Source organism: Nicotiana sylvestris, chromosome 10 (genome assembly GCF_000393655.2).
Source record: "Nicotiana sylvestris chromosome 10, ASM39365v2, whole genome shotgun sequence".
Classification (NCBI taxonomy): Eukaryota; Viridiplantae; Streptophyta; class Magnoliopsida; order Solanales; family Solanaceae; genus Nicotiana; species Nicotiana sylvestris.
Window position 1 is genome coordinate 44,369,464 of NC_091066.1, and position 72,089 is coordinate 44,441,552.

The 72,089-nt window shown below is 41.1% G+C and overlaps 1 protein-coding gene and 1 non-coding gene across 2 annotated transcripts; one reads left to right on the forward strand and one right to left on the reverse strand.

The window, feature by feature from the left end:
* Positions 1-24,229: 24,229 nt before the first annotated feature.
* Positions 24,230-25,474, reverse strand: LOC104227649 (uncharacterized). Its single transcript, XM_009779932.2, has 2 exons — positions 25,146-25,474; positions 24,230-25,022 (listed from the first exon to the last, which is right to left on the reverse strand). Exons 1-2 carry the CDS (start codon positions 25,472-25,474, stop codon positions 24,230-24,232), a joined length of 1,122 nt encoding a protein of 373 aa, XP_009778234.2.
* Positions 25,475-25,740: 266 nt separating this feature from the next.
* LOC138880607 (small nucleolar RNA R71) lies at positions 25,741-25,845 on the forward strand. Its single transcript, XR_011403336.1, has one exon. It is a non-coding gene; the product is annotated as a small nucleolar RNA R71 (small nucleolar RNA).
* Positions 25,846-72,089: the final 46,244 nt, after the last annotated feature.

Below are 72,089 nucleotides of genomic sequence, written 5' to 3' on the forward strand. Positions count from 1 at the left end.
ATCTAAGAATTTCTGGCTAAACCCTAAAACCAAATCCTTTTGATTTCAAACCGTAGTATCCTTAACCATGTGTTCTCTTGTCAGAACACATGGTTAGGGATGTTACGCGTCAAAAATCTGAAAGGATTCAGATGTTCATGACTGGCCGGAATCCCTTATGCCTTTGTGAGTTTTTTTACTGCTTCTTTTACTCGCATGATTGAAGTATTATTCACAGTTGTTGTTTCGTTATTTGTTCTGTTAATTTTATGGTTTGAATGTGTTAGTTTAAGTTTTGTTAATTACTGTTGATTCTGAGCTTGATATTTGGTTGAATGTTTATAAGTTCATGGTTTAAGAATTAGTTTTAAGTTCATTTAATATTAATCGTGGTAGCTTAAGCTCAGTTTAAATTCGTTTAGCTTGTCTGAGTGGTATAATTGAACAGAATTGGTTTTGGTTAGTCTAATTAGTTGGTTTCTAAATGCTAGTTGATTAATTTCAGTTGGTTTCAGAATGGTTTAGGATATTGGGTATAGCTGTTAAGGATGAGGGTAGGTTCAGTGATTTTGAAAGGCTTTCAAGGGTAATCTAGGTATGGAAAAGGGTAGTTCTGATAGGATTAGTAATATCATGGTATAGGGAAGGGTAGTATAGGTATTGTATGGGTAAAGGAATACCTTAGGGCATTCTAGAATGGGGTGCAAGTGTAGATTTTGATAATTGTAGTGCAGTTACTTGTTTAGCAAGATAAAAACTAGAGAGACTAAATTGAAAATAGAGAGGGACTGATTGGCAAATCAGAACCTAATCTATTCTCTTTGGGGTTGCTTATAAAAGGGTATGAGATGCCTTGGAAAGGGGGCGGCTCTCAATTTTCTGCCTTCAGCCCTAAGTTTCAATTTAAGCTTTCATTCTTTCTTTTAATTTCAGTCAGTATTTCAATTCTAAGATTATTCAGAAAACAAAAACATCAAAAAATGGAGAAATCCGAAACAACTTCACAGTTTCATCACTAGTCTTGGATTCCAATTCTGGGTTTTGGTTTAGCCCTCTTACAGAGGTGCTTAGGTGAAACTGTAAGGGTCAGGGGTATATTTGAAGCATGTTAAACTGATCTGTGGGAGTCTGCTTATATTTCTGGTTTTTCAAAGCAATCTGCCTGTATTTCTGTGGTATAACATTGCTGGGTTTGTTGCTGTTGCTGTTGAAAGTAGCTGATTCCTTTCCTTTTCTCTATTTCCATTTCACTTCCCAGATACATTTCCTTGACTTGCATCTATGTAACTCCAAGTTTGAAGTGGAGAAAATGAGAATTCTACTGGAATTCTGTTGAAACGTTGTCTGATGATTGCCTTTTTCATAGCTTAGTTTGTTTAAATTGTCTGACTATTGATAATTAATTTAGTTGGTGTTGATTTGAGCCAATAACTGATTTGTATAATTTGGACTGATAAACTGTCAAGTGTGAGTTTGCTCATTTCGATTAGTAAGAGGACATTATGGTATTTAGATTCATGTATGTAGTCCAGGTCGTGGACTAAATTATGCATTTCATGTTTATGCAATTGTCGTTTTCAATTGGTTTAAGTTCCCCAGTATGTTGAAGTTAAATCTGTAAAGTTATAGTTGATTTGGAGTTCCATATGCATGGCTGATTTTAAGTTTGGTCTAGTATGAATTGCATATTTAACAGCTTCATATTGGGCCAGTTTTGGGCCTACCATATTAACAGTTGGCCCAGACTTTTGCCAGGTGATAATTGAATCGGGGCCTAGGTGCATCAAGGTTTAAGAATTAGATAAATAAAAAGTGCCTCAAGGGGCTCGATCCCTGGCTGTAACGGTTTTGTCAATACGTTAGAAGTCTGGCCCGCATTTGGCCCAATGCGAAAAGCCCCAGAAGTCTGCGCCTGGAGTAGGTGCAATGGCGTGAATTGGAATTTATGGGCTGGGAGCCCAATTTTCTCAGTTTTTCTGCCCGGATGTTCAAATTCAAATTCAACAAATTTTAGGCTTAATCAATTAGGATCCTCGAGTAATTAATAGCATAATTATTTCATTGTGTAGACTTGGAAAGGTTGTTTAATGAATTTCACCGCCTTCCCCAAAATAACAATCCGTTAGAATCGTTAAGCACGACCTACTTAAAAATTACTTTCCTAAACTTGGGTGCGCATTGATGCGACCCAAATCCCAATCTCGACAAAATCAAAATGTGTTGATAAATCACGGGTGCATTGATTGTGACGTGGTTCGAAACATGTTTTCATGACGTCGTAATTCCTAAAAATAAATAATGATAGAAAAGAGTCACAAATTTAAGACGAGCCTCACCGAAAAGAATATATAAATAAATGCGGGCCTTTAGTAAATAATTATCGAAACAATTAGAATTTGGGATGGCCGCTTAGCGAACTTCATGGCTCTTCCCCAAAATAACACTATGTTAGTATCTTTAGGCACGATTTAATTAAATAACCTTCTTAAAATTAGAGTGCGCATTGATGCGACTCAAATCCAAATCTCGACGAAGTCGAAATGTGTTGACAAAGCATTGATTGCGACGTGGTTCGAAATGCATTTTTCATGACGTCGCAATTCTTAAAAATAATGATAATAAAAGCGATGTAAGATTAATAAAAGGCATATAAGCTAGCATGTATTAAAATCAGATAAAATCAAATACAACAGTTAAGCGACCGTGCTAGAACCACGGAATCCGGGAATGCTTAACACCTTCTCCCGGGTTAACAAAATTCCTTACTCGGATTTTTGGTTTGTGGACTGTTAACAGAGTCATAAATTTCCTCGGTTCGGGATTCAACCGGTGACTTGGGACACCATTAATCTCTCAAGTGGCGACTCTGAATATTAATAATTAAATCTCGTCCCGATTGTCCTTTAATTGGAAAAACTCCTTTACACCCTTCTTCCGGGGGTGTAGGTGTAAAAAGGAGGTGTGACAGCTCTGGCGACTCTGCTGGGGACGGAACCCAGAATCTTTGGTTCAGGGTTCAGAATTCAAGCTTAGATAAATTATTGTATTTAATTATATCTGATTTTCCTACATGTTTTATGCTGAATGTGCTAAATGTTACCGCTTTGATATTATCTGAACTGTATATAAACTGTGCCGACACCCTTCTCTTTTCACCTCCGGGGATGTGCTTACTGGTTGAGACTCCCTATTCTGTTAGTGTCATACCTTGAAATAAGAAAGAGGCCGGACAAGTTACGAAGCCGGATGGCCTTTTGGTTCCCGGTAAGTTGCCCCCTCCTCGACTCGAGTTGTCCGCTCGGGTACACAGTCTAGAACACTGACCCATGTTTTGAACATAGAATAACATGACTTCATGCCGGATCCCTAGTAGGAACGCTTATTTGCATCACGTTGCATTTGACTTAGGGGTCTCAACACAGGGGTTGGGTCCGTCTAGGACTAGCAACCTGAAATGAAAAGACCATCTTGATGCATCCTACTTGCTCTTTACATATATTTGTTTCGAACCTGCATGTTGACCGGTTTTTGAATCTCGGGAATGTTGGAAATTGAGGAAAAAAAGAGAGAAAAATGTCGGTTAGGGAGTTAATTGATTATTTTAGAAATAAAAATCAATTACTGGCGAAACTCTGCCGAAATATCAAAAAAAAGGAAATATTTTATTTTGCTTTACTAAGAAAAAAAAAAAGCAAAGAAAAATAGAAAAAAAAAGGTCTTTTATTTTTGGAAAGTTGGTTGTTGAAAAGGAAGGATAAAAAAAGTTTTTGTTTTAGTTTGAAAAACATAAGTTGTTTCATTATTTGTTGAAAAAGGAAAGAAAAAAAAAGAAGAATGTCTTTTATTTTAGTTTGGAAAATAGGTTGTTTTATTATCTGTGAAAAAAAAAGAGAAAAAAAGGGGTTGTTATTTTTAGTTTGGAAAAATAGGTTGTTTCATTATTTGTTAAAAAGAAAAAGAAAAAGAGTCTTGTTTCTGAAAATAGTTTTATTCGCTTATGAAATGCAAAAAAATAAAAATGGAAAAGAGTCATGTTTTAAAATAGTTCGGTTAATTTGCCCGAACTACGCATGGTTTGATTCTCACAGGGTATGAGATACGTAGGCAACCCTCATCGGGTCCAACCTCCCCTTTGCAAAAATAACCAAAAAATATCAAAATTTCAATTTTGTCATAAATAAACCAGGTGATGCCGTTTTTGTCAAAAATAGCCAAATCTTCCCAAACGGGGCGCCGGAAGGCTGACTTTGCATAAACAGCCACCTATGGTCGTATTTTGATTTTTGACCCTCATAGCCTTAAAATTTTCACCCTTAAGGCGTTGAAAGGCCGTGTCGCAATACCGGGTTTTTTATCTTAAAAGAAAAAACAAGTAATTTGGGGACGCCGGAAGGTTGAATTTGCAAAAACGGCCTTTTAAGGTGTGACCGGTTGACTTCCGCGATTTTAAAAATCTTTGTTCCCGAAATGCGGAAAGGCCGCGTTTGAGAATTGAGTTCTTCATTTGAAAATATAGGGGTAATTTTGAGTCAATAATACAAATAGTTTTTTTTGGAGTTAGATAAAAGTTTTCTTTTTGCTTAAACGCTTTAATAAATGTGCAGGATGAGCACGATGGTAAATGAGCCCTTTTCAATAATGACCAAAATCCCTTTTGATCTGCAATTTTGGTGGAATGATTTGGGAAAAGAAGGGCAAGACGAAGTGAGAAAATATTTGAAAGACCTTCCGGATTTATTAAACATCCAGCCTCGGGGGGATATTATCAGGGCGTTGGTCGCCCATTGGGATTCAGCACATAATGTATTTCATTTTTCAGACTTTGAACTCACCCCAACATTGGAAGAAATAGCGGGGTACATTGGAAGTGATCAAGCTCCATTGAGATTCAAATACTTAATTGCTCCTAGGGCCATTACCATACACCGATTCCTGGATTCCTTGAAAATACCCCGAACAGTTCATCACCCAAATTTTGCAAAAGGTTTCTGCAGTTTCCGCTTCATGTATGATAGATATGGCCATGTGGGCGGGTTCAATAACCCAGACTTTAAGCTTTGCAGTAGAAATAGCCGACAAAAATGGGAGGACCACAGAAGAGCGGCATTTATGATAGCTTTTTTGGGCCTCGTAATATTCCCAAGGAAAGATAGTAATATTGATGTGAAAGTAGCGGGCGTCGTCAGTACTTTGCAAACCATGGGGAAAAGCACTTTAGCACCTATGACTGTGGCTGATATCTTCAGAGCTCTCACCGCGTGTAAAGCTGGGGGCAAATTTTTTGAGGGATGTAACTTGTTGTTACAGATGTGGATGACTGAGCATTTGTGCCCTCGCTCTCAGTTATTGAGTTATGGTTAGTCTATTCTTTTCCCCCTGATCTGCGGCAACCTGTACACTGTTCTCTAATTGATACTAAAATATAAAACTAAAACCTAAATGCAAAAAAAAATGTGTATTTTTGTATTTTTAAGAAAAAAAATTAACACGCACAAATAAAATGCAACAATTATCAGAAGATGACACCACAACGCACAAAAATTGTAAAAATAAAGAAAAAATCATTTTCTTTGAATTTTGGGAATAATTCATATATAAGGCAAAAATCACGTGCTCACAGCTGCCCCTCTTTACTCGGAAACGCGAAAGGTTTCCGGGCAAAGACAAGTGAGCAAATACGAGCGATTTTTGCCCGTTCGAAAATTCCGTGCGAAGCATTTTTTGAAAAACTTGACCGCATCCTGCTTCGGAGGTTGCCTACATATCCCGGGCTAAACAGGAATCAGGTCAGTGTAGTTCGGGAGTGTCTGGTAGCTGGGACTAGCAGGAACTGTGATTGCACTGCGCCTGTTGTTGTTACTGCTGCTGTTGCTGCTTGCTGACCTCCCTTATTACATCGTGTCAAAAAACAAAAGAAGCTAAACTAACTATGCTCTATGAATTGTAAAAATCCTATCTAAATTCTTCAAACTTGCTCTTGTACTTCCTTGTTGCCTTGTTGTCTTGTTCTTTCTTGTTGTCTCATTGTCTTGTGCTTTCTTGATAAAATCCACATTGTCATTCCCTTAGGTAGACCCCCAACTTCCAAAACTTGAAATGTATGTATTCCTCTGTTATACAGGCAGGCTCTTGATATGCTGGAATTTAAAATCAAAACTACTCCTCTATTATCCAGGCGGGCTTCTGATTTCGACTGCTTAAAATATTTAACACCTCCATTTTCCAGGCGGGCTCCTGATTGCTGAACTTAAAATTGAAACTGCTCCTCTATTATCCAGGCGGGCTCCTGATTTCGACTGCTTAAAATATTCAACACCTCCATTTTCCAGGCGGGTTCCTAATTGCTGAACTTAAAATTGAAACTGCTCCTCTATTATCCAGGCGGGCTCCTGATTTCGACTGCTTAAAATATTCAACACCTCCATTTTCTAGGCGGGTTCCTGATTGTTAAAATTGAACCGTATGTCTCTATTCTCCAGGCGGACTCCTGATTGCTAAAATTAAATTGTATGTCTCTATTCTCCAGGCGGACTCCTGATTACCAAAATTAAATTGTATGTCTCGGTTGTCCAGGTGGACTCCTGATTACCAAAATTAAAATGTATGTCTCTGTTCTCCAGGCGGACTCCTGATTGCTGAACATAAAATGTATGTCTCTGTTTTCCAGGCGGACTCCTGATTTTCGGTTATCTGAACTACATCCTATTATCCAGGGAGGTCCTGACAACTTACACTTATTCTAATCATGCCAACTTTGTAATCAAATTCGATTCCCTTATGCATTTTAGGGTTATCTTGTATTTAATCAAACCGCACTTTGCAATTAAACCTGGTTACTGCTCGTTTTCCTTCTTGGAGAGTTCCCTTTCAACGACTAACTTTCTGCCCCTGTTATAATCAAAGAAAATTTTGTCAGTTTAAAATGGTGGTTAGTTGATGGCATTCTTGCTGAAAACCCTTCCCCTGCATTGCTTTTGTGTTGACCGATTTCCACATACTGGCCCTAAACCGCTTGACTTCCTGACCAACTTTTAAATTTCCCAACATCTGGCGACCGAAATGTTTTACACCCCTGCTGTTGTTTTACTTTTCTGACATTTTTGTTTGAGCTTTTACCTTTCCCACGACATTCCCCAATCATTTCCCCGATGAAACTTCCGTTAACTCCCTGTATTCCACTTTACATCATGTTGTTTTTGACATGCTCTGACCACGTTGTGCTTTACAATTCCGGAAACTGGTAGTGAGCTTTGAAGTCCCTTCTGCTTGCTTTAACCAAAACTAGCACTGGAATATCTCAGTTAGATAAAACCCTCAACAGAAAAATGAAATGCAACGAATTTTGAGTTAAGGATAAGAAGAATCCAAAACCATATGACTGTTTTAAGAAGAGAAGGAAAAGAAACTTATCTGAGCGAGACGGCTAATACCCATGGTTATGACATGCATTTTGGATTAATCGGCCCAATCTGTCCAAATGACCAGCTTTTAATTGCCGTACCTTGTTGCCCAGAACTCCCATCAATGGTTTGAATCACCCAGACCTTACCCTTGTTTTCCTGCGGTACCTCGAAACATTTTTCCAACCACAAACCTTTTGCCTTTTAACCTTCTTTCAACTCCCTTTCGCCTCAAGGTGCCCGCGCGGGTTTTCACCAATAAGACTCTCTCATTTATTTTTCTCTCGGGTCCCGTCGCCTTATGGTGCCCGTGAAGGTTTTCACCAGTAAGACTCTCTCATTTTACTTTCATTTTTTCCTTGCTTGAACCAGAGTGTCGCCACTGATATGGATTACCGTCACCTGGTCGACCTGGCATTTCTTAGAAATTGATCAAAAGGTCTGAAGTGATCAAGCTCCATTGAGATTCAAATATATAATTGCTCCTAGGGCCATTACCATACACCGATTCCTGGATTCCTTGAAAATACCCCGAACAGTTCATCAACCAGATTTTGCAAAAGGTTTCTGCAGTTTCCGCTTCATGTATGATAGATATGGCCATGTGGGCGGGTTCAATAACCCAGACTTTAAGCTTTGCAGCAGAAATAGCTGACAAAAATGGGAAGACCACAGAAGAGCGGCATTTATGATAGCTTTTTTGGGCCTCGTAATATTCCCAAGGAAAGATAGTAATATTAATTTGAAAGTAGCGGGCGTCGTCAGTACTTTGCAAACCATGGGGAAAAGCACTTTAGCACCTATGATTGTGGCTGATATCTTCAGAGCTCTCACCGCGTGTAAAGCTGGGGGCAATTTTTTTGAGGGATGTAACTTGTTGTTACAGATGTGGATGACTGATCATTTGTGCCGTCGCTCTCAGTTATTGAGTTATGGTTCGGTTGAGAAAACTTATATAGGTGAATTTTATACAAGAATCAAAGGGGCTAGTCTACCTGAAGGAGTCGCGGCCTGGGCATTACTATTTTGGAACCTCAGCGCCAGCCAGATACAGTGGGTGCTTGGATGGTTGCCTATTGAAGAAGTCATATATATGCCAGCATCCCGACCGCATTTTTTGTTGATGGGACTCAAGAGCATACAGCCCTATGCACCATATCGAGTTCTGAGGCAACTCGGGAAATATTAAGTAGTACCAAGAGATGAAGATCTAAGTACCCAGGTGGTCGAAATCAGTCCTGACGGTCGATTCCCCGAGGAAGAAGTTCGCCAAATTTGGAGCGAGTGCCAACATTTGATGGCCAACACTTGCGTGTCAGATAGGGGGTCAAAGGGGAAGTTGCTCCAGGGTATCACGAGTGGTTCAAAGGTGACGTGGCATGTGGGAGGCCGGCTAAAAGACCTCACCTCGAAGATTTCGCCAAGTCATCCCAAGAGCAGTGGAATTGGTTAGCCAAGGAAGAAATTTATCGAATCGGGATCGGTAAAATAAAGCAGCAAGTTGAGAGTCTGAAATTCGAGAACAGTGTATAGGTTGCCGCAGATCAGGGGGAAAAGAATAGACTAACCAGAGAAAATGAAGCACTTAGGGCCCAAATCCGACAGTTGAAGATAACCATCGATAAGCAACTGAGGAGCCGATCCGATGAACAATTGGTAAAAAGATTGAAAAGCGAAGTCAGAGAATGGCTGGATGAGTTAGGAAAATCTGAAAATGTCATGGCAGAACTTAAAGCACAGTGGGCGACAAGAACCGAAGAGCGTCGCCAATACTTGAATCAGTTGAAAAGGGACCATGAGAAAATTGTTGCCAATTTAAAGAGAAAAGTGGTTGCCCTTGAAGGGTAAAGCGGTTAGGAAGGCTAGAGACTTTGAAACTGAAAGCGGACATTGTTACAACTTGTTGGCCCAAATGGAGGCAGAAGTGCAACAGCTGCAAGACCAGCACTTGCAAGACTCCTGAGCTTTAAAGACGTGTAGCGATCAGATAAGACGCTTGCTCATAGAAAAGAAGCAAACAAAAGACAGGATTAGAGCCATTGCCCATGCTATTGTCAGGAGATGCCGGGTTTGTGAAGACATGACGCGTACTACTTTTGTCTCAGCAGTGATGATCTATGTGAAGCGAACCATGAATGAGTTAGAGCAGCTTGAAAGGGATTTGGATCCTAGACCTGCGGCGAGGCCGAACGACGCCCCGCGGACACCTAAGTTTGAAGCACTAGAATATGCATAGTCCGTGTCTGTGAGTGTCTACCATTTCGAATCAGTCTTTTGTACGTCCGTTATCTTTCTGGATTGAGTATGTTTGCAGGCTTAGAGTTTTTGGTTTGTTTTCAGGTTGCGTTTGTTAGTTTCTCTCCAAAACAAAAGATGTCGGGTTTGTAAGAGTCTGTTTTATTAATGAAAGTTGAGCATTTTATTTCCACCCTTATTTTTACATTTATCTTCACGAACTACGCTTGGTCTGATTCGTGCGGGGTCACGATACGTAGGCAATCTCCATAGGATTTGACCATAACCATAAAGAAAACAAACAAAAAAGGAAAAGGAAAATAGAAGGAAAACCGAGAAAAAGAGAAAGAAAGAAAAGAGCAGAAAAACAGAGAGGGAAAGAAAAGCACAAGAGAGGGATAAGGCGAAAGAATGGTAAAAAGAAACAAGGAACGAAATACCGGGATGACGCATGCAATCGAGCAAATGCATAATAGAAATGAATAACTGTATAAGTGCATTCATGCCAACGTGTGGTTATTAAACTCTGATAAGACCTAATCGCTAACAAAGTGGTTGTCTAAATGTGTGAGTCCAGGCAGGTGGTTAGTTGATTGGCAATTCTGGCAACTCACCCGTACAACACACGGTCATAAGATCAAGTAAAAATGACAGGGCAGGATTCGGAAATCAGCATCGTAGACCCTTCGAATGAGGTTGAGGTAACAGATGTGGGTGCTATGAAAGAAGAGATGAGGAAATTAAAGGCACAAATGGCTGAAATGCATCGGGCATGGTCTCAAGGACATCCGGCACCACTATATCATGCTAACCCATCTTACATCCCACCCTTGGCTCAAGCTCAGGAGCCTACCACTCCCCACGCATCTTCAGCTTTCCCTTATCAGGCCCAGGGTTATGGTACCACTTCATACGCTCCCCCAGCTCCACCGCCTAAGCAGAACCCTCCACCACCCATGGTTCCCGTCTTTGTGGCACCTCCCCCAACTCCACTACATAGATCATCCAGTGAGCCGCTATTCCAAGCTCATGACACCCAATATTACCCTCCCGAACCCACTTTCAAAGCGCCTGAGCCATATACCTATTCTCCCCATTTTGAAATCCCGGGAGAAGTTGAGAAACCGGTTAAGAATGCAGAACAAGAGGAAGTGATTCGTAAAGTCAAAAGCCTGGAGCAATCCTTCATGAACATGCATGGTTTAGGTAACCAAGTTAGCATCGTATACAAAGATTTGTGCCCTTTTTTGGATGTCCAGTTGCCTGCGGGGTTTAATATGCCGAAGTTTGACTATGAGGGGCACGGTGATCCAGTAGCCCATTTGCGTGGTTTCTGTAGAAAAATGAGAGGTGCTGGGGGAAAGGATAAATTATTGATAGCATATTTCGGTCAAAGCTTGAGAGGGTCAGCGCTAGAATGGTACACGAGGCAAGACCCCGGCCGATGGTATACATGGGATGATTTGGCACAAGCATTCATTGGCCATTTTCAATATAACCTCGAGATAGTCCCCGATCGTCTGTCATTGTTGAAATTGGAGAAAAAACCTGGGGAAAGTTTTAGAGAGTTTGATTTCCGTTGGAGGGAACAAGCTGCAAGGGTTGATCCTCCCATGAGGGAGAGTGAAATGGTAGATTATTTCTTGCAAACATTAGAACCTACCTATTTTGGTCATCTAGTGACATCTGTCGGAAAATAATTTAATGAAGTGGTAAAGATGGGAGCCATGATTGAAGAAGGGTTTAAATCTAACAAGATATTGAGTTACTCGGCGTTGAAAGCAACCACCCAGGCCATCCAAAGCGGTACGGGTGGTGTGCTTGGGAAGAAGAAGAAAGAAGAAGTTGTTGCAGTTGAAGCTAGTGCTTGGTCCAGGCCCAATAACCCTCCACCCTGTTACAACCGACCCAGATCCCACCACCCAAACTACCAATATACCGCATATGGCCTACCGCAACACTATTATAAACCACCAGAACCACACTTTTCTATCCACCACGCCCAAACCTACACTCAACCCCCAGTGCACCCGCAATGGCGTACACCAAGTCCCCAAAATACACAGCCACACCCACAAAACACCTATCCACCTCCCAGGGCTAACAGACCAGGAACCAACTTCTGCCCGAACCAAGCTTTTAAAAGTGAGAAGGCCCCAAACAGGGAAACCTTTACTCCGCTGGGAGAATATTATACCGCTCTCTTCCACATATTGAAACAGTTGGGAATTCTAACCCCGATTGAATCCAAAGCACCAAACCCTCTTCCCAGAAACCTGGACCACTCTGTTAACTACGAGTATTGCTCAGGGATGCCGGGGCATGATACCGAAAAATGTTGGAAGTTGAAAAACGCGATACAAGAGCTCATCAATAATCGCTGTATTGAAGTACAGGCTCCGGAAGCCCCAAACATCAATCAAAGTCCATTACCAGTGCATTATGAGGCCAACATGATCGAACTGATACATAACGGGGCAGAGTTTAAGAAACCGTCGCAGGTGGTTATGGTGATTCGTTCTACGGAAACCAAAGAAAAAATAGTGAGTGCAAGGCCAGCGGTTCAGTTAAAAGCAATAAAAGACAAGCCAGTGGTGGTAATGGGAAAGAGACCATTTGCGGCTGCAAAAAACCTGGAGCCAGTCAAATTAATGGTACCAGGGTCATCATCTGCACCCGTGGTGGTGGTGAAAAGAGCTTATGTAGAACCAGTTATCATAAAACCGGTAGTCTAGTTACCCGTGGTTGACAGCAAAGTCGTACCGTGGAGATATGATAAGGTAGTGGTGGCATACAAAGGAAAGGAAATTGAGGAAGAGAGTTGTGAAGCATAAGGACTAACCCGGTCGGGACGTTGTTTCGCTCCCGAAGAGTTAAGAAAGGCTAAGGGCGCTAAAGACAATCCAGTTCCAGTCAAAAAGGCTGTGACGGAAGAAGAGGCAGGAGAGTTTCTGAAGAAGATGAAAATACAAGATTATTCCATTGTTGAACAACTAAGAAAAACACCGGCTCAAATCTCGTTGTTGTCATTACTGATTCACTCCGATGAGCATTGCCGAGCTTTGATGAAAATATTGAATGAGGCTCATGTACCCGATAAAATTTCAGTGAACCATCTAGAGACAATTGCCAACAAGATCTTTGAAGTGAACAGGGTAGCATTTTCTGATCATGAATTGCCTATGGAAGGCACAGAACACAACAAGGCTCTTTATTTGACGGTCAAATGTGAAGGGTCAATGGTTACTCGGGCACTAATCGACAACGGGTCGAGCGCTAATATTTGCACATTATCCACATTGAACAAGTTAAAGATCGATGAGGATAGAATCCGAAAAAATAGCATTTGTGTTCGAGGGTTCGACGGAGGGGGAACAAACACAGTAGGGGATATTGTACTCGAATTGACTATTGGCCCAGTCGAGTTCGCGATGGAATTTCAGGTGGTTGATGCTGAGGTATCCTATAATCTTTTGCTGGGTCGACTGTGGATTCACGCGGCCAAAGCCGTGCCCTCCACGCTGCACCAAATGGTCAAATTCGAGTGGGACAGATAAGAAATTGTGTTACATGGGGAGGATCCTACATGCGCCATGAATGATGCCATTGTACCCTTTATAGAGACTGAAGAAGATAGAGGACCATGGGTTTATCAGGTCTTTGACACGGTTCCGGTAAGTAGGGTGCCCGAGGGTAAAAGCATGCCATGTCCCAGGGTGCCAGCTGCGACCATCATGGTAGTGTCAGAAATGTTGAATAACGGGTTCGTGCCCGGGAAAGGTTTGGGGGTTGAACTTCAGGGCATTACTCAACCTGTGTCTTTGCCCAAAAATTTGGACACCTTTGGGTTAGGGTTCAAACCAACAGCTGCAAATGTCAGAAGGGCCCGTAAACTGAAGAAGAAATCTTGGGTACTTCCTAAACCAATTCCTAGTTTGTCTAGGTCCTTCGTTAGGCCGGGTATCAAGAAACAGTCATTGGCAAAGATGTCAGGTTCGTTAATTGGGGCAGAGGGGAATTTGGATAAGGTGTTTGAGAAAGTATTTGCTGAAGTAAACATGGTTGAGGCCGGGGAAGGGTCAAGCGGAGCAGACATACACTACATCGGACCACATGCTAACATCAATAATTGGGAAGCTACTCCTCTTCCAGTTCGGAGGGAGTCGTGGTAGTGGGTTTTGTTTTCCTTTTTGTCACCTGGATTATTCCAAGGTTTGTAATCCAGTTGCTATGTTCCGTCCGTTTGGATGAGTTAAAACCTTGTTGTCTTTACATTTAATGAAATGCAATTTTCTTCGTCCCTATTTCTCTTTCCATTTTCTTTTCTTTTTCTTTCTTTGTACAGTTCTTTTTATGCTGATATCAATGATATGACATGCATGAGGAACCTTCGGCGCAGTTTTAAAAGCCAATCTAGCTCAGAAGTAGTAATACAAGAGATCGAGTGTGATGATGGGGTGGATTGTAACAATAATGAAGCCTATGAGGAAATTAGTAAAGAATGAAGTCATTTTGAAGAAAAACTCAAACCTAACCTAAATGATACAGAAGCGGTTAATCTAGGGGACCAGGACAATGTGCGGGAAACAAAAATAAGTGTTCATTTGGAGCCACAACTCAAGGAGGAGATAATTAAAGTATTGCATGAGTACAAAGATGTTTTTGCATGGTCATATGATGACATGCCAGGTCTAAGCACTGATTTGGTGGTTCATAAATTACCCACTGATCCAGCACTCCCTCCTATCAAGCAGAAGTTGAGAAAGTTCAAAACGGACATAAGTGTGAAGATCAAAGAAGAGATTACCAAGCAGTTTGAGGCAAAAGTCATTCAGGTTACACGGTACCCTACTTGGTTAGCTAATGTCGTGCCTGTTCCAAAGAAAGATGGCAAGACCCGGGTGTGCGTCAATTATCGAGACCTTAACAAGGCAAGTCCAAAAGATAACTTCCCACTTCCAAACATCCACATACCGATCGACAACTGCGCCAAACATGACATTGGTTCTTTTGTGGATTGTTATGTGGGTTATCATCAGATTCTAATGGACAAGGAGGATGCAGAAAAGACAGCATTCATCACGCCGTGGGGAACATATTGTTATCGGGTCATGCCGTTTGGTTTAAAAAATACTGGGGCAACTTATATGAGGGCCATGACAACCATCTTCTATGATATGATACATAAGGAAATTGAGGTATACGTGGATGATGTGATCGTGAAGTCTAGACAGCAATCCGACCATGTCAGAGATTTGAGAAAGTTCTTTCAAAGGCTTCGCAGGTACAATCTTAAGCTCAATCCTGCAAAGTGTGCTTTCGGGGTGCCATCAGGGAAGTTGTTGGGGTTTATAGTCAGCCGACAGGGTATTGAATTAGACCCGTCAAAGATCAAAGCTATTCAGGAGTTGCCACCTCCAAAAAACAAAACCGAGGTGATGAGTTTGTTGGGAAGATTGAACTATATTAGCAGGTTCATTGCTCAGCTCACGGCGACATGTGAACCAATTTTCAAGTTGTTGAAAAAGGATGACGCGGTCAATTGGATAGATGAATGTCAAGAGGCTTTTGATAAGATAAAGGGGTATTTGTCAAACCCACCTGTGTTGGTTCCGCCAGAACCAGGGAGGCCTTTGATTTTATATCTGACAGTTGTGGACAGTTCATTCGGCTGTGTACTGGGGCAACATGATGTTACGGGCAGAAAGGAGCAGGCTATTTACTATCTCAGCAAGAAGTTCACATCTTACGAGGTTAAGTATACCCATCTGGAGAGGACATGTTGCGCCCTAACTTGGGTGGCACAGAAGCTGAAACATTATTTGTCATCTTATACTACTTACCTTATATCTCGCTTGGACCCGTTGAAGTATATTTTTCAGAAACCCATGCCTACAGGAAGGCTTGCAAAGTGGCAGATCTTGCTTACAGAATTTGACATTATATATGTGACACGGACTGCCATGAAAGCACAGGCATTAGCCGATCATTTGGCTGAGAACCCCGTTGACGAAGATTATGAGCCTTTAAAAACTTATTTCCCTGATGAAGAGGTGATGCACATTGATGAATTGGAACAAGCTGAGAAGTCGGGATGGAAACTTTTCTTTGATGGGGCCGCAAATATGAAAAGCGTGGGAATAGGAGCAGTACTTATTTCGGAAACAGGTCAGCATTACCCTGTTACAGCTCGGCTTCGTTTCTACTGTACAAACAACATGGCAGAATATGAGGCATGCATATTGGGATTGAGATTAGCGGTGGATATGGGTGTACGGAAAGTCTTGGTCATGGGTGACTCGGACTTACTGGTACACCAGATTCAAGGGGAATGGGAAACACGGGACTTAAAGCTTATACCGTATCGGCAGTATCTGCATGAGCTTTGCCAGCATTTTCAGGCCATAAAATTCAGGCACATTCCAAGGATTCATAATGAGGTTGCCGACGCTTTGGCGACTTTGGCTTCAATGTTGCACCATCCAGATAAGGCTTATGTTGATCCATTGCAGATTCAGGTCCATGATCAGCATCCTTACTGTAATGTGATAGAGGAGGAAATCGAAGGAGAGCCGTGGTTCCATGATATCAAAGAGTACATTAGAGCAGGAGTATATCCAACACAGGCCACCGATGATCAGAAAAAAACAATTCGGCGATTGGCAAGCGGGTTTTTCCTTAGTGGAGGAGTGCTGTACAAAAGAACTCCAGATCTCGGGTTGTTGAGATGTATAGATACAAGGCAGGCCACAACTATTATGACTGAGGTACACTCTAGAGTTTGTGGGCCACATATGAGTGGGTATGTTCTAGCAAAGAAGATTCTCCGAGCGGGTTATTATTGGCTCACGATGGAGCGGGATTGTATCAGTTTTGTGCGTAAGTGTCATCAATGCCAAGTACATGGAGATTTGATTCATTCTCCACCATCAGAATTACATACGATGTCCGCACCATGGCCTTTTGTTGCGTGGGGCATGGATGTTATTGGGCCAATTGATCCAGTGGAATCAAATGGGCACAGGTTTATCTTGGTAGCTATAGATTATTTTACCAAATGGGTGGAAGCTAAGACGTTCAAGTCTGTGACCAAGAAGGCTGTAGTTGACTTCGTGCATTCAAATATCATTTGTCGATTTGGGATCCCAAAGGTAATCATCACAGATAATAGGTCTAATCTTAATAGCCATTTGATGAAGGAGACATGCGAGCAGTTTAAGATTACTCACAGGCATTCTACTCCGTACCGTCCCAAGGCAAATAGTGCGGTTGAAGCAGCCAATAAGAATATAAAGAAAATACTCCGGAAGATGGTTGAAAGATCTAGACAATGGCACGAGAAATTGCCTTTTGCATTGTTAGGATATCGCACCACCGTTCGTACCTCGGTGGGGGCGACTCCTTACTCACTGGTATATGGTACCGAGGCAGTGATACCCGCAGAAGTGGAAATCCCATCCCTGCGGATCATTGCCGAGGCTGAGATCGATGATGATGAATGGGTGAAAAGCCGTCTTGAGCAGCTGAGTTTGATTGACGAGAAGAGATTGGCATCAGTGTGTCATGGCCAACTATACCAACGAAGAATGGCAAGACCATACAACAAGAAAGTGCATCCAAGGAAATTCGAAGTCGGGCAATTAGTCCTGAGGCGGATTTTGCCTCATTGGGCTGAAGCAAAAGGAAAGTTTGCCCCAAACTGGCAGGGACCATTTGTAATAACCAGAGTGTTGTCTAATGGAGCATTGTATTTGACAGATGTGGAAGGAAAATATATAGAGATGGCCATCAATTCTGATGCAGTCAAGATATACTATGTATGATTTCTTTATTTTTGGATGTACCTGTTTGTATTTGGCATATCTTAAAGAATGAAATGATGAAGGCATTTTGTCCAACTATTCAAACACTCTTCTCCCTTGTTATCCCCTTCGAGCCTTACTTATTTTTCATACCCCTCTTTCGGAATCAACGGCACTATCAGGGAACACAGGTGCCGAACATAAAGGAGAGAAGAGAAAAACAAAGGGAAAAGAAAGAAGATAAAAACAAAAAGAAAAGAAAGAAAAGAAAGGCAGGAAAAAGAGAAGAAGAAAAAGAAAAGAGAGAAAAGGAAATGAAAGAAGATAAAAACAAAAAAAAGGAAAGAAAGAAAAGAAAAAGAAAAGAAAAGAAAAGAAAAAAAGGAAAAGAAAGAAAAGCGAAAGAAAAGAGAAGAAAGAAAAGCACAATAACAAAGGTTAAATATAGTGAACTACGTTTTACTTGATCCCTAAAGGGTACGTAGGCAGCCTTACTCCGAGGTTCAGTCATATCAAATGGAAATCCTAAAAGCCCCAAGCAAGAAACTGGGGCAGAAGTTGTGATTGTTATGAAAGTTGGATTCCGAAAGTTGTAATTTGAACCCATTCGAATCGTTTTGAGCCTTTTATACCTTTCTTTCTAACCCAATCCAAAAGCCTACATTGCGGTCCAAAGAAAGACCTTTTGATCAATTTCTAAGAAATGCCAGGTCGAGCAGGTGACGGTAATCCGTATCAGTGGCGACACTCTGGTTCAAGCAAGGAAAAAATGAAAGTAAAATGAGAGAGTCTTACTGGTGAAAACCATCACGGGTATCGTAAGGCGACGGGAGCCGAGAGAAAAATAAATGAGAGAGTCTTATTGGTGAAAACCTGCGTGGGCACCTTGAGGCGAAAGAGAGTTGAAAGAAGGTTAAAAGGCAAAAGGTTTGTGGTTGGAAAAATGTTTCGAGGTACCGCAGGAAAACAAGGGTAAGGTCTGGGTGATTCAAACCATTGATGGGAGTTCTGGACAACAAGGTACGGCAATTAAAAGCTGGTCATTTGGACAGATTGGGCTGATTAATCCAAAATGCATGTCATAACCATGGGTATCAGTCGTCTCGCTCAGATAAGCTTCTTTTCCTTCTCTTCTTAAAACAGTCATATGGTTTTGGATTCTTCTTATCCTTAACTCAAAAATCGTTGCATTTCATTTTTCTGTTGAGGGTTTTATCTAACTGAGATATTCCAGTGCTAGTTTTGGTCAAAGCAAGCAGAAGGGACTTCAAAGCTCACTACCAGTTTCCGAAATTGTAAAGCACAACGTGGTCAGAGCATGTCAAAAACAACATGATGTAAAGTGGAATACAGGGAGCTAACGGAATTTTCATCGAGGAAATGATTGGGGAATGTCGTGGGAAAGGCAAAAGCTCAAACAAAAAGGTCAGAAAAGTAAAACAACAGCAGGGGTGTAAAACATTTCGGTCGCCAGATGTTGGGAAATTTAAAAGTTGGTCAGGAAGTCAAGCGGTTTAGGGCCAGTATGTGGAAATCGGTCAACACAAAAGCAATGCAGGGGAAGGGTTTTCAACAAGAATGCCATCAACTAACCACCATTTTAAACTGACAAAATTTTCTTTGATTATAACAGGGGCAGAAAGTTAGTCGTTGAAAGGGAACTCTCCAAGAAGGAAAACGAGCAGTAACCAGGTTTAATTGCAAAGTGCGGTTTGATTAAATACAAGATAACCCTGAAATGCATAAGGGGAATCAAATTTGATTACAAAGTTGGCATGATTAGAATAAGTGTAAGTTGTCAGGACCTTATAACTGAGCATTTTTGCCCTATATATGAATTATTCCCAAAATTCAAACAAAATGATTTTTTCTTTATTTTTACAATTTTGTGCGTTGTGGTGTCATCTTCTGATAATTGTTGCATTTTATTTGTGCGTGTTAATTTTTTTTCTTAAAAATAGAAAAATACGCATTTTTTTTGCATTTAGGTTTTAGTTTTATATTTTAGTATCAATTAGAGATTAATTTGTTTAGAACAAAGCATGAAAATCACAAAAATAGTTCACTTTTGCATTTTAATGATTTTATTATTTTTGAACAATTTTAGGAATTAATTAGTCATTGTTTTGAAAAATCAGGATTTCATGTTAGTTTACATCTTTATAAAAATTAAAATAAAAATTATAAAAATTATAAAAAGAAGGAAAAGAAAAAAAAATAATAAGAGTATAAAAGTGGTTTTATTTAAGACCCAATTTTGGGCCAAATGCACTAAAACCTTTCAGGCCCAAACGCCTCAAACATGTTAATTCAGTCCAGCCCAGGTCCTTACCCGGTCTGCCCCCTTCTAAATGAAACGGCGTCGTTTCGGGGTCCTTCGATCAGGACCGTTGGATCTCATCAATCCAACGGTCCGGAACTAACTAGGTTACAGGTATTTAAGTGTCCGAACCTTCCCCCTACCCCCATTTGCATCGTCTTCTTCACCCCACCCCTTCTCCCCAAACCCTAATCCGCGCCGCCCCTAAATCCCTTGCCGGCGGTGAACACAAACTATGCCGTTCACCCTGAGATTAACACGACAGATCCCCCTCACTCTCCCCTTTCCATTGCACCTATTGGTTCACCTTGAACAAGGCCGGAACTCTTCGAATCTTAATTTGAAGTTTTCCGGCCAGGTGACAAATTCGTCCAAATCAGTCCAAAATCACACCCCACAACCCCCAGCCCTTCCTCAACACTAATCCGTGGTTGTTTTCTTTCAAATCACCATGAAACGGCCCAAATCTTAGATCTAAGAATTTCTGGATAAACCCTAAAACCAAATCCTTTTGATTTCGAACCGTAGTATCATTAACCATGTGTTCTCTTGTCAGAACACATGGTTAGGGATGTTACGCGTCAAAAATCTGAAAGGATTCAGATGTTCATGACTGGCCGGAATCCCTTATGCCTTTGTAAGTTTTTTTTACTGCTTCTTTTACTCGCATGATTGAAGTATTATTCACAGTTGTTGTTTCGTTATTTGTTCTGTTAATTTTATGGTTTGAATGTGTTAGTTTATGTTTTGTTAATTACTATTGATTCTGAGCTTGATATTTGGTTGAATGTTTATAAGTTCATGGTTTAAGAATTAGTTTTAAGTTCATTTAATATTAATCGTGGTAACTTAAGCTCAGTTTAAATTCGTTTAGCTTTTCTGAGTGGTATAATTGAACAGAATTGGTTTTGGTTAGTCTAATTAGTTGGTTTCTGAATGCTAGTTAATTAATTTCAGTTGGTTTCAGAATGGTTTAGGATATTGGGTATAGCTGTTAAGGATGAGGGTAGGTTCAGTGATTTTGAAAGGCTTTCAGGGGTAATCTGGGTATGGAAAAGGGTAGTTCTGATAGGAATAGTAATATCAAGGTATAGGGAAGGGCAGTATAGGTATTGTATGGGTAAAGGAATACCTTAGGGCCTTCTAGAATGGGGTGCAAGTGTAGATTTTGATAATTGTAGTGCAGTTACTTGTTTAGCAAGATAAAACTAGAGGGACTAAATTGAAAATAGAGAGGGACTGATTGGCAAATCAGAACCTAATCTATTCTCTTTGGGGTTGCTTATAAAAGGGTATGAGATGCCTTGGAAAGGGGGCGGCTCTCAATTTTCTGCCTTCAGCCCTAAGTTTCAATTTAAGCTTTCATTCCTACTTTTAATTTCAGTCAATATTTCAATTCTAAGATTATTCAGAAAACAAAAACATCAAAAAATGGAGAAATCCGAAACAACTTCACAGTTTCATCACTAGTCTTGGATTCCAATTCTGGGTTTTGGTTTAGCCCTCTTACGGAGGTGCTTAGGTGCAACTGTAAGGGTCAGGGGTATATTTGAAGCATGTTAAACTGATCTGTGGGAGTCTGCTTATATTTTTGGTTTTTCAAAGCAATCTTCCTGTATTTCTGTGGTATAACATTGCTGGGTTTGTTGCTGTTGCTGTTCAAAGTAGCTGATTCCTTTCCTTTTCTCTATTTCCATTTCACTTCCCAGGTACATTTCCTTGACTTGCATCTATGTAACTCCAAGTTTGAAGTGGAGAAAATGAGAATGCTACTGGTATTCTGTTGAAACATTGTCTGATGATTGTCTTTTTCATAGCTTAGTTTCTTTAAATTGTCTGACTATTGATAATTAATTTAGTTGGTGTTGATTCGAGCCAATAACTGATTTGTATAATTTGGACTGATAAACTGTCAAGTGTGAGTTTGCTCATTTCGATTAGTAAGAGGACATTGTGGTATTTAGATTCATGTATGTAGTCCAGGTCGTGGACTAAATTATGCATTTCATGTTTATGCAATTGTCGTTTTCAATTGGTTTAAGTTCCCCAGTATGTTGAAGTTAAATCTGTAAAGTTATAGTTGATTTGGAGTTCCATATGCATGGCTGATTTTAAGTTTGGTCTAGTATGAATTGCATATTTAACAGCTTCATATTGGGCCAGTTTTAGGCCTAGCATATTAACAGTTGGCCCAGACTTTTGCTAGGTGATAATTGAATCGGGGCCTAGGTGCATCAAGGTTTAAGAATTAGATAAATAAAAAGTGACTCAAGGGGCTCGATCCCTGGGCTGTAACGGTTTTGTCAATACGTTAGAAGTCTGGCCCGTATTTGGCCCAATGCGAAAAGCGCCAGAAGTCTGCGCCTGCAGTAGGTGCAATGGCATGAATTGGACTTTATGGGCTGGGAGCCCAATTTTCTCAATTTTTCTGCCTGGATGTTCAAATTCAAATTCAACAAATTTTAGGCTTAATCAATTAGGATCCTCGAGTAATTAATAGCATAATTATTTCATTGTGTAGACTTGGAAAGGTTGTTTAATGAATTTCATCGCCTTCCCCAAAATAACAATCTGTTAGAATCTTTAAGCACGAACTACTTAAAAATTACTTTCCTAAACTCGGGTGCGCATTGATGCGAACCAAATCCCAATCTCTACAAAATCAAAATGTGTTGATAAATCACGGGTGCATTGATTGTGACGTGGTTCGAAACATGTTTTCATGACGTCGTAATTCCTAAAAATAAATAATGATAGAAAAGAGTCACAAATTAAAGACGAGCCTCACCGAAAAGAATATATAAATAAATGCGGGCCTTTAGTAAATAATTATCGAAACAATTAGAATTTGGGATGGCTGCTTAGCGAACTTCATGGCTCTTCCCCAAAATAACACTACGTTAGTATCTTTAGGCACGATTTAATTAATAACCTTCTTTAAATTAGAGTGCGCATTGATGCGACTCAAATCCAAATCTCGACGAAGTCGAAATGTGTTGACAACTACGGGTGCATTGTTTGCGACGTGGTTCGAAATGCGTTTTTCATGACGTCGCAATTCTTAAAAATAATGATAATAAAAGCGATGTAAGATTAATAAAAGGCATATAAGCTAGCATGTATTAAAATCAGATAAAATCAAATACAATAGTTAAGCAACCGTGCTAGAACCACGGAATCTGGGAATGCCTAACACCTTCTCTCGGGTTAACAGAATTCCTTACTCGGATTTTTGGTTCGTGGACTGTTAATAGAGTCATAAATTTCCTCGGTTCGGAATTCAACCGGTCACTTGGGACACCATTAATCTCTCAAGTGGAGACTCTGAATATTAATAATTAAATCCCGTCCCGCTTGTCCTTTACTTGAAAAAACTCTTTTACACCCTTCTTTTGGGGGTGTAGGTGTAAAAAGGAGGTGTAACAGGCTTCACAATTCAAACCAAATACACGGGAAAATAAAATGCATGTCATAGCCTAATGTGCCAGCATCAATCATGTCAATGAGTATCTTATAACGACTCAGTTTCTTTCTAAACTACTCGTTAAAAAATGTATCCGGTTTGAGCTACATCCTTAATAAAGAACCGGCGCCCAAAGAAAACCAAGGGATACTACCTAACTATCTTAGAAAATGAAAAATCTTTTTGGTATTTTTAATCGAACTTTTTCCCTCAAGGAAATTGTCCAAAATATCCATCGTCGGGAAAAATCTGAACTTTTACTAATTTTTTTCAATTTTCGTTTTTATTTATTTTTTTATTTTATTTTTTAACCTAGACTATGTCTACTATGAGTTCTAAAAGAAAAACTAAAAACAAATAATTTTATACAATTACACTTCAGAAAGTAGTTTCCCCACCCCACATTTATATTATGCATAGTCCTCGATGCATGATCATAGAGAAAAATATTAAAACAAGGGTGAGAAATACTCCCTGAGGCCCTCTCAGGCCTAGCTCGGACATGATCCTCAATATTAAGGGTCAGGACTACCCCACACTTAGGCTCAAACATGATCCTCAACTTCAACTTTGGGTACTCAGACTTCCCCTACTCTGCAAAACAAAAACAACACAAAACATGACACTAAAAAAATAATCTATAAATAAAAGATATACAGGTTGGGTTGCCTCCCAACAAGCGCTTTGTTTATAGTTGCGGCACGACTCTGCTACTCTGCTCAGGTTGGGTGCTTTCTCTTCTTCTTTCTCCCATGAAGTCTAGCCTTTTTGCACGCTCTTGGAAGGTCTCCTCTTTCATCTATGGTTCTTTTCTCAATCATCTTTACACGCTCAGCTGGAAACACCACCTCCTCTAACTCAGTTGTCCCATCTGGATCACTATAATTCACATGTTGACTCTGTTCTATTCCCTTCAATTCGACCATAGTAATCATGCACAAATCCTCATAATGCTTAGGGAGCTTACGTGCCTTGTACACATTAAAAGTGACCTTCTCATCGTCAACTCTCATTTTTAACTTCCCTGCCCTCACATCAATAATTGCTCACCGGTAGCTAAGAATGGTCGCCCAAAAATAATGGGCCCTTCCTCATCTACCTCGTAATCAAGAATAATAAAATCAACAGGAAGAATAAACTTTCCCACTCGAACTAACAAATCCTCAATAATTCCTTCTGGCATGACTAGTGACCTATCTACTAAATGTAAAGTGATTGTAGTTGGTCTAAGCACCCCCAATCCGAGTTGCTTGAACAAAGAGGATGGCATCAAATTTATACTAGCCCCTAAATCATACAGGCCTCTACCAACTTTTTGTTTTCCAAGAGACAAAGGAATTGTGAAACTCCTAGGATCCTTCAACTTAGGAGGAAGTTTACTCTGAACTCTGGCACTGCACTCTTCAGTAAGTGAAACTGTTTCGAACTCTGCATGTCTTCGTTTGTTTGCCACAATATCTCTGAGATACCTTGCATACTTAGGCACTTCCTGCAAAATTTTCACCAAAGGCAAATTCACACTCACTTGGCTCAAAATATCTAGGAATTTCTTGTACTTAGCATCATCTTTTTGCTTCTGCAGTCTTTGTGGAAATGGAGGTGGTGGACTAGTCTCAATTACTGGCTTGGGTGCTTTATCATCTTTCTCATTCCCCTCAACTGGCTTGGGAACTAATTCTCCTTCATGATAAGCTGTATTCTTCTTTTTCTTTGGAGCTTTTTCTAATGCTCTTCCATTTCTCAAGGTAACTGCATTGACTTGAGCTTTAGGATTGGGCTTCGTATCACTAGGAAGAGCCTCTATTGGTCTAGAATTTTGGGCTCTGGAAAGTTAGCCCACGTGATGTTCCAAATTTCTCAGTGTTGCGGCTTGAGCCTGCTGATCAACCATTATTTTCTGTTTTAAAGTTTGTTGATCTGCTATTAATTTCTGATTGAGGGCTTACTGGTCGGCCATCAATTTCTTCATCATCCCTTCAAGGCTAGCTTGTTGTTCAGCCTGAGGTGGTCTGGATTTTTGTTGAAGTGCTTGAGGCCGGTATTGATTCTGATTGCCTTGATTTCCACCACAAGAGAAGTTTGGGTGATTCCTCCTATTGGGATTGTAGTTGTCCCCATACTGATTTGTTTGGCCTCGATTTGCATTACACACAAAATATACAGACTCTGGATTTGCTGGGCATAGATTGCTCATTTGACCCTCTCCACATACTTCACAAAATATTTGAACTTGTTGCACTGGCTTGGCTTGTTGCTTGTTAATGATCATGGTCATCTGATTGACTTGGTTGGTCAGCGTAGAGACATGTGCTAACAATGCTGAGATAACATCTAATTCAAGAACCCCTGGTATTTTTGTACCATGTTCCGACCCAGCTCTCCTTGCCAATCCAGATTGCTTTTGGAGAATTTGTTCAATAATGCATAAATTTCATCGAAGCTTTTCTCCAATACTTGACCTCCAGCTGCAGCATCGACTATAATTTTTGTTTGGGGATGGAGCCCTTCTATGAAAGTGTGAGATAACACTTCATTCGTCTGATTGTGATGAGGACAGTCTCTGAGTAGCCCCTTGAGCCTTTCCCAAGCTAAGTATAAAGATTCCCCTACTTTCTGTTTGAAGGCAACTATCTCACTTCTGATCTTTGCAGTTTTGCCTGAAGGGAAGAAACTTGCCAGAAATTTTCTTGCCAAATCATTTCGTGATGTAATGGAATTAGCTGGTTTTGCCTTTAGCCATCGCTTAGCTTCTCCCAACAAAGAGAATGGAAAAAGTGTGAGCCTCACATAATCTGGAGTGACCCCGTTAGTAATATAAGTATCACTAATCTTCAAGAAATTCAGAATATGCTGTTGTGGATCCTCGTGTGGAAGACCCATAAACTGCCTGTTTGCATGAAGTAGTTGGATCATGCTCTATTTCAGATCCAAGTGCCCAGTGATTCTGGGCTTCACTATGCTGGAGGTAACATTAGCAATACCGGGCATTGCTACCTCCTGAACAACCATATGTTGCTTCTCTGCCATGTTCATAGGAAATTGAATGAGTGCTTGATTATTCTTTGTATCCCTTGCTTCGCTCAACCTCCTGTGAAATGTTTTCTCAAGTTCGGGGTCAAAGCCGTTGAGTCTGTCCTGGCTTCTGACCCTACGCATTCAATCAAAGTTTCTGAGATTAGAGCAACAATCAAGTAACGTTAGACTAGACAAAATAAAAAATTAAAGCAAAAACTAGAAAGTAGATTATATTCATGTCCCCGGCAACGATGCCAAAAACTTGTTGCTCTCAAACGCACACGCAAGTATACGTGGTCGACAAGTAATATAATGATAAGTTGAGTGTCGAACCCATATAAACTTGTGTAAACTACTCACTAAATCGCTAAAATTGTTATTCAATCCAGCTAAAATCAAAGTCCAAATATATACTTATATGATACTACAATTCTAAATAATAACTAAATTATCAAGTAACAAGTTGATTGTTGTGTATTCAGTAGAGACAAGTATTCTAGGGTTGTGATAGATTCACCATTCGTATTGTGTTCTAATTAACTCTCCCTTTCATATAATTCACTCATGGTTGCTAATTAATCGATAAATGCTCTCATAACCTTCTCCCGAAGTACTACTCACCTTTTCTCAATAGATTAACGCATATATTCCTATGAAATCAATCTATAAAGAACGCATTAAGACTACGATATTTAATTAAGCACGGTGACTAGGTATATTCCTATCCTAACCACAAATTCGCTCCCCCTAATGGTTAAGATCATGCTCTCTTCAATTCTTCTCTAATCTAAACACGACTTTCCCAAGCATAGCATAGATAGTAAATAGAACCTAACTGCTGGCCAGACAATTAAGCAATTAAACCTAGAATTGAAGAAACAACCATATATTGGTGAATTATAATCAAGGTCAAGCTAATATCAAACAACAATATTCATGGCTAAATCATAACCCTAGAACAATGGGTGTTTAGCCACTCATGATGTAATAAAACAATTGCATAAATTTTGATTAATCGAAAAATACTAGAAAGGATGAAGAATTCCGAGATATTCTTACTCCTCAATGTTTCTTGTGTGTATTTTTGCTCCAAAGTGCATCTTCCTCTTCAAAAATAGGTTTAGTCTTGCTTTTATACGTGTTGGGTAGGTCTAGGACCGAAATAACCTTGTTCCGAGCGAAATTGCAGAAAATTCACGTCACTGGAGCCCAGCCCAGTGCCAGGCGCTGCCCAAATTGTGCATACTGTTTTCAGCGCCACAGGTGGCGCCAGGCGCTGCCTGTGGCGCCCAATTGGCTTCTTTTTCCGATTTTGTTCGTTTTAGCTCAAATCTTGCACGTTTTGCCCCTACTTGCTCCCAAATCATTCCTACAAGTAAAAACACTTCAAATTAATATAAATGATAGAATTTAACATCCCAAATTCATGAAACAAGATTAAATTATGAGGCGATATACATAAAAATATATATACTTTAAGCTAAGCATTAATACATGAACAGATGAAACTAGAGACTCACGGGTCATATCCAAATAATGAGCAAAATACGATGACACATATGAATAAGTTGAACCAGGATCATATAATACAGAGGCATCCCTGTGGAAAATTAAGATAATACCTTTGATCACTACATCTGAAGCAATGGCATCTGGTCTGGCATCTGGCCGCCACCTAATCGGTCTCCCCCTCTAGGGCGACCTCTAGCTATTTGGGCCCACCTCGATCTGGCTGAGTGGGTGGTGTAGCTGCTGGTGCTGGTACCATCAGTCGAGAACTCTATTGTGGAGTCCCACGCAACAACCTAGGTAAATATCTCTCGATATAACCAAGATCCCCACACTCGAAACAACCCCTCCTCTAACTGAACTGCTACTCTTGATACCCCGAGGAACTACCTGTAGAAACCTGAACGGACAAGGCATGCTGAGAACTCTGTGCTGGTAGTCACTAAACAAAGACTGGCTTGAGCGAGCAATATGATAACCGTGGCTGATTGATGCACCACGATGAGCTGGTTGAGTCGTCAAGGCATGCCTGTAAGGATGACCCCTGCCGTGGTGGAATTGACCCCCGAAAGGAACACGACTAAAATCACCTAATCCTTGAGACCTCTTGGTCTCCCTCTCAACCTGCTCCTGGCTACATATCAGCTCTATCTGCCGAGCAATATCAACAACCTCCTCGAATGTAGCACCAGACACTCTCTCTCTAGTCATAAGCACCCCCAGCTGAAATGTGAGGCCATCAATGAACCTCTTGATCCTCTCCCTATGAGTTAGATCAGCATTATTATTCAGCCTTTATGGTAAATAGAAGATAATTTTCAATGAACAACAATATGTCTCCTTATTGCCACACCACCAGAAATTCCTCTAGATGACCATCACTTTGGCAACTAAAGATTCAATCAAGACATAAATATGTTTGACTGTGAGGAAAAGGTTAGCAACAACTGATAGGTTGCTCAAGTCTAGCACACATGTCGCTTAGCACTATATCTTTTGTCATATAGCAGTGGAAACTTCTGAGCATCTTTTCTTGATTGTTCTATCACAAGAGCATTATGGTAGAGATTACTAACCTGGCTTGGCTTTCAAAGAACAATAGCAAATTGGCAAATGGAGAATTAGTGGACATGCAGTTGGGCAAAGAAGAAGTATGGATTGGCAACAATAATTAGCTGTGTTTTTGCTACCATATGGAGAGAAAGAAATAGCATTAGGCTTCAGAATGATACTTATCAACCAGATAGAATTTGCAAGGAAGTTCAATACACAATCACATACTGGGAGCGACCTCAAGAAACTACTAGAATTTGATGATAAAGTTTAGTTGTTTTGTAATAGTTTTTTGATTTTCATAAGCTTTTCTTGTAAGTAAAGTTTGTTTTCTCAATATTTTTAGAAATAGGTGGTCTGCACTTATTTGGAGTTGTAAATATTACTATTTGGTATTAATGAAATTTATTTTACCAAAAAAATAAGATTTTGGTTTTGCAGTGAAAGGTCAAAATTTTGTTTCTCCTCAAGGAAAGGATCAAGATTTTCTTGTTGCACCATTGCTAACATCAAAAGGACAAGAATAGAATTAGGTTTCTACTCAAGGAAAGGATTAAGATTTGCTTGTTTCACATTTGCTAACATCAAAAGGAAAAGAACAGAATTTGGTTTCTGCTAAAAGTGGGATATGAAGATCTTACCCCATTTGGTCAATATCTCATTGTTATTTCTACACTTGTCAACCCGAGGAGTAGCAGAGTCTTTGAGTTGAAACAATCAAACTTTACCATTGTGCAATTAAGAAAACAGATAGAGAAGGTGTTTGGGTGGGAAGGATCATCAATAGGTTTTGACATCATTTCTCTTATTAAAATGGAAGAGAGGGTCAGGTTGTTGCATTGAGACACTCTAGTAAAAGAATTTTTGGATAACGGGCACTTCATGTTCCATGCGGAGGTAGAGAGGATGGACATGAGACGGAATCCTGAATAACCAAAAAGGGGTGTTTGACATTCGTCATAAAGAATCTATAAGGGTTTACGATGTCACAAAAAAGGAGCCCTCTTTACAACACACAGACATCAAGAATCACTAAGTTGAAAAAGGTTATCTCGAACATCCAAAAAAATCATTATAAGATGGCGTGACAGCTTTATCCAGGTTCCTCCATCGCGGAAGAGTTAGAAAAGTTGAGAACCTCTACAAGAAGCTGACCATATTCGGCCACAAGAATTTCTTCCCTTTATGGTTCCACCTCCATTAACTACTTTCGGACCTGAACGCACCTCTTCTCAAGTACAGCCTAAAAACACTATTCGGCCACAAGGATCGCTGCCCTCTACGGTTCCACCTCTATTGCCTATTTCTGAATCTAAATGCACCTTTTCTCAACTATTGCCTATAAACATTGTTCCCCGACAACCAGGACTTTTAACCTCTACCCCTTCAACTTTATTCCACTCTTTTGACCAAACCTCTGAATTCCATATTATGCAACAAGGACTTTTAACCTCTACCCCTTCAAACACGGTTCCCCATCAACAGGGACTTTTAACCTCTACCCCTTCAACTTCATTCCACATTTATGACCAAACCTCGACTCAATTCCATATTTCGTAACAAGGATATTCTTCTCTATATGGAAGGAAATCCTCAATAAATGTTTGGTGGCTCCCTTCTACTCAAGGAAAAGATCAATATTTGCTTGTTGAACCCTTGCTAACATCAAAAGAAAAAAAACAGAATTTGGTTTCAGCTTAAGGAAACGATCAAGCTTTGCTTGCTACACCTTTGCTAACATCAAAAGGAAAAGAGAAAGTGGGAAATGAAGAGCTTACCCCATTTGGTCATTATCCCATTGTTGTCGTTATGCTTGTCAACTCGGGGAGTAGCAGAGTCTTTGAGTAGAAAGAATCAGACTTTACCATTATACAGTTAAGGAAACAGATTGAGAAGATGTTTAGGTGGGAATGATCATCAATAGGTTTTGACATCATTTCGCTTAATAAAATGGAAAAGAGGGTCAGGTTGTTTCATTGAGATACTATTTAGCATGAAAATGGTAATAACAATTAAATTTAATTTTGTGGTTCTAAAAATACGTGATCTATTTTTATGCTAGTTGTTTAGGCAATGGATGCTAAATAAAAGATTATAAGGCAAGATTATAGCTTAAAAGCGATATGATAATCGAACCAAATGGCCGGAGATCGGGGCCTCGAGTTGTCGTGTAAGAGGCCTCGGGGTCGAGTTGAGTGGCCGGCTTAGAGCGACCAAGGGAAGACAACAGTTATGAGAGATGCGATGGTGGCTCTTTATGATCAATGATAAGCAATAAAGGTTGAACAATAAATAGAACAAAATAAATACAAGAAATAAATAAAGTAATGAGAGCAAGATTTAGTATGATCCCCTTTATGTTCTTGTATATTTAGTATTGAGCATCAGGTGTCTACAAAATGACAAAGATCCCCTTTATATATGAGGGGGAATCCCAACATAGTACAAACGCATTTATTACAAAGATATAGGGCTGGTACAACCTTTTAATGCTACGATACGGATTTGGACTAGCCTAATAGACTTTGTCAGCTCTAGTCACGTGCCTTGGGAACCTCACACCAATCCACTAATGTCACTGATTTACCCTGCCTCGAGTCAGACCGTTGCTTACGCTACCTCAAAGTAGATTACCAAGAATCCTCGAGGCCAAGGCCCCGAGCTAAGCTTTGATCTATTAGGGGAGGTACTTCCTTCGAGGTGCCTTGTTGACCATAAAATTGAACCGCCGATTTTTTCCGTATACAGATAGTCCCCGCATTTCCTAGAATAAAATAATAGGAAACGGCTTTGAATTCCTATTCCTTAGGCACTATCATCATGATGTCAGCCTATCAGAGCATTAAATGCCATAACCCAAAAGCCGCGCAAGGGTCGTTGTCAGCACAACTATAGAAAAGCCCACGAACAGTTTTTTGGTTTGGCTTCTCCGCTGCCCATACGACTTCTATAAATACCCCAATTGCTTAATGGCTCAACTTTGGTGACTCTTTCAAGCTTTCAGAGCCAAATCTATCTTCCTCTACACCCTTCTTTCTTTCGCTCTTGATTTCCTACCTTCTTTCTCGAGAAAAGAAAACTTTTGGTTGCCATGGCTAGAACCTCCAAGACAGTGCCTCAAAAAGATGAGGCTGCCACTTCATCTCGAACATCCAAGAATAAATCCAAAGGTAAGCCCAAAGTGGCTCCTACCACCGATCAGTGTACACCCACTAGGTTCAATAGCATGTAGGATTTTTCCATCAAGAGACCTTCATCTACGCTAGGTCGATGCGAACACATATCCTTGTTCATCAGTGTTGTAAAAGATATAGACAAAGTGCAGGCGGACTGCCAACGGGATAAAAAGGTGTTGGTCGCTATTCCTAGCCCTAGAGAGAGCATAACAGACTATAAGGCTGGCTTTCTTTATATGTACACATACCCGTTCACCTTGGGCCGTGTAGACTCCTCGGACCCTTCTTCTCCGGCTATAGACCCGATCATTCTCGACTTCTGTTATAAATACCGGGTGACACTTGGCTAGATTTACCCCTCTTTCTAGAGGGTACTTTACATGTTTTGCTACTTGCCCAGCAAAGCCAAGAGTACGACTTTTACCCTTGATCATCTAATCAGGCTGTACAACCCCCGTCTTTTTCAAGTCTTGATTAAGTTTCACCCTCGATCATTGAAACCCTTTTTCTCGAGTATCGATGAGCATAAGGATCGGGGGTGGATGAGCCAATTTGTTTGAGTAAGGACCTCGGACATTATTCCAGCTGGGTGGATGTCATTCCTAGAGGAGTGGAATATGAAGCGTAAGTGCCTCTTCTTTGAGTATGCTTTATTGTCTTCTTACTTTCTTCTCAAAAGGCTAACTTTCCCTTTGCTCATGCAACCGCCCTTTGGTATCATGAATCCATTCCGGACCTGTTAGGGTGGATTACGGGATTAAATTCCTCGTTCCCCTATACCGAGCATTCTTGTCTTGAGTTGGCTAAAATGCGGTGGGTGGCCAAGAATCATGGTAAACTCCTTCTTGTCGCCTTTATCATGTTTTATATTTCTTCCCCATATCCTCCGTGCTAATAAACTTTGATTACTATGTTTGCGTAGGCCTTGGCGATGGAGTACAGATGAGACCACCCCCTGTCGGCAAGGGAGGGTCTTCTAAGTCTGGTGAGGGTAAGAAGAGGAAAAAGGCATCGGCTGTCGATTCCCCCGTATCAAAGAAACCCAAGTCTCGCAGGCCTTGAGCTGAGGTCGAGGTCTCGTCTTCACCTTCCGGAGCGGGTTTCGATGATGAGGATGAGGATGAAGAGTATGACGATAACCCTTTGGTAAAAGGAAGAGGTCGGTCACGGATTCCCCTCCCCCTCCCCCCCACCCACCCTAAGTGTCTGTGTCAATGGCCGCTAAGTCGGGAATGACTGATTCGGCTCGAGCCCATACTTCAGAGGACCTTGAGAAGAGCACGGATACAGTCCTTGAGCCCCTGGCCAGACGTAGGCCCGGAGCTTCTCGGGGATGGAATTTTCCCTTTGGCGATATCAACGCCCTGGGTGGCCTATCGATTCTCTCTTGGGGAAATCAGGACGCTCAGGACCTAAAGGTTACCAACGTGGAGGGTCCTCTCGAAGGGGGAGATAAACTTGCTAACTTCCTTGATGGAGTTGATGATGTCAACGAGGACTTCGATCTCCACACTCCCAACGTTATCCAGGAAGCAGATAAGTTCCAGCAGAAGGTGATAGCTTTTTATGTACACTTTCCTAGCCTCAAGTACCTTTCCTCGTTTTTCTGATTATTCTATTTTGTTGTAGGCTAAGAAGATGTATGATCACACCTTTTCTAGGCTCCAAGATGAGCTTTCATGCCATGGAAAGGAGATAGAGAAGATCACCTCATGACTTCAGAAGTCGGAGGCCTCCTTTGCCCTAAATGAGGAGGAGTTAAGCGAGCTTCAGGCAAATTTGAAGGGAGCACTCCGAGAAAAGGCTGGCCTTACTGATCAGGTAACTTGTTATTCATAAATTCATTCGCCATTCTCATAATTTGATGTTTACTAACTTATCTTTTCCTTTGCAGATCGGGCAGAAGGATGTTCTCGCTGGGCGACTTCGGGAAGAAATTGCAGCTATGAACACGGAGATCCTCGAGCTGAGGAGACAAAATGAGGTTGTGACCTCGAAGTTGGAATCCACCCAGGGTCTTCTCCGAAATGCTCGAGAAGAGGTTGATCTGCTATCTGCAGCCAAGTCCGAGGTCGAAGACAATGTCGCTACATATCTGAGGGACGCCGCCACTGCAAATCAACTAGCCCGAGAGATATCAGAGGAGGCCGAACAAAAGCTGATTCAGACTATCACTTATGCTCGCGCAAAGGCAAGGAGGCAAGCCTTAGAGGAAGCCAGTGCTAAAGGTGTCGATCTCTCAACTAAGATCGAGAAGGCCCGCAACTCGGAGGAAGAAATGGCACTAGGTTAATTTGGATGAAGATCCCGGAGATGGTTTAGAGGACAGTGGCGATGAAGAGTTGGCCTATGTCACCTTTCCTTTTCTTATTCATTTTTTTGTATGTATTCCCAGGGAAACATGTCTTATAAATGTTCCCCCTACAAACATATTTTTGATATTGTAAAAAAAAGATTTCTTGTTTCCAGCCTTGCATTCTTTATTTTTCAGTGATCATGCAGAATTTAGTCTTCGAATTTTGAATTCGACTTTAGGAGTCCATATTTGGGGCCAATCAGGACCCTCGAGATCGAGGCTGATGCTTATAATAGTCGAAGTCCTCGGGGTCTCAATATTTCTAGAGCACTGCGTGACTGCATTATTCATGCGACAAGATAGTGGGGGGCCCGGCGTGGTCCCACTAGTACATTTCCCAAAAAGTGGTGTTGTCATGGTTATACCTAAATGGTCTTTTGGAAGGCAAACAGTCGCCGCTCGCCTCTATATATGCATTCGCTCATTTCTTAACTGGGGATTGTGCTACTCTAGGTAACTATCCCTCTCATAGAACTTTTGTACTTTGTGCTAGTTCTCTCGTCATTTCAACTCAAAGCCTTCGCCCAAATCTTCATCCTCCTATTCCTACTTTACCGTAGCTATGGCGGCTACATCGAAATCCATTCATCAAAGAGAGGAGAGTTCTGCCTCTATTCCGCATTCGGTCAGTGGTACACCACCGGTAGCCGGTGAGCCGACCTCGAGGTGCTTTGTCTCGAGGAGAGACTTTACGTTGGAGAGAACTCCCAAGGTTCAAGGGCATCAGGAGCATGCATCGAGGTTCATCTCCTCAATAGGGGAGGAACATCTTGAGATGATTAGGAAAGAATGCGGATGGGGAGAACAAGCGGTACTACAGGTACCTTCCCCAGAGGAGAGAATCATGACCCATGTCTAGGGGTTTTTGAATGTGTATACGTATCCCTTCACGTTGGCTCCCCTAATAGGGTCGTGCTTGAGTTTTGTAGGAGGTATAAGGTTACCCTGGCGCAGGCTTACCCATCCCTTTGGAAGATAGTACTGATGATAAGGTACTTTGCAGATAAGGCCGGGATTGAATTCACCCTTAGCCATCTATTAGGTTATATCGGCCTCTACATTACCGGGGCTTGATTACTCTGCTACACTGATCCACCCAGTCCCCTGCCATTAACGACGAAGAGGACGAGGATCGAAGGTGAATGAGCTAGTTTGTTCGAGCACGGATAGCCGATATTGTCCCTAGAGAGTTTTTGCCATTTCCTAAGAAATGGAATTTCATACGTAAGTGGTATATTCGTATTTTTATCACTTTGTCCATAGTGGAGGCGGGCTCTATAAAGATGTTTTTTCATTTCATTCTCTTTAGCGATTCCTTGGTTGTTGGACGAGGTTCTGACCTGGCTGAATGGTCTCGTAAGCTGGTAGCTTGCTCGACCTATGATAAGCGCAAATGGCGAGACCTGTACAAGGGGAGATGGGAGGCAAAGCATCATGGTAGGTGTTTAGTGGCTTATTTCCTTAGAAAGGTACTTTCTTTTTAGCGCACTAACTCTACCGCCCCAGGTGTTGGAGGTGTTTCCGAGATGAGGCCATGTCCCCTGGGGAGGAGGAGAGATTTCCAACATCGGGGTCAAGGATCAATAATAAATGGAAGAGTCTTCGAGGTATGAGGATGCTCACGGCGGGGCAATTCCTTCTCTGAGGTTCAAAAGAGACGAGTCGGCCGATCTTTCGGCTTCGGAGGCCTCTGTTTTCAAAAAAACATTTCCCGTTCCCGTCGAAGGTACTTCGAGGGACAAGGGTCATCTAGCCCCTCCCTCTTCTCCTACAGAAGGTACTTCGGGGGAAGCTAAGCCATCGGATGTATGCTTGACCTTTCGTGAGGCTTGGCGGCTTAGCACCATGGTAAGTTTTGGCAGCTGGTATAGGCTTCTTTTAGTTTTGCATCTTTCTTATCGAGCTTTCTTTTACAGGCCTTTAACAAGCTTAAGTTCGATCTACTTTGCCATGAGGCCAGGCTGCAGAAAGCTTTGAATGGGGAGAAGTCCCTTAGGCTTATTTGCACGAAAAAGGAAGATGATCTGGTATACCTACGGTATGAGGCGGTATAAGGCGGATCGAAGTCGGAACTACGAGAGCCATCTCAAAAGACAGGTAACCTATACTTTGTGTCGATGTGTGCTCCCCCTTCTACTTTTGGAGATTAATATTTTGATATTTCAGTTGAAGAGTAAAACGGAGGAGCTGGAACGACTTTGGGGCGAAGTTGGACGGGTTAAATGTGAGTGTAACTAGCTAAAGGCCTAGGCAGATGTCCAAGTTGCGACCAAGGAGGATGCTTTGGCTAAGGCTTCCTCCCTCGGGGTGCAACTCTGGAATGCTCGTGCAAACAGCTCTGTCCGAGCAAATATGATTACAAGGCTTGAGTCTGAGCTTTCGAAGGTGAAGGCCGAAGTTGTGGATGCCCGGGCCTAGGCCATAATGAGTCGTACTAAGGCTGACAAGAAAGTGGCGGTCTATTTATAGAACACTGTCGATGCTCGAGCTGAGCTGAGAAGGGCTCTTGATCGTGAGAGTAGAAAGAAGTAATATGCTCGGTACAAATCTCGAAGGGAAACCCTCGAGATCCTTGCTAGAGGCTTTGACCTCTATGAAGAGGTGAAGCAGGCAAAGGTGGAAGAACATGATGCTAGGTCCCTTCTGTCCGATGCCAAGGATAGCGAGAAATAGGTCGACGGGCCATAGTTCCCGAGGGGACGTACATTAGGCCTTCCTTATTCTACGTATAGTGATTTCGAAGAACATTTGTAAATAAAGCTTGTATTTTTTCGCATACATGTATAAAAGGAAGCCTTGCGGTTTTATTTTTCATGAATTTCTCTTTGCTTTGATTTTAGCCAGATGAACAGGCCTTCGAGTTAAAAGGAAACCTCAGATTTATGGTATGGCCCTAGGGCTCATTGGGTTGGCCTGTAGGCTCTTATGCGCTTGGTCGGTACGACTTTTTAATATAAGACGGTGTTCGAGCTCTTATGCTTTTGTTCTTAGGCATATTTAATTCACTATTTTGGGTTCAGTCTCCGAGTCGGATGTCGACTCAAGCTCATTCGACCCTCAAGTTTTTGAATTTAATGCTGGCCCTAGGCTCTTACGTGTTGGGTCGGTACGACCTCTTGTATGGGCTAGCAACAGTGGCTCTTACACATTGGGTCAGTACTACCTCTTATATGGGCTAACGATAGTGGCTCTTATGCCTTGGGTTGGTATGACCTCTTATATGGGCTGGCAACAGTGGCTCTTACGCATTGGGTCGGTATGACCTCTTATATGGGCTGACGATAGTGGCTCTTACACCTTGGGTCGGTACGACCTTTTTATATGGGCTTTATTTTTTCCTCGCTAAGGACTTTTTGAAATTGTGTTTGCCTGACTCTTCGACAGTTTGATAGAAACCTCGACTGTGAGTCATTATATGGCGATGATTGAGCACCTCGGGAGGTTTGGCTCGGTGGCTGAGTATCTCGAAGCCTTATAGTTTGGAGCTAACATGGTCGAAGCTCTTTTGCCAATGTCAAGGGTATCCTGTTTAACCGGTTCTTTTCGAAGTATTTTCGAAGTAATTAAAGGCCTATGATTTTATAGCGACGGTCGGGCATCCCTGAGTCGCGTTAGTTTGGCTGGTACAGCCTTGTGACCGTAGTCATTGTGTTTGTACGGAGCCTTTAAATTCCCGAGTGAAATAGTTTCGGCATCTATATCGAGGGTATGCCTTTTTAGGGATCTTACAAGTTCGATATATAGCCTTAACTTTAAGATCGGGGTATGCCTTTAGTAAGGTCTTATAAGTTTTTCATGTCTTTGAGGTCTTACAGTTTTGGTTACTTGGTATAAGTATGGTTCATGCCTTTCTTGAGGTCTTACAGATATTGTTATTGCCTTATATAGGTCTTACAAGACCGAGGCTGGCCGCATGTGATCTTATGGCCTCAGGTTTTGATAAGTCGATGGGCGTGGCAATTGGCGGCAGTCCCCGAGTCATTGAGGGTTTCTTGGCTCGGGAGCCATTCCATTGTAAACACGGTATTGCCTCATTGAAGGCTTATGATTTTGGGGTTTCCAACACGGAGGTCATGTGGCTTTGAGTTTTCGACGCCAGTCACAAGTGTTAGGACATTTTTGGCTCTAGAGCTGTTTTATGATCTTGGTGTTGCCTCATTGAGGGCTTACGAGTTTGAAGCTCCGACCCGGGGGTCGCATTGTTTGTTGACGCTAGTCTTAGAGTGTTTAGGAAGTTTTTGACAGAGGAGCCATTTTTGCAAAAATATCGAGCTTCTTTGGAACGCAAAATGCTTTTGGAAAGTATTTTTTTATTACTTGGCACAAGTATACATGTCTTTTGTTGTTTAAGGGCTCAGTTATTCTATACGAACACGGTTCGTTCGACCGTTTGTCCCGCTACATTATTTTCCTATCGAGACCCCATTTAGTGCATCTTGGCTTCTTCGAGTAGGTGACCTTCCGGGGGGATGCCCCCCAATGTTCGCGGTTGATTGCAAAAGAAGCCTTGAATACTTGTTGAGTTTTCCTTAGGTAGCATATAGATGTTGCCTCATTAAAAACCTTCCGGTAAAACCCGTTTCGGGATAAAAACCTGATCGAAGGAAAAGAGTGAAACGTATGCTATGGAACCTTAATGTCTTCGGACTGGATAGCGCTTCGACTGTCTCAGTTGGACACCTGCATAAAGGTTAGTGTGAAGTATAAATTAAAAGGGAGATGGTTATACCTTAGTGGCGATGGCGCTTTGAGCCTTAGTAGGCCTTCACTATTTGCTCTAAGGACATGGTACAGTCCTTTATTTGTTCATTCGAGTATAGCCGAGAACGTGTCTCGTGGTTTCTATTTCACTACTTGTTTATCCTTCAGCTCCTTTGATGGTGGAGATATTGGTGTTTTGGGTTGTGCCGGCCACATCGACGGTGGTTTCCCCTTTCATTGTTTCACTCGCCGTGTTGAACTCGTTGAGGACTCGAGAGGCGAGAATAATTTGGTCAAGTAATCTGAGTTGCTCTGTCACCCTCAACCTGATAATATTGCCCGAGCTACCTGGATCCACAAATACATGTTTAATTTGAAATGTATTCACAAGAGAAAAAGTTACCAGTGCGTCATTATGGGGCTGAGAAAGAGCCTCGAGTTTGCTTTTCCCTGGTGAGGGATATTTTTGTTCTCCTGACTGTGGGTTCTTCTAGGGCACCGACACCTCAAACGATCGTATGGGTGACATGTTGTGTCTCATCTACTTCGTTCTTTTTGGCCGCCTCTCTTTCCTGGAATTGATTTTTGGCTTGGTCGCTAAGGAATTCCTAGAGGTGACCTTTGCTGAGTAGCCAGGCTACCTCTTCCCGGAGTTGCCGGCAATCTTCGGTCTTGTGACCATGTGTGTTGTAAAATTCACACACTAAGTTATGGTTCCTTTGTGAAGGATCTGATTGTACAAGCCTTGGCCACCTGGTGTCTCTGGTTTTACTGATGGAAAACATGATATCTGAAATATTGACGTTGAAGTTGTATTCCGACAAGCTGGGTGCCTCCGTCAGCCATGTGTGTCTATCGAACTCGGCTCTGCTGATGAGTCCCCGAGGGTTCTGCCCTCGGTCCGTTCTTCGATCATTCTGTGATATGTTATGCCTCGGGGCATTTCTCCTGTCTTCGGTGTACGGCTGGTACCTTTCTTTGTTTGGTTTTGGCTCCTTTGCTAGAAGCCTACTTGAGTATACCGAGCCCAAAGGGGGCTCATAATTGGTCGTCCTTGACCCTGATTTTCGATTGATATCGATTGTAAACATCCGACCAGGTCACGATGAGGTATTCAACCAAATTTTAATTTAGCTGTTTCGAAGCCACCGAGCTTGGTTCGTTCAAACCTTGAGTGAAGGCCTGCACTACCCAGTCGTCGAAAATCGGTGGTAGTTCTATTCGTTCCATTTAAAAGTGAGATACGAACTCTCGTAGCATCTCATTCTCCCTCCACTTGATCTTGAAGACGTCGGATTTACTTGTTGCTACTTTGATGGCACCGACATGTGCCTTTATGAAAGAATCTACCAACGTGGCAAATGAGTTTATAGAGTTAGGAGATAGGTTGTAATACTACATTATGGCCCCTTTTGAGAGTGTTTCTCTGAACTTCTTTAGTAGGTCGTACTCGATCTCGTCGTCCTTTAGGTCGTTTCCCTTCACTGCACAAGTGTAAGCAGTAACGTGCTCATTGGGGTCTGAGGTTCCGTTGTACTTCGGAAGGTCTGGCATTCTGATCTTTTTTGGAATGGGTTTTGGAGCCACTTCCTGTGGGAACGACTTCTGTACGAACTTCTTTGAATCCACGCCTTTCAGGATCTGGGGTGCGCTCGGAATTTGGTCGACCCTGGAATTGTAGGTCTCGACCTTCTTATCGTTGGCTTCTATCTTTTTCTCGCCCGACTCGATCCTCTTTGTGAGGTCCTTGAGCATCTTTAAGATGGCGGGGTAGGCTGCCGACCCATTGTTGCTTGATCTTTCTGGTGCATGTTCGGTCTGAGGGGCTGTTCCCGAGGCCGCTATACTTGGGGTTTTTTGGTGGCTCTGTAGCTGAGTGATTGCTAGCTGTTGTGTCTGTAACATCTCAAAAAATAACGTAAAGGATGACCTCATATTCCTCCCGAGCCGGGGTTTTTTGGACTACTTGTTGATCTCCTTGATGAACAATAAATAGAACACAATAAATATAAGCAATAAATGGGAGTAATGAGAGCAAGATAATATGTTATAGAGCAGAGAGAATGTTCTTGTGTATTTAGTATTGAGCATCAGGTGTCTACAAAATGATAAATATCCCCTTTATATATGAGGGGGAATCCATATAGTACAAATGCATTTATTACAAAGATATGGGGCTGGTACAGCCTTGTAATGCTACGCTATAGATTTGGATTAGCCTAATAGACTTTATCAGCTCTAGTCACATGCCTTGGGAACTTCACACCAATCCACCGACGCCATTGATTTACTTTTCCTCGAGGCCAATCGTTGCTTACGCTACCTCAATGTAGATTACCAAAAACCTTCGAGGCCAGGGCCCCGAGCTAAGCTTCGATCTTTCAGGGGAGGCAGTTCCTTCGAGGTGCCTTGGTGACCGTAAAATCGAACCGCCGATTTTTGCCATATATAGACACCCTAATAAAAGAACTTTTGGGTAACGAGCACTTCATATTCCATGTAGAGGTAGAGAGGATGGACATGAGAGGGAAGCCTGGAGGCCCAAAAGGGTTGTTTGACATTTGTCCTGAAGAATTTATAAGTTTACGATGCCATAAAAAGGATCCCTCATTACAACACACGTGCAGCAAGAATCACTAAGTTGAAAACCATTACAAGATGGTGTGACAGCTTTATCCAGGTTTCTCCATCATGGAAGAGACAGAAAAGTTGAGAACCTCCACAAGAAGCTGACCATGTTCGGCCACAAGGATTGCTTCCCGCTATAGTTCCACCTCTATTGCCTACTTTTGGACATGAACGCACCTTTTCTCAAGTACTGCCTAAAAACACTATTGGCCACAAAGATTGCCGCCCTCTATGGTTCCACCTCTATTGCGTACTTCTGAACCTGAATGCACCTCTTCTCAACTATTGGCTATAAACGATTTTCTCCAGCAACAAGGACTTTTAACCTCTACCCCTTTAACTGCATTCCACACTTGACCAAACCTCTATTCAATTTCACATTCTGCAACAAGGACATTTAACCTCTACCCCTTCAAACATTGTTACCATTAACAATGGCTTTTAACCTCTACCCCTTTAACTTTATTCCATACTTTTGACCAAACCTCTGCTCAATTTCATATTCTGCAACAAGGATATTCTTCTCTGCATGGAGGAGAATCCTCAATAAATGTTTGGTGGCCCCATGCTTCTCAACAAGAAATCTTCTTTCCCTCTGGTGTTCCACAGGATTCTTATCTGCAACAGTTTCAGGACTCTTCTTTGCAGGGGATAAGTCACAAGTATATGATTGGTTTAAGGATGACTAGTTTAAGTTTCTTTTTTGGTAAAGAAGTGACCAATAGATTTTTTTTCTCTTATATACTAAAAATTTGGGGAAGGGAAGGGATGTGGTGAGGAATGACGATGTTAGTGTATAGATATAGTTAGAGAAAGCATTTTGCTTCATCCATAGATATGATCACATTTTCAGCTAAATGATCGTGTATATGTGTGGTCGACCTTTGGTAATGAATTGATGTAACTGTAGAAAATAAAATTGCGTCAAAAAAATAATCGAGACCGAAATATACTTCAACAATCGTAGTATTTGATTTCAACAAATATGAGTGTTACAATCTCTATGATTCTTCTAATTCTTCTTTCCAATGTTAAATAAATTTAAGAGCCTTTGAGTTTGATCTTGAATTTGAGTTTAATTGGATTTATCACTCATGAATGCTTTGATGATCGCAGCGAACAGTGATAAGAAAAAGTAATATTGTTCTTGAACACCTTATATTTGATTTTGTTCTTGATCTTGAACTTGATTGCTTTAGAAAAATTTGTGATGTTTGATCCACGAGCTCTCTTACTTCTTGTTATGATTTCTGGTGTCTTTTCTGAGTTATGAAGACTCCAATTTATAGTTGTGGGAAGGAACAGTTGTGATGAGAACAAACTCTTTCCGACCAATCAGATTGAAGTGTGACAATGTCGCATTTGATTTGTTAGAATATGTCACTTGCACATGTGGCGCGATTGCATTTCCCTTTTAATTTGACTTGTCATTATGACGTGTGGCATGATCCTATTGGCTCTTCCGTTTGATTTGGCGTGCCACGTCATTTCACACGTGTCACCAAACTTGGCCTCTAGAAAAATGATATCTGGGGCCTAATGAAAGTGGGATCATCATTTGTAGCCCAATTAAATGGGCAAGTCCAATGGAATCAAAATTATTTTTTTAATCCATATATATTGGACTTATATTATTAACTCAATATATTAGCCCATAACATTTATCAAAAATATTAATCCAAGTTATTTTATCGATTTAATTTTAATAAAATATATATGCCTACAAATACCCTTACCTCAAGGCTTATCAGAGTATAGACTAATCGAGACTCAAGGATTAGGCTTGAAGTACACATAGAAGACATATTTGTCCTCTTAAAAGTTATCTGGAATTGAATTTTCTCTTTCCTTGAGTCAAGAAAATAATTATCATATTACTAATGGTATGTATAAAGATAAATAATGACCAAAATCAGTCACATCACGTAGGACAAACTTGTAAAAACTTTTGTCATTCTTTATATTAAAGAAAAGTTTTCATTTTAACTTGACATAGCAATTTACACCACCGGCATGCAAATATCCATGATCAGAAGACTTCTATTCATATATCATTACCATCCAGATCACCGAATATACAAGGAGTTCTTGAAAACCTCCAAATCCTACTTGACGTTGCCCCATGAGTAACCGGCCGTCACCCTCAACTGAATCCTTCTGAGAGACCAATTGTATTATCTGACTCCCAAATCGTTAATATGCTCTTGAAAGAAATCTTTGACATCTATATATATAGCTTCATGCTCTCCAATCGTGAGTATCATCAATTCATTGCAAACTTTTACGACTTTCTGCTTCACAGGTAAATATATTTTTTCTTCTCCTTTTGCGTAATTTCTTTCTCGTCCCCTTTTTTTTGCAGGCCAATAAAGTAAGAGTAAATTCTTCCATGCATAAATAAGTTAATCTTAGGATGTCAAGGTATAGATACTCATCACCATACGAAAATCAGAGGGATAATCTTTGGGTACAAAGGGATGGCAACTCATCCCCGTCCGAAAATCGATGGGATAATCTTCGGGTGCAAAGGGATGAAAACACATCCCCGTCTGAAAATTGGTGAGATAATATTCGGGCGCGAAGGGATGGAAACTCGTCCCAGTTTGAAAATCGATGGAGTAATCTTCGGGCGCAAAGGAATGGCAACTCCAAAAAATTAGTGGGATAATCTTCGGGAGCAAAGGGATGACAACTCATCCCCGTCCGAAAATCGGCAACAGGTTCATTCATTTAGATCTTTGTACTCATTCCTATATTTATGATTTGGACTTTGATAACTTTTTTATGGTGCCTTGCAACTCGAAAAGATGGTAAATTTCAGAGACTATATTTCCTCTTCCTCCAAACTTAGATATCTTATAGTTGAGACTCAAGATGGCATAGAACAAACCAAGATTTTGATTCATACATCACAAATCGGACGATATGCTTGCTCGTGGAATTCCTTGAGGAATACGCTTCATGTAGACAATTAGACTTTGGAGCATAAACCAAGCTTCGGTCGATCATCAAAGACATGGTCCCTCCAAGCGTCGGTCCATTGTGTAAATATTTCTAGCATCCTTTCGAGCTTAGGGCATTGCATAATTCAAGGAGAAATATGTTAGGGGAAACACTGTAACAATCGAGGATGAGTATCGTCACATTTTAGGGTATCGGGAATGGGCTGAAGACATACTTGGTAGAAGCCAACAAGCTTTGAATGCAGCCAAGATTTATGATATTGTCTATGCCTAACTTTTTACTTATGATCGAAATTCAAATATTCTACAAGTATTTTGAGAAGCTTGGTGCCCCAAGATGAACATACTTCTTACATCAGCCGGAGAACTATGTATCTCTCTTTGGGACTTACATACCCTTGAAGGCTTAACCATCGAGGATTCCCCCTACGAGAAAGTAATATCTGAAGCCAAGGAGCTCACCAGTTAAGATGAAAAGAAACTAATATTCATTCCTCGGTCTTGAAAATACTTGTTTAATGTCTTTTACCATCTTAAAGAAGGTACGGGTGTTAACAAAAGGTTTTCTTAAGCAAGTGGGTAAAATTTTGGTATAAGAAAGCTTTAAGATGTGGACCTGCCCCACTTAGGAAGAAAAAGAAAACTGCGCACTTAAAGTCAACACATAACCCCAATGGGGCAATACTCAAGACAACTGGATGGTCCTATGATGAAAAAGCGATATTTTCCAAGCTTAGAGTAAGGTCTAAAAAGAAAGATAAAACATATATCACTGCTTTCTTATCATGTTGGTTGTGCATTTTTCGTATTTTCCCATAAGGCAGAAGACTTTATTCGGCCAGACTTTTAAAATAGCAAGTATGATGGCAATCGGACGATAGTTTAGTCTTGTAGCTCTAGTTTTGACGAGTATCTATAATGGTTTAAATAAGATTTCATGTTCTTCACATCTTGAGGAAGTCAAAGTTTTTTTTCTTATCTATTACGTTTACAGTTAGCTTGCCTATTACTTCAAAACCCACTATACGCTACCCAATGGTCTATCTATTCTATTAATGGTGGCATACTGGGAAGAGGGCGCATCAAGATACTCTGACAAGATTGATGCAAGAAAACACAACTATCATATAGAAAATACAGTTTGGACTGCAACCATGTTAGCTAAGTCACATCCCTATTATTATGTGGACAACGATCTTCCGCACGGATCTGGAGTAAAATTACTTCATGAGATTACGTTTTAACTATCTCACTTTAATGTATGGAAATTCTTTCATTATCGAGTCCTATAAATTGCATTGGTTCGGGCGTCAGTTTGGATTTTACCAAAATATCCTTGATTCTTTTGAGAATGACATTCGTAGTGCCTCTTTGGATGAAGGACTCAAGTTTTGGCAGATTTGTACATTGCATCGATCTATGTCACGAGCAGCTTTTCTCCCAACGAGAGCTTCTTTAAATACGCTTCTCTCCAAAAAATTTATACGTCTTGGTGGGAAAAAGCGCATGAGAAGTTTCTTAAGGATAATCTACAAACTTTGGTGGACAATGCTGGGCCAAAATTTATTACCTCTTTGGAGGACATACCTCGAGAGCACAACAAGGAAGACAAGCCACTACATTAAAATCTAAAGTGGTTGCACCATGCAAAATGAAGGGACCTCCACATAAAGAAGTTCAAAAAGAAAAGACCCAACTCAGGCTCACCAAATTAATAAAGGTTCCCTTCCATTAGGTGTCACTGGCCCTACTTTCAACAAAGCTTCTTCCATACGCGGTGAGTTGTCCTATATGCCCACAGAGCTTCTTACATATGGTCATGCCAATCTCGTTTGGATTTGGAAACAACCTTCTTCAACAAGTTGCATGGAGTCTTATTAAATGTCTTAGCTAGGCCATTGGCAGTAGCATTGTACATAGAAGAGTTATGTTGCTTGAAGCCAAAGAGATTATAAATCTTGTTCATCAACTTGTTGTCGAATGGTTTGCCATTATCCGTTATTATGTAATGAGAGATACCAAGCGATAGATGATATTTACTCGGATGATGTTTGCAATATTCTCCTTTTTTACTTCCTTGAGAGCAATGGCTTCCACCCATTTTGAGAATTAATCGCTTGCAACCAAGATATATAAATGTCCGCTAGAAGATTTTAGTAGCGGTCCGACGACATCTAATCCCCAAGTATCGAATCTCCATGATGAAACAGTTGGATATAGCACTTCATGAGGCTGATGAATAGAATTTATATGGAACTGGCAAGCCTTGCATCTTCGAGCATTGTCTAAGTAATCTTTTACTATCGTTGGCCAATAATATCTCATCCTTTTTATATGAAAGTGGTAGCTTTGATCCAAACTAATGCGATCCACATACCCTAGAATATGTTTCTTTCAAAGCTTGGAGTGCTTCATCTTCCCCTATGCATCGTAAAAGTACTCCCTCGAATGATCTTCTATTTAAGGTATCCTTATAGTAAAGGAAACACATCACGCAACGGCGGATCTCAGTCCTTCTTCTTGGATTTTCTGGAAATATCTCATAACTCAAGTAGCTGATAATGGTTGGTCGCTAATTCTTCCCTCTCAGCTTCAAAAACAGCGACAAGTTGCTCGAGCTCATTTTCCTCACTTTCATGCTCATTTGGCAGTGGTACTACCCATTTTTGGCAGATAGTAACTTGCGGTTGATCAGCCAAAGTTAACGATGAAGCTAGAGCAACTAAAGCATCAGCTTGCTTATTTTCTTTCCTAGGCACATGTTGAAAGTCACATCACCGACTCACCCCATTAATTTTTTAGCATAATCATGATATGGGCGTAGTTCAAGTTTCTTGACCTCGTAACTACCTAAAATACAGTTGATCACTAACTGGGAGTCACCAAAGATTTGCAATTGTAACTTCTTTATTTCGACAGCTATTTCAAGCTCAAGTATTAATACTTGATACTCAGCAACATTGTTGGAGCATAGTTGCGTCAACATAAAAGAGTAAGGCATAACCTCACCTTGAGAAGTGACACATACTACACCAGCACCAGCTCATCTGCGATGTGCAACACCATCAAAGTACATAGTCCATAGAGGTTGAACTTTTATTACCATTGCATCATCATCGGGTAGTTCGTTAGTTAGCTCCCAATCATCAGGTGTAGGATAATCTGCTAAGAAGTTTGATAATACTTGTCGTTTTATAGCCATTTGAGGGATGTACACAATTTTAAATTGTTGAAACTGGAGGTACCATCATGCTAGTCGACCACTAAGGACAGCTTTCGACATCACAAACTTAATAGGATATGCTCTAGAAACAAGACTACGGACTTGAGCTTGAAAGTAGTGATTCAAATTTTGGATTGAGAAGACTAGCGCCAAACATAAATTTTCGAATTGGCAAATAATTCTACTCATTTGGTGTCATCATCCTACTCGAGTAGTAAAAGGAGTTTTCTTTCCCTTCACTATTTTCTTGGACCAACAGCGCTATAAAAAAACTTTCTTGTGCCAAAATATATAGTATCAACGGCTTTTTAGGCATAGAGTTTCCAAATCTGGAGGCCTCATCAAGTAAGTTTTAGTACTTTTATAGGCATTGCTACAAGATTGGTCCCACTTTAAAGGAACACCTTTCTTCATGATGCGACTGAATGGTCCCAACTAAGTTTGAGATGAATCTCCTAAGGTATGCTATCTTTCCTTGCAGTCTTTTCGTTTCATGAATATCTCAGGCTCAGACATTATCAAAATTGCATCTACTTTGGCTTGATCAATTTTGATCCCTCGATGCCAGACAATTAAACCAAGGAACTTTCCAGAAGTAACTCCAAAGGCGTATTTCAATGGATTCATCCTAAGTTGGTACCTCCGGAGCAACTCAAACACCATTCTCATGTCTTTCAAGTGGTTGCTCCTCTTTCTTGATTTTATCACCAAGTCGTCTATGTAGCATTCGACATTCTTGTGGAGAAGGTCATAAATAATATTCTGCATAGCCCTTTTGTAAGTAGCACCAGCATTATTAAAGTCAAAAGGAATTACCTTGTAGAAATAAATTCTCTTAGGGGTGCGGAATGTAGTAAGCCCTTCATCTTTTGGTGCCATGAATATTTGGTTATATCCCGATGAACCATCCATGAAAAACATCGCCTTATAACCAGTAGTAGCATCGATCATCAACTCTAGAATAGAAAATCAGAATTTATCTTTGGGACACGCATTGTTGGGATCCTTGAAGTCAACGCAGACTAGAATCTAGCCATTCTTCTTCCTTGCAGGGATAATACTTGAAACACATGTTGGGAATTTAAATTCACGAGTAAATCTAGCTTTGATGAGCTTTTTAACTTCAATTTCAATCAAGGGAACCAAATCCGACCTAAAGCATTTTTGAGCTTGCTTAACAGGACGATCACCATTCTTGACTGCAAGGTGATGGACTACTACTTTTGGGTCCAAGCTAGATATCTCTTTATAACACCAAGAAAAGACATCCATATACTCCTTGAGTAACTCAATATAAATGTTTTCTTCATCGACTGCTAGTAAAGCACTTAGATAAGTAGGCTTCGATTCTTCGTTAGTGCCAAGGTTTACTTATTTCAAAGCGCCAACTGTTGTCTTACCCATTCTTCAAGTTCAGGTGGAGCATCTTTTGAATCTTAATTTTCTTGAGGGTCCCCGTGGTTAAAGGATATATGACAATACAGTGAAACATTCTCCAATTTCTCATCATCCTCCATTAGAGATGAAACACCATGCTCGCCTTGTGCAGTAACATGATACAAAGAATCTACACTTTATTCGTCTTCATCACGTTTCTTACTATAGACCATAGTATATGGATTTACCTTCAGTACGTCTTTACATGAAACCACAAGTTTTGTTCGTCACCTCATTCTAGAAGGAACCAAACTTTGGAAATCCTTAGAGATCTTCTGAATTCTTAGAGAAGCGGGTGTTCTTATGCTTTTATTATCTTTTTGGAATTTGTTCTTCTTCTTCAGTGGACCTAATATCTCAAATACGGAAGTCCTCACAATTTATTTTTCAAGTTGATCAAAGATGGAAGGCCTATTGGAAGTGCCAGGTTCATCTTCCATAGTGATATGATTATTGTTTTCCCTTCTTATAGAGATGCGAATGGCTGACGGTTTCATGTATCCCAGACCTTCACGTGGTTGCCTTGTAGTAGTTTCTGACAGTAGCTTCTCTAATTTGACGGCTTATTAGGCTTATACCCATATTTTGCAAATAGCATGTAAGCATTAGGATCAAAGCCTTTATTTGTACACTTTGTAGGGAGTGCCACATTCTGCAAATAATTTTGGGCCACAAACCCTCCAAGTAGCGTGTAGGATATCTTTACCGCCTCAATTAGTTAAATCAAAAGAGTTACCCTCTTAGCATATTGATTTGGAGATTGGATGATTCACCCTCATCTTTCTACTGTATAGGGACATGGAGGAGCATATGAGTTACTTTCTTACCATAAGACACAATGTTACCTCTATAAGATTTATTCGAGTTAAGGTGTACCTTGTCGTGCCCCCTTTTTCCTCGTGGAAGTCCGGGTTTTGACATTCTTGGGAACAACTCATTTCCTTTTGGGAATTAGGTATAGAATTTGAAGAGTCGCCACCTAATGGATTTAAGGTGCGTTAGGGCACCTAAAGCAAGTAACTCATAAAACCAGTTTGCATTACCAGATATTGGGTAAGGGCTCGAAATAACCTTAAGGGGAAGGTGTTAGGCACCCCTCTAGGTCCACAAATGGTGGGTCCCGTCTAAACTTGAAATAGGTGATTTAGTCTTGTAAACAAATAAAGCAATTTGGACAAATGGATATTACATTTAAGACAAGGAGTAAAGGAGGTCCTAGGTTTTTTAGCCTATAGGATCACTTCTGTGCAATACTTGGTAATCGTTCCCAAGTTGGGGTGCTACACATAGCATTAGCGCATATGTCATCATATCCTTTACTACCCGATTACCCTCCTCTTAGTGGTTATCTAAGCAACTCTAACTAAACGTACTCTATACGTGCATTACGCGTCCCTTACTTATGGTCCTGGAGGTGTTTAGGACTTCTAATTAAGGTGGATCTACACTCTCCTATAGTGTTTAAAAGGAGAAAATCTAAGCGACAAGAAAAACAAATAGGACTATCAGATAAAGGAACAATTAAAGGCTCACATTTTACCTCCGCAAATAAGCAGGCAATTGCACGTCTCAAACAACAGTATTTCAAACACTTTAGAAGTCTTATAGCAGGATATCTAGGTGAGCACAAAGCAGAACATATGCAGTGTTTTATTAAAGCGGGGCAGGAGGTACTTAATCAGTTGCCTACTGATTTTAAGACTAGCTGAATCTAGGCAGTTCACAAATGAAGCACAATTTTATAATTTTCAGATTTTAATCACCCTACAGGCTTGCCTAGTCGTGGATCGGAGATGTCCTATGAACATGATATCTAATCGTTAATCAGAACTACAATAAACCAGTAAACAATTTTAAGCAGGCAGTTTGGTTCATTAGGTCCTATAGGCATGTTGTCTAGGTGTAGAAACTGATTTTAAACTTATAGACATGGTATCTAGTTGTGGAAAACATATTTAAATCTTACAGGCATGATGTCTAGGTGTAGAAACTGATTTTAAACTTATAGACATGGTATCTAAATGCGAGAACTGATTTAAACCTTATAGGCATGCTGTATAAATGCAGAAACGGATTTAAACCTTATTTGCATGCAGAAACTAATTTAAGCGTTGTTGGCATGCAGAGACTAATTTTAAACTTACAGGCATGGTGTCCAAATAAACGAACATCACAGTAACATATAGGCATGGTATCCAAAATGCTGGATTGTTTTTAAATTCATAAGCATTGTATCTGAATGTACATAAGCAAACAAATATCGCAGCAATCTATAGGCATGGTATCTAGAATGCAGGACTGATATTAAACCCTATAGGCACAGTATCTACCATTTCCCAACAAAATATATATAGGGTTTAAAATCAATCCTACCAACAAAATATATATATATATATATATATATATATATATATATATATATATATATATATATATATATATAAGAACCCCTCCTAGTTTTACTAATATCTCCAATATATGTTTTACAAGAATATTATTATTACAAGCCAAACATAAATAATGAATTACAGAAGTAAAACTGCTAAAACTATAGGGAGCCTGGATGGGCCCAAAAAGTAAACCTGGAAATACCAGGACTTTAACCAAGTATGAACATGCCAATATTCTCATAGTACACCCAATAGTATCCAAGTGTGTCAAAGTTCTCAAGGGCCTCAGGGACCCCGGGTAATGCTCACACCAGAAAACTTTTAAAGAAACTTTTTGTGAGCAAGTTTGGAGAGCCAGCCCCAGTGTGTCAAAGTTCAGAGGAGTCTCATGGACTCCTACACCATACTCACACTAGAGGGGCAGGACCCTATATGTTCTAAGAGTAGGAGTTGAAAATAGTGTATTACAATAGGAGACAGTTTTGTTTTTTAGAAAGATAGCTTGGGTTTTAGATGTGCACAATAGCATATTATTAGATCGCAAGAATCACAATAAGCACACACTTAGTAGAAGGAGTTCAGCCCTAAACTCTATCAATCACAACAGACAAGGCAAACTTTCACATGGCCTTAATCCATTAGCTATTACTAGGTGATCATACAGGCAGATATTGGTCATAGTGCAGCATGTTAAGGTCGGATAGTCATATAGGAAGGCAATAAGGTTGAGAACATAGAAATCATGAATCAATCAGGAGTTTGTTAGGGATGAGTATTTAAAGCAAGACAAGAGGAACATGCCAGTTGAGAAATAAATAAATATAGGTCTAATTTTACATATAAACAGACATATAGACATGCTGAAAGCAGGAAACACATAGGTTTGATTAAGCATAAGTAGACAGGTTGAACACATAGGTTAAACAGAAGCAGACATGCTGATAATAGGACACATAGCTTAATTGAATAGCAGTAAACATGCTGGTTAGGAACAATAAACATAAAGCACAGGGATCTAATGAGATAAAGTACACATGCTAATAACAGGGCACATAGCTAAATTGAATAGCAGTAAACATGTTGAGTAGGGAAACACATAGGTCTAATTGAATAGCAGTAGTGAAAGCATACCAGTTAAGAGATAGCAATAGAAGAGTGAAGCAAACAAGGTCCAAAGGTCTAGCCTTGGCTTCCATCCAGCTAGACAGTTGTCACGCCCCGAACCTGGGGAGGCGTGGCTGGCACTCGGTGTCATACTGGCCGAGTGAACCACTTTATAACTCTTTTTTTGTAATTATCATGGGCCAACATGGCCACAACTCGTAACGTATAACTATAAGTGGGCAACACTGTATCACTGAACCATTTTTCTTAAAACATGAATGCATATAGGCCATCAAGGCCTCTGACATACTATACAAAATGAACTTTTATCTACAAAGCCTCTAAAATTATTTGACATCAAATGGGACAGGGTACCGGCCTACTCATTGTTGATACCTAATTTTTCCCTATGTATTTCTTTTATATCCAAATACTTTCAAATATCATATACATACATATATAAGTATGCCCAAGTGTTTTAGTATTTTTCCAATTTTTTAAAAGATTTTTAAATTGATTTATTGCTCAATAATTATTCCCAAAATTATCACTTTGGTGAATAACTTATTTTATTCTCATATTTATACCAAAATATAGGTAGGTTACTTTTCATATATTTTTACAAATTAATTTGGTATTTTAAAAGTTAAATTGCATATAATTGTAATTTTAGTCTGCTTTAAGATTTAATAGCATTTTATAATTATGAAACTGGTTCCAGCATTTTTAAATTAAATTTATATACTATTAACGGATCCAGTGCTTTTAATTTGCTTTCAAAATCATTTTTTACTATTTTTATAAAATAAAAAGGAAAAATTGGCTATTTAAATTTTGGCCTCAGTTCGTTTCAATTGTAGCCCCATTACATTTTGATTTTAGCCTAAAATTGACCCAATTTGAAACTCAAATTTGGACCAGCCCAATTCCTTGTGACCCAACCCCTAAACCAACTCAAACGACCTAACTCGGTTCCCCACCTACCTTCTTAAATCTAGGCCATTGATCATTCGGATCAACGGCCACTATTCGCCCTACCATAATTAAACATAGGTGACTACCCTAATCCCTCATTCTCACCTGGCTCGCCGCCTTTGAATCCCAAACCCTCTCAAATCCTCACAAAAACTCTCTGAAACCCTAGCCTCCTCATACCCCCTTTTCAACCACCGATCACCAGAATCCATGGCTTCTCAGGCCATGGATAGTTGGTACTCACCTATCTTCACCAGTAAGCCAGGGTTGTTCGAAGCTTCGAGGCCTGACCTCGATGATTCCCTCTCCGATCTTCTTAGACCTTTAATTTCATGGCTCCTCCGGCCATGCTCCGGCATATTCAAGACTCAGGAGCCTGATTCTTAACCTCTCCGACTCAAGATCGGACCTATTTCCAAGCCTTTCTCATTTCTAGGGTTTCTCCGAAACCCTAAGCTATTCAAGGTCCTTTCACCGTTATTTTCTTAGATCTATATTGTATCTATGCTTTTCTTACCATCTAAAGTGTTTTCCCCAAAAGTTTCTTTTCAAAATCGTTTCTCTTCGATTTTAGGGTTTCTGAAAGGATTTTTTGGGAAAAATCTTTCTGATTTTTCTTCTTCTTTACTTTATGTGTGTTTGTCCATACCCTGCTGGTGTGATTACTCTTTATTACGCATGTACTGTCTTCTACCTTTTCTTTTCTGCTATGCATGTTACTCCTGTTAATCCCTGCTTAGTTTTCTTTACTCTTTTACTATGTGTGTTTACAGTTAAGTTATTTGATCTTGTTTACTGGACTATGTTCATGTTATTACATGCTTCATCTACTTGTGTTCACGTTTGTATTATCTCCTTCTTCTAAACTTGTTTAGCTTCCGAGTTTTCTCAAATATGTTCTTCATGATTTTTCTTCCTTTGTCATTCAAACATGTTATCATATCTGTTTTGTTGAGTCTCTGAAACAAATGACTTGCTTTCTTACTTCAATGTCTGATTCAATTTGAAACCCTAGGAATTGGGGGGTTTCCTTTGACGATTTTGATTTTTGTGTTCGAGTTAAGGCTCCACTTTGGGACCCTAAACTCTCAGACTCACTATGAGTCTGCAAATTGAACCTGTATCTTTTTGCTTATGATTCTGGACTTCTCTTCGATTAAACTCTCTTCTAAATAATTTGACAACCTCTTCTTGATTCACATATTTGTGTGCTTTATATATGAGAACTCTTCTTTCGAAAGGTTTTGCCAACTACTAATTGATTCTGAATTCCTTTAATGGTGTTTACTTGATTGTTACTGATTTTCCCTAATTGAACCTTTCTTTACCCTTTTTCTGACTTGGTTCATTCGAACAAAGCTTGCAACTTTGATTTTACTGGCTGTTTGATTGATTCCCTTTCCTTATTTTTCACAAACCATGTACCATTGGACTTTTGCCTTAAATAAACCCTATGTATTTACCCTTATTATGTTACTTTGGAAAAGGTTTTAATCAAATTCTTTCCTTAATTGTCTTATGCCCGTTAGAAATCAGAATCCCTTAACCAAAGGGAGACTTTATGTGATTGATTGCAAACTATTTCCTTACCTTTTCTTACTTGTTTTCTGCACTATAAAAAGGGACTACCCTTCTGCACTTGAACATACTTTGAATTGCATACTCTTACACACACACACTCTCAATTACAATACTCTTTCAATTCTCTACTCTCTTCTGAGATCTTTTGTACTACTTGCTTGCAATTTGGCTTACAAGACTTCTGCTTTCACTTATTTGTTTCCCTGAAACTGGTATGTCCTAATTTTGATTCCAAAATCATCCCTATGTGTTTACTTTACAGTTTCTACACTCTTGGCTACTTTCGTGTTCATGTTCTGTATTGAATATGCTACTCTCTCTTTGCATCTGCTGTTTGTTATGAATTCCCCGTACCCTTACTCCCTTCTATGTGTTTGAGTTAAGGTTTATGGCCTGGCAGTATCCAAATTGCTGCTCAGGTCTGAACCTGATACTCAATGGACCTTAACTCCCAAAATGTGGCCTAGTAGACTGGTTAGGGTGTGCCAGCACTCCTTATTGTTAGGTATGACCACCAGTTTATGCTGGACTTCCCCCCCCCCCCCCCCGCCCTCATATGAGCCTTGCCTTGGGACTTTGAGTTCCCTCTAAGCTTGGACATTTGAGGGTTAGCCCTTCCACACTGCACTATAATCTGATTCTGCAATGATATTTGGGGGTGTAAGCATTGCCTGGAGTTCTGAAGCTCCTTGGAACTTTGACACATCCCAAATAAGAGAAAGGGTTTGGAAATATGATCTTTGGAAGTTGGTTTATTTTATATTTCAGACCTGGGGTCTGAATTAGCTCTCCTTGGTTGGAATCTTTAATTTCTGATATATTTCTTATTTTTTTCTTATTCATTCTGGTCTGTAATAATCTTGTAATAAACTGCTGGGGTGTTAGTGAAAAAGGGAGGGTTAGTCTTGCATGCAAAGGGGTAGATACCATGTTCATAGGGAATTACTATACTTCTGAAATTCTGCATCTCATGTAGATACCATGTTCATAGGGAATTACTATACTTCTGAAATTCTGCATCTCATGTAGATACCATGTTCATAGGTTTTTCTTATACTTCTGAAATTCTGCATTTCATGTAGATACCATGTTCATAGGTTTTTCTGCACTTCATATAGATACCATGTCTATAAGTCGTTTTTGAAATTCTGCATATCATATAGGTAATATGCCTATAGGACTTCCTGCATTTTGCATATGCATCTGTCACTAGGCAAACCTGTTTATAAGATTTAAATAACTAACTACATATAGATAACCTGCCTATAGGATTTCTGCATGACAATAACAGCGCTTAAAATCAGTAACACCTAGAAAGCATGCCTATAGGAGCTATCAACCAACCCTGAATCGTCAACTCGCTCATAAGCCTAAAATCAGTAGCAATAATGTGTAACGCCTGCAGATCTTATGTCCCTGTAATTGACAATTCTTTTTTCTGCAATCAGTTTACTTTTTTATTTCTGAAACTAATAGATATCATGCCTATAGGTTCCGTTTAACACCTAGGCAAGCTTTAGGGTAAAAACTATAATTGCATCAGTCTTTGATAATTACAACCAGTAGGCAGGCATAATTCGGACTTCTTATCTGAAAATATGTGATAAATCAGCCTGCCTTAATATTAAGTTTAATTCAGACCTAATCAGTACTTGTAAGTGATAACTGCGATTTCTGCATGTTTTTTATACCCATTCTTACCTGAGCTTTGTGCATTTATTGCCATATAATAGTCCTAAAATGCTTACAAATGACACTTGATTGTAGGTTTGATCAACAAGATGACAAATACTAAAGATCGGCTCAAAAAAGGAGTGAAATCTGCCGAGTGTCAAGAGACAACTGAAAGGGGGGATCAAAAGGATCTGCACTGTTCTGTCACGCGGCCGCGCAGGAGAGTTCAGAAGCTGGGCATATCTAAGTTCAACCTGCGCGGACCACACTGTTTTGCCACGCGGCCGCGCAGGAAAGTTCAGAGGCCATGATATTTTTAAGATAAGTTGCACGGTCTGCGCCTCTTCTCGCGCGGTCCGCACCTAGTTCCAACGCTGTCCGTGTCCCTTTTTGTGCAGTCCGCACCTAAGAGAATCAGAGAAGCAATCACTCGAGACAAAAGCTCATGCGACCGCGCACCTAATCAGTGCGGTCCGCGTGGATGAAGTTCATGCGGCCGCACGTCACTTTTGTACGGTCCGCGCCCCCCAGTACCAGATGCAAGTAATGAAGACCCAGAGCCCTACGCGGCCACGCGTCATTTGTATGCGGTCCGCGCCAGACGCTCAGGGGTATTTTTGTCTGATTTTTCCTGTGAAGTATAAATAGAACATTTTACTTTTTAGCACGGAGTTTTTGAGAAGGCGGTTCGAGAGTAGAGAGCAGCTAAACTCGTGTTACCCTATTATTAGCCTATTTTGGGCCATTTCTTCTAGTTTTAAAGGGGAATCAAGTAGATTAACATTGTAGTTAACTATTATGTCAATTTCATCTATTATTTCTTTGATTTTTGTTACTACTATGTCTAGCTAAACCCATTAGCTAGGGTTGTGGCTCAACCCTAGTGTGGGAAATTGATAGGTGTGATTGTTTAGTGAAAGAATGATGTTGGGTGTTTGCTATTTGGATTAATCTTAAGTTTTCACTAAGATTTGGTGGTTGCAAACACTAAGTCTAGCTTAGTGGGTCTTGACTATTCTTGAGAAAGAGAGTCTATGACCTCAAGATTAACTCCAACAAGGAATCGGGATGGACCCATGAGAATGGTAGTCCCAATTAACGGGTTAAACCTGGAGAGAGTAATTACCCAACTTGAACCATAAGTTGCTTGGGCAAATTAGCCTACCCAATTGGTCTCGAGAGAGTCAATTGGGCAAAATCACTCTCTCAACCAAGAGGTGTGAGAGTGGGTGTAAAAGGTGCAACGGTTATAGCATAAGCCCCATATTTGTCATTCTTGCATTAGGAATTTCTACCCGTTAGTGGACCACCTAGGTAAATGATGCATCCCTAGTGCTTTTATCTATCTTGCATACAATTTAGAATCCTAATTTTAGCATAACCTAGCTTTACAACTGTAGTTGATAAATTGTAGCTCTTAAACAAAAGAAAACCAAAAATGTTAGAAGATCAATTATGAGCTAAAACACTATCCTAGACCATACAAATACTCGACTCCAATTTGAAGTTCCCTGTTGAAAATCGACCCTGATATCGCTATTGGGTAAAAGTATTAGCACCCACTAATCCTTAGGTTGAGTCTGCTGCGATCACTTTTTGGCGCCGTTGCCGGGGAACTTTACGGTGTTGACTATCTGTGTAGCTAGTATTGTGTTTTGCTTCTCTTTCCTTCTTATTCACTAATTTTGTGTGTTGATCAATCATGTACCATGGATCTTAATGCAAATGACCCTCTCGGCAATGTGATAGCGGGGGAGGAGGTAGAAGATCTAGAACAAGATGAGGTCTTACCTCAACTTCCACGGAGAGGCCGGAATGTCAATATAAATGCAAATGAGAACAACAACATTCCAGACCCTCCTCCGCAACCGCCGAGAGTGGCTCCCAGAGTTCTACCAAATCAAGGATACGCCAGTGCTATTGTTCCTCCCCGAATCCGGGCGGGGAACTTTCAAATCACAAATGTTATGCTGACCTTGCTCGAGCAACGAGGTTATTTCACGGGTGCCTCCGATCAAAATGCCTACAAGCACTTGAAGGGGTTCGTGGATACTTGTTGGGGTAGCAAGCAGACAAACGTGTCCGAGGACGCGTTGAGATTGAGGCTTTTCCCGTTCTCTCTTCGGGGTAAAGCATTGGATTGGTTAGAAATGCTCCTCAATCATTCTATCACAACATGGGATGAATTGGCGGACAAATTTATTGCCAAGTTCTTCTCTCCAAGTCATATGGCAGCTCTTCGGGATGAAATTCTAACTTTCAAGCAGGAGCCAACAGAACCTTTGCATGAAATATGGGAAAGATATAGAACAATGGTGAAGGAGTGCCCTAATAACGACATGACCGAGGCTATGATTCAACAAACATTTTATCGGGGCATCAACACCACAAATCAATGCATTGTGAACCAATTGGCCGGAGGGAATTTTATGAAACTTTCTTACCAAGAGGCATGTGATGTACTTGATGAAATGGCCGACACCTCTTCGGCATGGCAAAGCCGAGCAAACGTGCCACAAGGTGACCCCACGGTCATCCATTTGCACAAGGAATTGAACGATCATGGCCAAGCGATAGCCGAACTTACAACAACTATGAATCAATTAGCAAAGGCGCAATTGCAACAAGTCCAAAACCCGCGCCAAGTCAATGCAATGGAAGGTGTTTCTATGTTGAAAAGGAGGCAAAGAGGACAACAACCTCAAGGTAATTGTGAACAATATGACAACAACAATGATGGTGGTGGGTATTCGAATGAAGGTTTTGATGACCAAAGTGAGGAAGTCCAATATGTCAACAACTACCAATGGAATAGAGGCAACCAAGGGAATCAGCAATGGAGACCCCAAGGTAATTGAGGCAATCAACAAGGCGGCTATTGGAATTACAACGACAATCAAGGAGGCAATTGGGGGAACAATAACTCTGGGAATCAAGGAAATTGGAGCGGGAACAACAATTGGAACAACAACAATGGTGGTCAAGGTAATAGGGGGCAAGGCTATCAAAGATCCCCAATGTATCAACAGCCCAATAACCCGCCTCCGTTCCAATCTCAAGGGTCGAGTTCGTCGGGCAATGACATGAGCCGAATAGAGAGCATGTTCGAACAAATGATGAAAAAAAGTCAAGATTTTGAGGCCCAATTAGCTTTGCATAACACATCTATCAGGAACTTGGAAGTGCAATTAGGCCAAATCTCTCAATCTTTAAATACTCGCCCAAAGGGTGCTTTACCAAGTGACATGGTAGTAAACCCCAAGGGAGGGGACAACAATCATGTGATGGCAGTGACAACACGAAGTAGAAGAGGCGGTGATGTGCATGCCTCAAGAGATAACCGAGTTCCGGTAGATGAAGATGAGTTGCAAAATGATGAGATTCCATTGGTAGTTGAGGATGTTGTCGAACCAAGTGCAAATGATGATGGGAGAATTGAAATTGATGAGGGTGAGGAGAAAACTCAAGAGGTCGTGAACCCGTCTAGGGAACACGTCATTGATATGCCCGAACCGGTGGTGCCAAAAGCCAAGGCACCCTTGCCTAGACCTCCTCCGCCCTACCCTCAACGGTTGGCCAAGCAAAAGGGTGACAACCAATTTAAGAAATTTATTGAAATGATGAAGAGTTTGACTATCAATGTGCCGTTGGTGGAGGCACTCGAGCAAATGCCGGGATACGCAAAGTTCATGAAAGATTTGGTTATAAAAAAGAGATCAATGGAGTGTGAGACAATCAAGATGACCCATCAAGTGAGCGCAATTGTGCATTCTATGGCTCCAAAACTTGAGGATCCCGGTGCATTCACTATCCCATGTACCATTGGAAGTGCCGACTTTGCAAAAGCCCTTTGCAACTTGGGGGCAAGTATCAATTTAATGTCATATTCGGTCTTCAAGACCTTGGGAATCGGACAACCTCGTCCAACTTCTATGAGGCTTCAAATGGCGGACCGATCAATGAAGCGGCCTTTGGGAATTATTGATGATGTCCTTGTTCGTGTTGATAAGTTCATATTGCCAGCCGATTTCGTGATCTTGGATTGTGAAGTGGATTTTGAGGTGCCTATCATTCTTGGGAGGCCCTTCCTAGATATGGGAAAGGCCTTGGTTGATGTGGAAATGGAAGAATTGACCTTCTGTGTTGGTGATGAAAAGGTGGTGTTTCACGTATGCAAATCAATGAGGCAACCAAATAGCAACGAGGTGTGCTCGTTTGTTGTCATTGTCACGGCAGTGATAGTGGATGACACAAGCGCTATGGCTAATGTTGAGGACCCACTTGAGGCCGTGCTATTGAACATGGATGTTGATGATGATGCTAGATGGGTGGAGTGTGTGAATGCATTACATGGCATGGGCTCATATTCTTATGAACCAAGGAAGTTATCTCTTGATCTTGAAAATCGCAATACTCCTCCCACCAAGCCATCTATTGAGGAGCCACCGGTGTTGGAGTTGAAACCACTTCATCCTCACCTCAGGTATGAATTTCTTGGTCCTAATTTTACTTTGCCGGTTATACTTTCTTCTTGCTTGACTAACGTGCAGGTTGAAGCCACTTTGGCGGTTCTTCAAAAGAGCAAGCGGGCAATTGGATGGACCTTGGCGGATATTCGGGGTATTAGCCCCGCGTTTTGCATGCACAAGATAATATTGGAGGATGATGCTAGGACGTCTCTTGAACATCAAAGGAGACTCAATTAAGCCATGCAAGAGGTGGTTAAAAAGGAAGTCATCAAGTGGCTTGACGCCGGTGTGGTGTACCCAATTTCTGATAGTTCGTGGACTTCTCCAGTGCAATGTGTGCCAACGAAGGGAGGAATGACTGTGGTGACTAATGACAATAATGAACTTATTCCGACTCGCACTGTGACGGGTTGGAGGGTATGCATGGACTACTGGAAGTTGAACAAGGTGACTAGAAAGGATCATTTCCCACTACCGTTCTTGGACCAAATGCTTGATCGTCTTGCAGGCCGGGCTTTCTATTATTTTCTAGATGGGCATTCAGGCTATAACCAAATTCTCATTGCCCTAGAAGACCAAGAAAAGACAACTTTCACATGTCCTTATGGCACATTCGCCTTCTCTCGAATGCCATTTGGGTTATGTAATGCACCGGCGACTTTCCAACGATGTATGATGGAAATCTTCACCGATATGGTGGAAGACATTTTGGAGGTCTTCATGGATGATTTTAGTATGGTCGAGGACTCTTTCGGTGATTGCTTGCAAAACTTGGATCGTGTATTGGTCCGATGCGAAGATACAAACTTGGTTCTCAATTGGGAGAAATGCCATTTTATGGTAGAAGAAGGCATTGTGTTGGGTCACAAAATTTCAAAAAGAGGGATTGAGGTTGATAAAGCGAAAATTGAGGTTATCTCGAAGCTCCCTCCCCCTACTTCTGTCAAAGGGGTGAGGAGTTTTCTTGGACACGCGGGTTTCTACCGAAGATTCATCAAAGACTTCTCTAAGGTAGTTAACCCGTTGTGTAAATTGCTTGAGAAAGATGCCAAATATGTGTTTGATGAGAAATATATGGAGGCTTTCGAGCTTCTAAAGCAAAAGTTGACGACTACCCCCATTATTACCGCACCAAATTGGAGCTTGCCCTTTGAGCTCATGTGCGACACTAGTGATGTTGCGGTGGGGGCGGTTTTGGGCCAAAGAATCAACAAGATGTTCCATCCGGTGTACTACGCAAGTAAGACAATGAATGAAGCTCAAAGGAACTATACGGTCACTGAAAAGGAATTGCTTGCCATTGTTTTTGCCATGGAGAAGTTTCACCCATACCTTATGGGGGCCAAAGTGATTATTCATACCGATCACGCCGCCCTTAGGTATTTGATGACAAAGAAAGATTCTAAAGCGAGGTTAATGAGATGGGTGCTTCTTCTTGAAGAATTTGATTTGGAGATCATTGATAGAAAAGGTAGTGAAAACCAAGTGGCGGACCACTTGTCTCGATTGGAGGAGGAAGGGAGGCCTTTGGACGGCCTTGAGATAAATGATATTTTTCCGGATGAACAACTCCTCTCGGTCTCAATGCTAGACATGCCATGGTTTGCCGACATTGCCAATTATCTTGTTACCGGTGTGGTTCCGTATGAGCTCTCTTCTAACCAAAGGAAGAAGCTCAAGAGGGATTGCTTGGATTACTATTGGGATGAGCCGTATCTTTTTAAAATCTGCACCGATGGTATAATTCGCCGGTGTGTTCCTGAAGATAAGCAACTAAGTATTGTGGAAGCTTGTCACTCTTCGCCCTATGGTGGCCATCATGGTGGGGCAAGGACGGCGTCTAAAGTGTTGAGCTGTGGTTTCTATTGGCCTTTGTTGTTTAAGGATGCCGGTGACTTTGTGAAAAGATGTGATGAATGCCAACGTGCCGGAGGGATTTCGAAAAAAGATGAGATGCCCCTTAACACAATTCTAGAGGTTGACATCTTTGATGTTTGGGGGATAGACTTTATGGGACCATTTGTAAGTTCCTGTGGCAACACTTACATCTTGGTAGCGGTTGACTATGTGTCGAAATGGGTTGAAGCCATAGCTTTGCCAAATAATGAAGCTCGAAGTGTGGTGGCATTTTTGAAAAAGAGTATCTTCACGAGGTTTGGCACTTCACGTGCCATAATTAGTGATGGGGGTTCTCATTTTTGCAACCGGGCTTTTGACTCTCTGTTAGCCAAGTATGGGGTAAATCACAAGGTAACCACTCCTTATCATCCTCAAGCGAGTGGCCAAGTTGAGGTGTCCAACCGTGAGATTAAGAGTATTTTATCCAATAATGTCAATGCAAATAGGACTGACTGGTCGAAGAAGTTGGATGATGCTCTTTGGGCTTATCGTACAGCTTTCAAGACGCCGATTGGTATGTCACCGTATCGGTTGGTGTTTGGGAAGGCTTGTCATCTTCCGGTAGAATTGGAACATAAAGCTATGTGGGCGCTGAAAAAGTTGAACTTAGAATGGGATGTAGCTGCAAATCTTCGGGTGGAGCAATTGAATGAACTTGATGAGTTTAGGTTTCATGCTTACTCCAGCTCGTTCTTGTATAAGGACAAGATGAAGTACCTTCATGACAAGTATGCCAGAGGGAAGGAATTCAAAATGGGTAATATGGTTCTTCTTTTCAATTCTCGGTTGAGGTTATTTCCGGGCAAGTTGAAGTCCAAGTGGAGCAACCATTTTGAAGTGGTTGGGATAACACCCTTTGGTGCCATTGATCTCAAAAATAAAAATGATGAAGTCTTCCGAGTCAATGGGCATCGCGTCAAGCATTATTTGGGAAAGATTGATGACAGCCATGTGGTGGCGTGCATTCATTTGAAATGACTGTGATGGTAACATGCACCGTGCCGCGACGTTAAATCAGGCGCTTCGTGGGAGGCAACCCATGTCTTTTTCCTTTTCTTTGTTTTTCTGTTGTAGAGTAGGATTTTTGAGCTGATAATTTGTGAAGTGTTGTAGGGATTTTGTTGAACCAGTGCAGGGAAGAAGTACAAAAAAAATGATCAATCCACAGAAATAGCCCCACGCGGTCGCACATCAAAGCAATGCGGTCCGCGTGGACTTGAGCAGCAGTGAGTTCATCCTCAGAAAAAAAAAAATCAACGCGGTCCGTGTCCCTTTCTGTGCGGTCCGCGTGTGAGAAGCTGGAATTACCAAGTCTTTAATAAACTCCCACACGGCCGCGCATCAAATCAGTGCGGTCCGCGTGGGCTGAGTAGTCAAAATGTGACTAAAAGAAACCAGCGCGGACCGCGGCCATTTTTGTGCGGCCGCGCTGGTAGTTAAGCTGAAAGCCCCAGGGTTTTTCTATAAATAGAAGCCTTGGGCCTCATTTGAACCTTTTCGCAAATTTTCATCTTGAGCTCTAAATTTTCACTGTCATCCGCACTCCCTGCTCATTTAGTCGATTTTTCACTAATCCCTGGTAACAAATCTTGTTCATTTCCTGCATAGCCTAATTTTTTGTTTCTTCTCATTACTCTCTACTAGTATAACTTCTTATTTTCATTTTTTCTTCTTAATGACTGTTAGTTTGGATTTCTATTGTTTAGTGAGACTTAGGGGCATAAATCCATGTAAATAATTGGGTAGGGATACTGAGGGGTCAAATTCCGATCAAAATGGGACTTAAAGAGAAAAAAATTTCTGCCTCAGTTAAATCTTCCCTATGCAGCCGCACAACATTTTTGCGCGGTCCGCGTGGTATGTCACTTCCAACTGATCGGGCAACATTTTTGTGTGCTATGATGAATCGCCTACATGCGGTCCGCATGACATTTCTATAGGGTCCGCGTGAGTCCAGCGCGGCCGCGCATCAAAATAGTGCGGACCGCGTGTGAAAAGTTCAGAGAAGTCACCATTTTGGCAGTTCACCTGTGCGGTCCATGTCCATCTCTATGCGGTCCGCATTGAAGTTACGCGGCCGCAACGCAAAACAGTACAGACCGCGTCGGTTCATTCAGAGAAACCATTGTGTGAATCAGTAAACTGCGTGGACCGCGTGCCTTTTGGTGCGGTCCGCGTTCCTCTGTCTGTAAAACTGTGTCTGCAATTCTTTCATTCAATTGAACTGTCCATTTCATATCATGTGCTTTTACTAACAATGCTAGACATGTCCTCCTTGCAGACAATGGTTCAAAAACATATGGCTAAGAAGCGAACGGGGAAACAAATACAATCCGAGAGAGGTGGTTCCTCCCGTGGGGGAAGGGGAAAAGGAATTGGAAAGCTAAATCCTAAGACCAGGGAAGCAGATAAATCTGCATCTCACTCCACGGGGAGTGAGTATGCTCCATCACGGAGCATTACCTCGGAGTCTTCTCCAACACATAGGGCTACTTCATTCCAACTCTGTGACCCTCCTTACCCGAATCATGTTGATATAGCCTCTTCCAAGGAGCCGGTCGATGTTATCTCGGACTCGTCTGATGAGTCCGAAGCAGAAAAAGACAAGGGGAGCACTTACTCCACGTCTCCCACAGCTTCAATATCAGGGGATAGTGGAGGATATGCCGAAGGGGGTGAACCACAGGTTGGAGGTATAGAGAGAACCAGGAAACCAGAAGCATGGGAGGATAGGTTTGTCATCGAGGTCGCTTTCCACAAATTCAGGGAATGGTGGCCGAAGAGAAACTTGATTCCGGAAAGGCGGTTCATAGACGCCGATCTTGTCCCACTCAACCCTCACGTGCAAGCACAATTTCGCACTAGAGAGGGTTGGGGATTCTTCAAAGAAAGAGTTGAATTTGCAAACGAGCATATGGTGAAGGAGTTTTATTGCAATGTTCACCACACAGTTCGGAACTCCAAAGCAACAAAAGTGAGGGACAAGATAGTAGTCTTTGATGGGAAGTCGCTGAATGACTTTTTGGGGTTTGCAGATGAGGACGAGTCTCAATATCTTGAGAAGCTGGCATTGAAAGAGGAGGTTCGTCCGTGGTTGGCCGAGCATTTAGCAGCTCCAGGTACAGTCCCTGTGTGGTTGAAGGCACAGGAAAAGATTTTGCGGAACACCCTCAACTTTGAAGCAAAAGGGTGGTTAACCTTCGTGTGTAGCCGACTTAACCCGTCTACACACGATCACTCTGTCCCCCTTCCTCGGGCTGTCTTGGTGGCAGCTATCATGGCGGGCTTCCCTCTGAATGTGGGAAACATAATGTCGGGGGTGATTTATCAAGTCGGGAACGAAACAAAAACAAACTTCCCCTTTCCAAACACACTCTCCCTTTACTTCAGAGAGTTAAAAGTGACGAAGAAAAGATATGATGTTACGGTACCTCCAGTGGCCCCCTACTCATGGTATGATCAGTTGGGTATGGACAACCCAAAGAGAGGACAGAAAACTCCAGCTTCTACCTTCTCCGCACCTAGCCAGTCTGAAGAGCCAGTTGCGACAGAGCAGCCCTCTGACCCTACTCCTGATGAGACACTTCCCCCAGATCCTTCCTCCACAGCTGGTCCATCAGTTGCATCTGATCCGGTGATTCCTTCATCAAAGACTCACCGGTTCACTGCCAACCAGCTAGCACACTCTCTTGCCAGTTTAAACAACTGGATGTCAGTTGCGACATCCAAGTTATCTTCTTTGACCGCTGTTGTGCAGGAACAGGGAGCACCAGCTACTGTAGAGATTCCCTCCGCCATTGAGGATGTTTTGAAAAAGATCCTAGCCAACCAGGAAAAGATGATGGCAACACAGGATACCTTGACTAAGGCGGTTGGGGAACATGGAAAAGCTTTGGAAAAAGTGGCTCGGGAGCACAAAAAGCTAAGGAAACAAAAAGCTTCCAAGGAGTCAATTGCACAGTTGAGAGCGGATGTGGACAAGCTGCTAGCGGATCAGATGCCATTCGACTTATTATTTGGAGATCCAGCTGGAGAGCCAGCAACAGAGCAGCCACAAGCAGAGGAGGATAGGCCAAGGAAGAAAAGGAAGCTCCCGAATACAGAGGGAATAGTGATCGAGGTGGTTTCCCCGTCTAGTACAGCAGATGTTGAGCCCTTTTCAGTTCCACCAGTTGATGAGCAGGATCATGAGCAGACACCTGTCCCAGCAGCACATCAGCAGGCTGGGGACCAGTTTGATGAGGCTTGAGGGGTCGCTCTATATCCTTTGCTTATTTTTGATTTTTGATGTCTTATTTGTTGGTTAGCATTGGGGACAATGCTAGCTCTTATTCATGGGGGTGTGGCCCTACTATTTGGATTAACTGTCAGGATGACTGTATATATTATTTTACCTTCTTTTAATTTCTATACATTAGTAGTGGATAGATGGTTTGTATATAACTGTTCATTCCAGATGATCTTCAGAGTTTATGTATATATTCATTTCCCCCTGGTTGTATATTCTACTCCCCGTTTGTACATATTCATTAGGTTTTCATCTTGATATCCTATTTTTCGTTTTATTAGTTGCAAAGTTAGGCTCGTAGCCTTTGTGTTTTGTTTTGGCGTTTGCAATAAGCCCTTGGTTTTCTTAATGCCACGGTTCTTTCCAAGGGTAGATATTGTGCGAACCGGGTGGCTCTTCCCAATGATAGATGGTGTGACAACCTTCTTAAGGGTTTGAGTCCGTTTTTGATTTTTCTGATCTTCAAGTTTTTGTAGTTAAGGATACCTCAGGCAAAGCCTCACTTGGGCCTAACACATTTGCCTTTGATCTTATGGTCGAAGACATTATGTTGTGTTTAGGATGGTGAAAGTTGTGGCCTTGAGACTCTTGTGTTGACCAAATAATCATCACGTGGTCATTTTGGGCCATGCGGCGCTTGAATCATATCTAAGGTTGTTGTGGGCCCTCGACTCTATCTTAGACAACCCTTGAGTGTGTGTGGTGAGAATTCGAATTGCGAGCCCAAGTACCGAGCCGATGGTCTAGAACTTGCCCTGAATGTTTGTTGAGGCGAAATCATAGGTAGAACTTGACTTGAGACGTGAGTATAGGCTCTCCTTGATCCAAAATGCAAAATTTGAACACTTTTCATGACCTACCAATGAAATAATCCCTAGTTCAACCCTTTTGAGCCTTAAATCTTTTTCGTTCATGAACCAAGCTAAAAACCTATACCCGTTCCTAACGAAACCCCCTCTTGGCACCCAAATCTTCCCTTGAGTAAATGGCAAATGTCTAAGTTTGGGGGGAGAGACAAAAAGATGCAAAAGCAAAAGAAAAGGAAGGCAATGAAAAAGAGAAAAAGACAAAAAGAAAGACAAAAATGAATAAAAACCAAAAAGGGAATCCAAGGACGACAAAAAGAAGTGAAAAAGGTGTAGAAAAGTGATAAAAAGGAGAAAGGATTTGAATTGCAAAAGAAAGAGTGACAATGTGTCCCTCTAACCCCTTGAAAGAAGTGAACTACTCAATTGAGTCAAGAAAGTGTGCCAAAATAAATCAAAAGAAGGGCTTAAGGGAAGATTAAACCCATTTGAACAAAAACACGTCCTACCTTTACCAAAAGCCTTCACAATGACTCCTCAAAAGCCCTATATGATCTTGAGTTGAGGGAAGCCTACATTAGTGGATACTTACATAAGGGGCAAGCATATGGTACTTAGAGCCGGACTCAGGGCCTCTTCTTTGTGAGAGACGAGAGAGAAATCCATTCATCTCGATTTGTGTGCAAATACCCTAATAGGTGAGATTCACTTAGAGAAAGTCAAGGATGTGTGAGTTTGGGTTCCATGATGACCAAAGAAATTGCGAAAGGTTCCGTGATGAAATGTGTCAACTCTTGATGCTCTTGTGTCGCACTTGATCCACAAGTTTGCAAGTTTAAATATGTTGAGGATGCATTCGCATTGAGGGCAACTGCTAGTCCCAATTGATGCCTGCTGAGGTTACTTTAGGATAAACAGGAATTACTTGGTTGTTTTCCATTGAGGGGTAGGTCTCATTCTATTTGCTTGAGGACAAGCAAAGGTTTAAGTTTGGGAGAGTTGATAACTGCGATTTCTACATGTTTTTTATACCCATTCTTATCTGAGCTTTGTGCATTTATTGTCATATAATAGTCCCAAAATGCTTACAAATGACACTTGATTGCAGGTTTGAGCGACAATATGACAAATACTAAAGATCGGCTCAAAAAAGGAGTGAAATCTGCCGAGTGTCAAGAGACAACTGAAAGGGGGGATCAAAAGGCCCTGCGCGGTCCGCATTGTTCTGTCACGCGACCACGCAGGAGAGTTCAGAAGCTGGGCATATCCAAGTTCAACCTGCGTGGACCGCACTATTTTGCCACGCGGCCGCGCAGGAAAGTTCAGAGGCCATGATATTTTTAAGATAAGTTGCGCGGTCCGCGCCTCTTCTCGCGCGGTCCGCACCCAGTTCCAACGCGGTCCGCGTCCCTTTTTGTGCGGTCCGCACCTAAGAGAATCAGAGAAGCAATCACTTGAGACAAAATCTCATGCGACCGCGCACCTAATCAGTGCGGTCCGCGTGGATGAAGTTCATGCGGCCGCACGTCACTTTTGTGCGGTCCGTGCCCCCCAGTACCAGATGCAAGTAATGAAGACCCAGATCCATATGCGGTCGCGCGTCATTTGTTTGCGGTCCGCGCCAGACCCTCAGGGGTATTTTTGTCCGGTTTTTCCTGTGAAGTATATATAGAACATTTTAATTTTTAGCACGGAGTTTTTGAGAAGGCGGTTCGAGAGTAGAGAGCAGCTGAACTCGTGTTACCCTATTATTAGCCTATTTTGGGCCATTTCTTCTAGTTTTAAAGGGGAATCAAGTAGATTAACATTGTAGTTAACTATTATATCAATTTCATCTATTATTTCTTTGATTTTTGTTACTACTATGTCTAGCTAAACCCATTATCTAGGGTTGTGGCTCAACCCTAGTGTGGGAAATTGATGGGTGTGATTGTTTAGTGCAAGAATGATGTTGGGTGTTTTCTATTTGGATTAATCTTAAGTTTTCACTAAGATTTGGTGGTTGCAAACACTAAGTCTAGCTTAGTGGGTCTTGACTATTCTTGAGAAAGAGAGTCTATGACCTCAAGATTAACTCCAACAAGGAATCGGGATGGACCCATGAGAATGGTAGTCCCAATTAACGGGATAAACCTCAAGAGAGTAATTATCCAACTTGAACCATAAGTTGCTTGGGCAAATTAGCCTACCCAATTGGTCTCGAGAGAGTCAATTGGGCAAAATCACTATCTCTACCAAGAGGTGTGAGAGTGGGTGTAAAAGGTGCAACGGTTATAGCATAAGCCCCATATTTGTCATTCTTGCATTAGGAATTTCTACCCGTTAGTGGACCACCTAGGTAAATGATGCATCCCTAGTGCTTTTATCTATCTTTCATACAATTTAGAATCCTAATTTTAGCATAACCTAGCTTTACAACTGTAGTTGATAAATTGTAGCTCTTAAACAAAAGAAAACCAAAAATGTTAGAAGATCAATTATGAGGTAAAACACTATCCTAGACCATACAAATACTCGACTCCAATTTGAAGTTCCCTGTGAAAAATCGACCCCGATATCGCTATTGGGTAAAAGTATTAGCGTCCACTCATCCTTAGGTTGAGTCTGCTGCGATCAGTAAGACATGCTAAACTATATGATTTTCTCTGATTTAAGGAGGTTTATTTGAGCCATATATGCTTACTTGCTTTCCCAATACTTGCTGAATGTCGCCTTAGAATTTTATCCTTTTTAAAAAACTGCAAAAGCCCTAGCTCCCTCCCCTTTAGGATTAGTAGTCCCATATGCCTCCGGGACTGATAGGATAGGGACGGGTAATAGCATGCAATAAGTAACGATATTATTTCGCGCTTTAATACCTTAACGGGGTGGGAAGGGTAGATATGGAGATGATGACCGATGCGCTAATATCACGTGCGACCCCTCTTTTTTGAGGAGTGATTGATGGATATTGCATTGAAGTGATCCATATTAATCGTAAACCTAGGACCCCCCCTCCCTTTATTTGCATTCATCTCTTCTCGTGAAACCATTCAAATCTTTTTTTCATAAATTTCTGACCTCTCTACTTACCTTCAAAAGTTTTCAACCTAATTGCAATGTTGTATGCAAGTCCTTATTTGAGCCTTGATTGTTTACTTGTAAAGTCACAATTGTAACATGGATCTTGAGGGGTGCCTAACACCTTCCCCTCGAGATAATTTCTAGCCCTTACCCGAACTCTGGTTTTTTTCCAACTCAAACCTTTCTTAAAGTGTCCTAATGCACTATAATCATTAGGTGGCGACTCTTCAAAATTCCAAAACCCAATTCTCGAAAGGGAATAGAGTTGTCCTCCCAATGTCGTATACCCGATTTCGACCCATAGAAAAAGGGGGCGTCGACACCCATAAGTTTGTAGCAATATTCTGACACGATGACTCATAGACTCGGCTACATTCCGAGTGAGGTGGAGCCTTACTGATCCTTCACTGAATGCCAATCTCGTCTACTATGAGAGCTCGTCAAACTGATTATCCATACCTGCAGGCATGAATGTTGTGTCCTTAACAAAAGGACATTGGTACGAATAATGTACTGAGTATGTAAGGCATAACTGAAATATAATGGTAAGTCAACATTTATTTAAAAACATAAAAGAAAC

Excerpts from the sequence above, each read along its gene's own strand:
- LOC104227649 (XM_009779932.2), bottom strand. The coding sequence starts at position 25,474 with ATGACCATGATCATTAACAAGCAACAAGCCAAGCCAGTGCAACAAGTT. Across the intron at positions 25,023-25,145 it reads AAGAAATTGATGGCCGACCA|AGCCCAAAATTCTAGACCAA; the intron begins GTAAGCCCTCAA and ends CTAACTTTCCAG.